Below are 72,089 nucleotides of genomic sequence, written 5' to 3' on the forward strand. Positions count from 1 at the left end.
TCCACGGCATGTGGGATCCTCCCGGACCCGGGCACGAACCCGTGCCCCCTGCATCGGCAGGCGGACTCTCAACCACTGTGCCACCAGGGAAGCTCCTATGCATTTCTTATTTGCGCATGCTGAAGGCTATGACCTTGAATTATTATTAACCATGAATTATCGTAGAAGGCTATGACCTTGAATTATTATTAACCATGAATTATTATTAACCATGAATTATTCATATTTGTTCATTCCACTGAGTTTAGATGAAAATATGCTCAAGCCATGTCAGTACACAGCACATGTGTGTTGTGTTAATATGGTCCTTAATACATTTTCGGCAACCAATTCCTTAAAATAAAATAACTTGATCTTCTTCCTGATCTGTTTAAGACAGACATAGAGAAAAAGATACCTTGGGACTGGCACTCTATTTCCTTGTATTTCCTCAGTTTTATCTTTCTACCCACAGCTTCTACAAAATTTTAAAATTTTGCAGAAAGGGCTAATTCTTCTCCTGTATAAACCACATGAATAGAGTCATACATTCTAAGGAGTGTGTTCTATAAGAAAGGGCAAGGCCAAGAAATGACTCCATTCTCCAATGGCATTTTGCAGTTTTTCAGTAATTCTTGAAATAAGCCTGTGGCCATGCTTGAGTCTGATGCAAAGATGGAACACTGGTAAATAAAAGAGGAAAAAGCATCCCCGGGGCTTCCCTGGAGGCACAGTGATTAAGAATCCGCCTGCCAATGCAGGGGACATGGGTTCGAGACCTGGTCCAGGAAGATCCCGCATGCCGCGGAGCAGCTAAGCCCGTGCTGTACAACTACTGAGCCTGCACCCTAGAGCCTGCGAGCCACAACTACTGAGCCCACGTGCCTAGAGCCCGTGTTCCGCAACAAGCAAAGCCACCACAGTGAGAAGCCTGTGCACCACAGCGAAGAGTAGCCCCTGCTAGCCACAACTAGAGAAAGCCCGCTTGCAGCAGTGAAGACCCAACGCAGCCAAAAATAAATGATAAAAAAGCACCCCCTTTTAAGTTGGGGACTATGAATCCCTTAGATATCCACATTCTTTCTTATTTTTCTTCTTTAACTCATCACCACTTGATATACATTTGTTTCCTTGTTAGAATATAAGAAGCATGAGAGAATTTGTTTTGTCCACTGCTATATCCCCAACCCCTAAAGCTCACTGGAGGTGCTCCACAAATATGTTGTGAATGATTGAATGGAGAGAAACCAAAACTGATAACCTGTCAGGCCTGAATTATGCATGTACTCCCCCTTACTCTTCACTTTCTGAAACCTGCACCTTTAGAATCCTACAGGTACCTAACCGTACATTAGAATGGCTGGCTGCCAGTCCTTACTTTGTCCATCTTTCTGTTGTACCTTAGAAAACTACCAACTTTTCTTTTTAAGACTTTTTTAGATTCAGTAATACTCTATCTCATTTAGTCCTTTTAATTTTTTGAAAACTCATTCCCTTGTCCTATACTGGATTCTTTATGGGATTAATTGTGGGCATGCCCTAATCATAGCCTTTGCTATATGACTCTTCTCATCTTGTATGGAGTCCATAAGAAGCCTGCCCACCCTCTTGGCTTCAACTTTCATAGCTGTACTGATGACTACAAATCTTTTCCTTCAGCAATGATGTAGCTCTAAAATTTCTTTCCTTATAAGAAACAATATGGTAGGATTTTCCATTTGTATTGCCCTTTCCAGTTCTCTCTCCAGACCTGTGTATTTTTATTCATGGAGTCATTACTTTTCTTTGTATTGTTCCTAAGACCAACAATATCTAATCACTCTCCATATTTTATTCATTTTATACAAATAGATCTAATTAAAAATCCCTTGCCCCCAGTCCCCTTATCTTGAGATGTGTGCCTAGACACTTAACAGCATCTTTATGGCCTTCTTGTTTCACTGCTCTCCTCTGCAATCTTTCTAGAACTATCAGAGCACTGCTTCAATCATACATCTCCCTCGCTTATTGTGAAGGACTTGTGATATCGATGGTTATTAGAGTCTACAGTCCTGGCACAGGTTTCAATGCCCATTACAAACAGGGTCCCAACCTCCCCTAACACTTTTTCTCATAACTGTCTTTCATGAATTGTCATCTGTAGCCTACCAAGTCAGCTCAATTGTGTTTTCCTATTTACATGTTTACTAATACTCCTCTGTGGAAAAGTTTCCCACTCATTTACATCTATTCAAATCTTACTCATTCTTCAAGAGGCAGTTCAAATATAATTGCCTTCATGACCTCCATTAAAGGTCTCCTGACTAACAGAGCTGGAAATACTCTGCTTTCTGAGTGCCTTAGCACGATTTTATTACTCACTGAAAGTCTGTAATTTACTATTTGGAATGTGCTCCATCCTTTCCTGAGTGTCTGCTTTCTTTCTTCTACTAGGTTAAAATTCCTTGAAAGCAGATCCTGTGCATTCCTTACATGTTTATTTCACTCAGTGCCTTGCACATAGTGGGTACATGTTCAATTAATATAAAATATTTTTATTAAGTTGAAATAAAAAGTCTATTTTCATGTTTAATTCGATGATAGATTATAATTGAGTTATTCACTTAGTATTTAGGCATCAAAAATGAGTTGTATACCTTTACATAGGAAACCAAGACTCCAACCTCTAAGACAGTCAATCAATCCAGAGGAAAAAAATTACATAACTTCTTATTCTTTTGTCATATGCATCATCATATGATTCCCATTCCAGTTCTTTGCTCTTTGGCAATTTTTAAAAGTCAGATTTCTGAGCAGTTGCTCAAGAAGTTATATCTAGGGCTTTCAATTTTGTAACATTCCAGATGGAACTGAACTATTATTAACTTCTAGGATTTTAAAAATTATTCATACACTTAATTTTTTTCTAAATTAATTGCTTTTTTAATTGCCTGGTATAACTTAGTGACATTTACCGTATAAAAAGAATATCATCCCCTATAAATCATCTCTTCTGGGGCAAAGTTACCCAGTATAAATGGAAGCATCTAGGAGCAAGGCAGATGATCTATAGAAGGTGATGCCTTCAAGGCCTATCCTAATCCCAAGCAGGAACTTAAATAATGACTCAGGCAGAAAAACTGGATTTCATTTATCTTTTCCAGCTGTCAAGGCTGAATTTTCAACATGTTTAGCTCAGTCAAATTTTCCTCCACTAGCATAAGAAATCTAAAAGCTGTAGTTTCCTTCATATAAATAGGAGGTCTCTTGCTATGCACCTTCTCTCATCAAAATATCACCTACAAGGAAAGAAAGGCCATAGAATTTTATCTACATGTAACTTTGAGCAAACAAGTGCCTTCTATAAGATGATAGATTATTGATTTTTGGAAGAGGAGTTAATATATTTTACAAAGTTTTAGTGCATATAATATACAGAAAAATTAGAAAAAATTTTAATATTATACAAACATGTTACTCTCTAAATGTAATATGCAAAATTGTACTAATATTCTAGATTGCATATGAAAATTAAACATTTGACAAAAATCTCCAATAATTTCAAGATCCAGTAAACAAGCATTTAATTAGCTCTTACTATTCACCCCTCCATTTACTCCCTGCCTTACGCCCACCTCTCCCTTTGTGTTAGTGGCTGCATTACAAGTTGGCACTGTCACAGGTATTCCTTTGTGTCTGGCAATGGTCTGACTTCACATTCTCTTTTATTTCACTTCAACACATTTGTTTGTGTTTCTTTCATCCATCAGATGACAAATATCTCAAGAACTGCAATTGCGTCTTATTTGTCTTTGAACTTCAACACCTAGAAATATTAAAATATGGTTAGTGTCAAGTATAAGATTGCTAAATTGAACCGAGTAAGTTTTAGAGGGAAAGAGAGCAATCCTGTCCCAGAACTTCCCAAGAATCTGTATTCTACAGTTTGCTCCTGACTTCTTAAGCAAATCCTTGATTCAGCAATTCCACTTCTTCTGCCAGCTCCAGATCATTACTCTGCTTCCACCATTATCCATTAAGTTAACAGCATAACTGAATTCCATTGTTAATGGCACAGAGAAAGGTTGGGGCTTATCACCTGTTTTCCCTTAAAGGCTCTAATTATCTATATCCACTTTTACCTTAGAATAACAATAAACCTTCCATTATTACCAAACCTAGGGTATCAAGGTCTTTCCCAGATTTTTCAACAATAAATATTGGCCCATATCAAACATGATATATAGGCACAAAGAAATCCCATGATTTGAAGAAAAAAATGAGAATATTTTATTTAAAATCCATTGTGTACTCTGCTCTGTGCTACACATATCATCTATAATGTGGTGAAACCAGAGCCAGTACACCACATAAGAATCTATAATTATGTAAGGATCTGTAATTATGTTTCAGCAATGTGACTTCAGAATGTAAACAGACTTTCTACATAAAACTTATACTTTAGGGCCTCCCTGGTGGCGCAGTGGTTGAGAGTCCTCCTGCCGATGCAGGGGATACGGGTTCATGCCCTGGTCTGGGAGGATCCCATATGCCGCGGAGTGGCTGGGCCCGTGAGCCATGGCCACTGAGCCTGCGCGTCCGGAGCCTGTGCTCCGCAACGGGAGAGGCCACGGCAGTGAGAGGCCCGCGTACCACAAAAAAAAAAAAAAAAAAATATATATATATATATATATATATATATATATATATATATATACTTTAAAAAGAATATTTCATAATGTTAAAACAGTTAATTCAGCAGGCAGATGTCACAACTCTAAATTTGTATAAATTTAATCACATGGGCTAAAAATAAATGAAGCAAAAGATGGACAGAGACTGTATTAATAGATACATCTACATATGTACTTAGAAACTTTAACATATGTCTCTTAGGCTGATAGAACACATCACATGCACACACACACAAAAACAAACAGAAAAATATGAATTTGAACAGCACAAGTAAAAAAACTCAATAATATAATCAATAATAAAATAACTTTAAAAAGCTCAAATATTTGGTAATTAAGTAACATATTTCTAAATAACCCAAAATGAAAATTAGAAAATATTTTTAACTTTAATGGTAATGAAAATAAAACACATTAAAAGATTTGGAATATAGATAAAATACTGCTTAGAACAAAATTTAAAATAATAGAAAAATATAACAGAGAAATTCAGCAAAGCCAAAAGTTGGTGTTTTAAAATGACTAATACAACTGATAAACTCCTACTAATACCAATTATGAAAAATGAGAGAGCACTCACTGTCAACAACAGAAATAAAAAGAGGACACACTACAAATCCTATAGAAATTTAAAAGATAACAGAAGTTTATTGCAAACAAATTCAGGACAATACGTGTGAAAAATATAAGATGTACAAATTTCTCAAAAACACAAATTTAAAAACTAACACAAGAAAAAAATATTTTTTCAATATATTTAATTAGAAATCTTCTCATGAAAATCTCCTTCCAAAAAGATAACATCTTTTATCAAATCAAACCCTCCACCCATACCAAAACATGACATGGATTTTATAATAGAAAATTACATGCCAAACTCTTGCATGATTGTAGAAGCAAAAATCCTGTCCAAGATTATAGTAAACTGAATCTGTCAGAATGGAAAGCACTGATGCTGCGAGACACAGTAGCGTTTATTTTAAGAATGGAAATTTGGTTTAATATTTGAAAATCAATCAATGCAATTAACTATATTAATAGGAAAAAAGAAAAATAATATCACAACAGATGCAGGAAAAAGTATTTGGTAAAATTCAAAATTGATTCATAAAAATGTTGTTGCCTTACAGTACAGTAATATAATAGAACTTCCTAATTCTGATAATGGGTATCCTCTTCCCCTCAAAAAAGCAAAAATAATTGCCATAGCCATATCAGTGAATGCAGTCCTTGGATGGATTGTTATTATTAATATTATTTTTTAACATCTATATTGGAGTATAATTGTTTACATTGTTGTGTTAGTTGCTGCTGTATAACAGAGTGAATCAGTTATACATATACATATATCCCCATATCTCCTCCCTCTTGATCTCCCTCCCAGCCTCCCTATCCCACCAGTCTAGGTGGTCACAAAGTACCGAGATGATCTCCCTGTGCAATGTGGCTGCTTCCCACTAGCTATCTGTTTTACATTTGGTAGTGTATATATGTCCATGCCACTCTCTCACTTCATCCCAGCTTACCCTTCCCCGTCCGCCTGCCCTCAAGTCCATTCTCTAGTAGGTCTGCGTCTTTATTCCTGTCCTGTCCCCAGGTTCATCAGAACCATTTTGTTTTTTAGATTCCATATATATGTGTTAGTATACGGTACTTGTTTTTCTCTTTCTGACTTACTTCACTCTATATGACAGACTCTAGGTCCATCCACCTTGCTACAAATAACTCAGTTTTGTTTCCTTTTATGGCTGAGTAATATTCCACTGTATGTATGTGCCACATCTTCTTTATCCATTCATCTGTCAATAGACATTTAGGTTGCTTCCATGTCTTGGCTATTATAAATAGTGTGGCAATGAACATTGTGGTACCTGACACTTTTTGAATTATGGTTTTCTCAGGATATATACCCAGTAGTGGGATTGCTGACTCATATGGTAGCTCTATGTTTAGTTTTTTAAGGACCCTCCATACTGTTCTCCATAGTGGCTGTATCAATTTACATTCCCACCAACAGTGCAAGAGGGTTCCCTTTTCTCCAGACCCTCTCCAGCATTTATTGTTTGTAGATTTTTTGATGATAGCCATTCTGACTGGTGTGAGGTGATACCTCATTGCAGTTTTGATGTGCATTTCTCTAATGATTAGTGATGTTGAGCATCCTTTCATGTGTTGGTTGGAAATCTGTATATTTTCTTTGGAGAAATGTCTGTTTAGGTCTTCTGCCCATTTTTGGATTGGGTTGTTTGTTTTTTTGATATTGAGCTGCATGAGTTGCTTGTATATTTTGGAGATTAATCATTTGTCAGTTGCTTCATTTGCAAATATTTTCTCCCATTTGGAGGGTTGTCTTTTCATCTTGTTTATGGCTTCCTTTGTTGTGCAAAAGCTTTTAAGTTTCATTAGGTCCCATTTGTTTATTTTTGTTTTTATTTCCATTTCTCTAGGAGGTTGGTCAAAACAGATCTTGCTGTGATTTATGTCATAGAGTGTTCTGCCTATGTTTTCCTCTAAGAGTTTGATAGTTTCTGGCCTTACATTTAGGTCTCTAATCCATTTTGAGTTTAATTTTGTGTATGGTGTTAGGGAGTGTTCTAATTTCATTCTTTTACATGTGGGGGGTCTGTTTATATTTTCTGTTTCTTCTGGTTCAGTCTTGGAAGGTTGTGCTTTTCTAAGAATTTGTCCATTTCTTGCAGCTGTCCATTTTATTGGCCTGTAGTTGCTTGTAGTAGTCTCTCATGATCCTTTGTATTTCTGCAGTGTCAGTTGTTACTTCTCCTTTTTCATTTCTAATTCTTTTGATTTGAGTCTTCCTTTTTTTCTTGATGAGTCTGGCTAATGGTTTATCAATATTTTTTATCTTCTCAAAGAACCAGCTTTTAGTTTTATTGATCTTTACTATCATTTTCTTCATTTCTTTTTCATTTATTTCTGATCTGATCTTTATGAGTTCTTCTGCTAAATTTGGGGGGGTTTTGTTCTTCTTTCTCTAATTGCTTTATGTGTAATGTTAGGTTGTTTATATGAGATTTTTCTTGTTTCTTGAGGTACGATTGTATTACTATAAATTTCCCTCTTAGAACTGCTTTTGCTGCATCCCATAGGATTTGGGTTGTCATGTTTTCATTGTCATTTTGTTTCTAGGTATTTTTTTTATTTCCTCTTTGATTTCTTCAGTGATCTCTTGGTTATTTAGTAGTGTATCCTTTAGCCTCCATATGTTTGTATTTTTTACAGTTTTTTTTTCATGTAATTGATATCTAGTCTCATAGCGTTGTGGTTGGAAAAGATACTTGATACAATTTCAATTTTCTTAAATTTACCAAGGCTTGATTTGTGACCCAAGATACAATCTATCCTGGAGACTGTTCCATGATCACTTGAGAAGAAAGTGTATTCTGTTGTTTTTGGATGGAATGTCCTATAAATATCAGTTAGGTCCATCGTGTTTAATGTGTCATTAAAAGCTTGTGTTTCCTTATTTATTTAATTTTGGTTGATCTGTCCATTGGTGCAAGTGGGGTGTTAAAGTCCCCTACTATTATTGTGTTACTGTCGACTTCCCCTTTTATGGTTGTTAGCATTTGCCTTATGTATTGAGGTCCTCCTATGTTGGGTGCATAAATATTTATAATTGTTATATCTTCCTCTTGGATTGATACCTTTATCATTATGTCGTGTCCTACTTTGTCTCTTGTAATAGTCTTTATGTTAAAGTGCATTTTGTCTGATATGAGAATTGGAACTCCAGCTTTCTTTTGATTTCCATTTGCATGGAATATCTTTTTCCATCCCCTCACTTTCAGTCTGTATGTGTCCCTCGATCTGAAGAGGGTCCCTTGTAGACAGCATATATATGGTCTTGTTTTTTTATCCATTCAGCCAGCCTATGTCTTTTTGTTGGAGCATTTAATCCATTTACATCTAAGGTACTCATTGATATGTACTTTCTTAATTGTTTTGGGTTTTCTTAATTGTTTTGGGTTTGTTATTGTAGGTCTTTTCCTTCTCTTGTCTTTCCTTCCTAGAGAAGTTCCTTTAGCATTTGTTGTAAAGCTGGTTTGGTGGTTCTGAATTCTCTTAAAGGTTTTAATTTTTCCATCAAATCTGAATGAGATCCTTGCTGGGTAGAGTAATCTTGGTTGTAGGTTTTTCCCTTTCATCACTTGAAATATGTCCTGCCACTTTCTTCTGGCTTGCAGAGTTTCTGCTGAAGGATCACCTGTTAACCTTATGGGGATTCCCTTGTATGTCATTTGTTGCTTTTCCCTTGCTGCTTTTATATTTTTTCTTTGTATTTAATTTTTGATAGTTTGATTAATATGTGTCTTGGCATGTTTCTCCTTGGATTTATCCTATATAGGACTCGCTGTGTTTCCCGGACTTGATTGACTATTTCCTTTCCCGTATTAGGGAAGTTTTCAACTATAATCCCTTCAAATATTTTCTCAGTCCCTTTCTTTTTCTCTTCTTCTTCTGGGACCTCTATAATTCGAATGTTGCTGTTTTTAATGTTGTCCCAGATGTCTCTGAGATTGTCCTCAATTCTTTTCATTCTTTTATCTTTATTCTGCTCTGCAGTAGTTATATCCATTATTTTATCTTCCAGGTCACCTATCTGTTCTTCTGCCTCAGTTATTCTGCTATTGAGTCCTTCTACAGAATTTTTAATTTCATTTATTGCATTGTTCATCATGGTTTGTTTGATCTTTACTTCTTCTAGGTCCTTGTTAAACATTTCTTGTATTTTCTCCATTCTATTTCCAAGATTTTGCATCATCTTTACTATCATTACTCTGAATTCTTTTTCAGATAGACTGCCTATTTCCTCTTCATTTGTTTGGTCTGGTGAGTTATTATCTTGCTCTTTTTCTGCTACATATTTCTCTGTCTTCTCATTTTGCTTAACTACTGTGTTTGGGGTCTGCTTTTCACTGGCTGCAAGTTGGTAGTTCCTGTTGTTTTTGATGTCTGCCCCCAATGGATAAGGTTGATTCAGTGGGTTGTGTAGGCTCCCTGGTAGAGGGGACTGGTGCCTGTGTTCTGGTGGGCAGGACCATGCCCGGTGGTGTGTTTTGGTGTGTCTGTGAACTTAGTATGAGTTTAGGCAGCCTCTCTGTTAATGGGTGGGGTTCCTGTCTTGCTATTTGTTTGGCATGGGGTGTCTAGCACTGGAGCATGCTAGTGGTTTAGTGGAGCTGGGTCTTAGCGTTGAGATGGAGATCTCTTGCTGATTGATATTACGTGAGGCCAGGAGGCCTCTGGTGGTCCAATGCCCTGAACTCAGCTCTCCCACTTCAGAGGCTCAGGTCTGACACCTGGTCAGAGCATGAAGACCCTGTCAGCCACACGGCTCTGTTTTGAAGAGCCAGACGTTCAGGGGCATAATTTATTGACACTGATAGGTATGAACTGATTTGGGCACAATTCATCTTCCCTAACTCCACCGAGTTCCCTTCAGACTCTCCTCATGTGCACAAGAGCAAATGCTTTACTCAGAGACATCAGAACAAATGAGTGGATGTTGATGAGTTTGCTGCCTCCAAACTCTGGAACTGCACACTCCAGAAGCCCTCCTTTGGACGTGCTGCCTCTCCCTGTCTGAGCAGGTCCTAACGTTTTAGGAATAACCCTTTGAAGAGCTAATTTATTGGGATACCAGCCTCAGGGCAGCCAGGCCAGGGCTCTCAAACTTGTCCGCTGTCTCTCCCTTCACCCTGTGTTTTCTACACCCCAGGCCTCCAATCACAGCAGCAAATGCTCCAGACAAACCCCACTTTTGCAATCTGGATTGTTATTATTACGATGTTCAGTACAAGACATATTTAGACTTAGATATTTTGCTAAATAATTTATATAAAAATGTATAAAGTACTACAAATAGAGCAAGGATGATATTCTGTTTCCATGAAAACAAGTTATATACATGTTATAAAATTCTATATCATTGCATTTTTAAAGATATTTTCATAATAGTCTGTTTTCTGAAAAAGTTGTATAAAAGTCTAAAAAGCTTTAAGGTATTTACTTTAGAAAAGAATGAGTTATTAACACTCCTTTATTTTACTCTACAAATAATGTGTTTATTTTTCCACATTTCCTATTATTTTAATGGTTTAAAAATAAACATTACACTGTTTGGTATATTTCCTCTTTTCTGCAACTTGTATTGAATTTCAATTACTTTCATATAAATACTTCTAGTTCTTTGAAAGACTAGCTAAATTAAACTAACATTTACACCACTTTAAAAACTTATTCATCAGTATAATATTGTGTGATATTATATTATAAAGTCCTTAGAAACTTAAATTTCCCATCCATTACTGATTCAAGTTTTGCTTAAATAAGGCTACAGACTCACTAAAATAAAGAAATTGAAAACATATTCCATTAAGAACCAATTTTACCCTAAATTGGGTTACCCAAACCCAAATGACTTTTCAGAGCCTCCTACAGAAAGTATATGCCTCCTTGCCACAGTGGTATTGGGTTTGATTTATTCAAATTGTCTCAACATCATTTATTCATTTATCATTTTTTTTCATTGATTGAAAGTATTGACTTTATATTATAGTCTTCCAGTAAACTATTTAATAAATTAATAATTACTAAATAATTAATAATTTAATATTTGTTGGGAAAATAAGTGAATGAATGAATCATATACAAAATTCTGATGTACTCTTATGTTTGCAACTGATCTTTTTAGTCTCTTCTATGATTCACTAGCTATGTACTAAATACTTATTTTGACATAAATCCAAAAAAAGATAAATAAATCTTTCTGTTTTCAGAGAGATTATAATTTACTTGCTCATTACAACTAATACTCCAAGGAAATGTTTCAAATTTATATACATTGCTGAGTTTAATCCATGGCAATTTATTTATGAATAAATAAACAAATAACCAATATAGCTACTGCCTTTTTGGGAATAGGTGTTTGCCTTCTTGGAAAACCTGTACACACTTTGGATACCTTATTATTGGCTGGGTTTAAAGTAAAATAATGATCCTCCTTTGAATGTACTATAACAACACAAATACCAAGAAAAAGACATAGACAGCCAGAGGTGAGAGTATGAAGATGCAATGTGCTTCTTCACTAAAGAATAAAGTGCAGGGTCAAGTACTGATCTTCTCTGAGTGGAATCCTTACCAGGCATCCAACTAAAGGCTGGGCAGAAGTTAGAGAGGAAATCAATATTTCACCACTATTTTTAGAGTGTAAAATTATAAGACACAGAAGGCTCTGACAGAGAGCAAGTGAATGGTGCACAGTGTGTGTGTCTGAAATGTCTAAAAATACTCCACTTGACAAAGTAGTAGAAGAGGTTATTCAGAGTACCCAGCTTTGATAACTGTTTTTAACTTGTCTTTCCTCAGATTTGAACACAGAGACAAAATGTTATGTCCTGTGTGGACACTGTCTACTGAAAATTATGGGCTTGCCTGGATCCATTTTTTAAAAATAATTTTTAATTACCTGTAATGTTTGTTACCTATAAACTAATTAGAAAAATGCTAACTGGTTCAAAGAAAAAGTTGTCCATTATTCAAATAACCAGAAATAATCACAGGTAGTATAATGGGTACATGGATTCATTCAAGTGTGTCACTTCACAAAACATACTGAGAGTCTCAACTCACTTTACTTATTTCATAAATGGAATTTTAGACTGTGATTTTAATGGCATTATAATATTTTAATACATGGGGGTGCTATAACTTATTTCAGTAATTCCCAACAATTCCGTGGGATATTGAGAAGATAACCAGCATGGTGCTTTTATAAGCCACGCTGTGATGAATGTCCTTGTGGTAACTTTTTAAAGTTTATTATATTCTTAAGTTCTAATCAAGATGAAATGCTGGGAGTAAAAGTCCTGATATCTAAAGTCAAATTATCATCAGAGAAGTTAAAACAATGTTTTCCCATCTGCACCAGGAATTACCATTGTATTATTAATTTGCATATTTTACTACCTAGGCTGAAAATGTGTATGTTGCTGTTCATGCTTTTGTAAATTGTCTATCTCTGGAGATAGATTATGTCTTGTTCCCACATATTTGCTCTTCTTCTCTGCATGTGGGTTATACCCTCTCACACCTAATGCTGTATAATTTTTCAGGGCCTCCTGCAGAATGTATATGCATCCCTGCCTCCTTGGCATTGAGATTGGTTTATCCACTGTACACTGTATATATGTTTAATTTTCTATATATTATGAGGTTTTGACATCTTAAAAAACCTTTCTGGCTGGGAAAAGACTGCCCCTCCTGGGGCTAGTTAATTTTTTTTTGGAGGTGGGGGAGGCTTAAACAATAAACATTGCTCTGGGAAAATTTATTCTGAAATACTGCCCTCTCTACATTGGTGTATATCAGGCAGGATATGTTAGGGCATGCTAATGATTCCAAAATCTGGGCACCTCATAATAAGTATGTATGTATGTATTTAATCTCACAGTGCACGTCCTGTACATGTTGTCTAGAGGTTTTGCTCCATGTCTTCTCTCTCTGGAATCCAGGCTGATGGAGTAACCATTGTCTGAGAAAAAGGAGAAGGAAAGAGATAAAGGATAAATCACACAGTGGCTCTTACATATTTCACCCAGAAACAGCACATTATCTCCACTAGTATTTCATGGACCAAAAACAATGCATGTGACCACAACTAACTCTAAGGGGAAATGAAGTACAATCCTGTACGGGACTGGAAGAAACATCTTAAATATTTGTGGAACAACTCTAATGAGCACTACTTGTGACAGTATCTGAATATTAGACTTCCTAGTCAGGGGCTAGATGGAGAACGCAGGGATCCTGGTATAGAAAGAGTAATAAAATGCGTGAGAGAAAAGGGAAGAAAGATTCTTAGGAACCTGTAACTCTTTAACCACTGAGTCCTCTCTGACAGCACCTCACCTCTAGCTTAACCACAATTCCTGTGAGTGATTTCTAGAAATGCTCTCAGGACTTATGTGTATTAATTTGTTAGGTTTTGTTTGTTTGCTTTTGTTAAGCTAGTTAGATCCACAGTTTTTCTTCCTTTTCTGAGGAGAAAAAGATCCTTGCATGCAAAACTTTACCTATAAGCAAAAAAGTTTTATTCACTGTCTTGAAAAAGCTAGTTCCTAAGTAAAATTTGTTTTCTTTACTAGGTCAGCTAAAGGTTTAAGACATAGTAGTATCAATGTATTATTACCTTGGCAGCCTGTAAGCATGGTGAGAGTGAAGTAATTGACCAGCCATAAATTGGGGATAGAACTATTATTTAATTTCTTCCCATGAACAAAGGATCTTACAATTTCAAATATAAAACTTGAAAATGAGTCCTACTCTCTTTCTCTTTTAACACAATACACAGTAAACTAATGAAAAAAAAGTCTTTCATCTTGAAAAGATAATCAATCACTTAAGAAATGAAAATGTCATAAGAAAGGAAAATGAAAATTCTAACCTAAATTCCAACAAATGTCTTCTCTGGTTGATTCAGTGTCATTCACTAAATAATGTGAGTATATCAGAGTCATAACAATTGCCAAGAGTCTGCAGTCATCCTTGCCTTGTGTCATAGGATGAAAATGAAAGAACTTAGAAATATGTATTATGTACAAGACTGTAGGCACTACTTCAGAGTCTGACCTAAATAAACATTACAAGAATATATATGATTAAGACAGTTTAAATGTGTGCTTTTCTAAAATAATATTTTACTTAACACATAGCCAACAAATATTAAAAGGCACAATAAATAATTTCAAGTACAGTGGATAATTTGGTGGGAAACAATGAATAGTAGTTTCTTCTATCTGGCAAATATTTGATCCTATTGCATTTGAGGAAATAGAAACATCCCCAAATCCTACCTGTAGTCTTCTCCGTGAATTGTAATATATTTCTTAACTACCATGAGACACATGGCTACTCAGAAAGTACCTTAGTTCTGTAAGTAAAGGCCTACTTGATTAGTTTTTTTTTTTTTTGCTGTACGCGGGCCTCTCACTGCTGTGGCCTCTCCCGTTGCGGAGCACAGGCTCCGGACACACAGGCTCCGCGGCCATGGCTCGCGGGCCCAGCCGCTCCGCGGCATGTGGGATCTTCCGGGATCGGGGCACGAACCCGTGTCCCCTGCATCGGCAGGCGGACTCTCAACCACTGCGCCACCAGGGAAGCCCTTGATTAGTTTTATGCTGGCATTTCCCCACCTCCTATAGAGATAAGCATTGTGCTTTGTAGGTCTCATGCTGGATCTCCACAGTTCTGAGCAATCAACTGATACCCCAGGAAAATTCGGTTCTATACTTTGCTTCAAGGAGGTAGTGCTCCTGTATGGAGGCATAGAAAACAGTAGTTTTTTGTTTTATGACTCAAGAGTCCACCTGATGTAAAAGCCCACCTGAAATGGGCTTGCTATGAGTTATTGAATGATAAAGCAAATTACACTGTAACAGTGTGTATAAAGCTTGTATCTCCGAAAGCCAGGGGAAATGTAACCACTGCCCAGCAAACACGGAACCCACAAGGCTAAGGGAATAGGTAGGTCCATATCTCAAGTCACAACTGTTCTGGGTTGTGAGAAAGGTCGTTAAGAAAAACTTGTCATCATTTCTCTACTTGATGTCTTACACCTAGATATTTATCCTACATCCTAAATTGATTGAAAATATGATCACTTTCTTGCATAATTATGGATATTACATAGGGATTGGCTCCATGTGACTTGGAAATTTCCAGCAGCCCCACTTTTTGTGCCTAAAATACCAAATAAAATCCATAGACCTGTGTGGTTTTTTCCCTCAGCTTAGTGAGAGCCAATTTTCCTTGAAATAACTCGTGAAATGATAGTCTAGGAACAAAGAGGAAATGATAACAGGGGAAGATGTACAACAAATTGCCACTCCCTTCCTAGTATGCCACTGCTATGCTCACAGAGGTTAGCAAACTAGTACAAAGACAGGAAAACTGTGACACAGGCAAGTATAGCCTCTTCCTTTCTCTAGAGAGAAAAATGACAGAGTCTCATTGACCTTGGCTCACCTGTTAGCACATCTCGGACTTACATCAGTGTACCAAAGGTGCAAAGATCCAGAAGTTACACTAGTTCTCTACTTCTCAGAATAGGAAAAAAAAACAACACACAGGTTTTAGAAGATGCAAGCAGGAAACAATGTGCTATGTCTGTTACTCCCCAAAGGCCTGAATCTGTCTCAGAAATAAAGCTGCTGAGGTTGAGAGTTCTGTCGCTTCATTTTTAAAAGATAGATACAAAGGAGGTTTTTTTTTTTCACTCTTATCCTTTTATCTTTAGCATCATAGCCCAAACTGGGACTTGCTTTTTTGACTCATAGCAAGTTAGGGATCTCTTTTCTTCTTAGTCCATCTCATTGCCACATGAATGTTCTTCATATTCATAAAAGGAAATGAGTGAAAGTATTTTTCTTGTCTGTTAGAAATGAGTCATGACCTTATACATTGAATTATGAAATATACAAAGTAAATTGCACTATGGTAGTGATTTGGCAGAATTGACTTTGTTATTCTTCTTTTCCTGCATAAGTGACCATAAAGAGCTTTTCTGCAATAGTGGCTCTTTCTCATAAATCTTAGATATGGGAGGTGTTCCATAATGTTTTTAAATGAACTCAAAGATGTGTATGACCATCATATCCCAACATGATATTTCCATAGAACTATATTTCAGACAATGTTATGATATCAAGACAATAAGAAGATATTAGTCACAGTTCAGGGAATCCTTAATGGATATTGAGGAAAGATGTGAACATATTAATTTTCCTCAGAAGATGCAATTTGTAGTAATTCTGTGAAAAGCATTAATGATTAAAATGGTATGTGTCAGAGGCTGCTGATTAGAAAATGATTTCCTCTTCTTCCTGGGCCTACATTCTTTTTTTTTTTTTTTTTTTTTTTTTTGCGGTATGCGGGCCTCTCACTGTTGTGGCCTCCCCCGTTGCGGAGCACAGGTTCCGGACGCGCAGGCTCAGCGGCCATGGCTCACGGGCCCAGCCGCTCCGCGGCATATGGGATCCTCCTAGACTGGGGCACGAACCCGTATCCCCTGCATCGGCAGGCGGACTCTCAACCACTTGCGCCACCAGGGAAGGGCCTACATTCTTTAGGCACTCATTGAACCTTGTGACTGACTTCTATTCAGTAGGATGTGAGTGGAAATGAAGTGTGCTACCTCTCAAACTGCCCATCGAAGAAACATCATGTGTGCGGTGCTCCATACTCTTTCTCCATTTATTGCTCCTGAGAAGAGCAGACTCTCAAGACAGAAGGAACTGAGACATGAAGTAACGACATGGATGGAATCACTATTTAAGATTTCATGTGAGCAATAAATAAACTTCTATTGTTTGGGAATAAGAAAAAAAGACCTATAGAATATTATGTTTAGTGAAATAAGTCAGATGGAGAAAGACAAATACTGTATGATATCACTTACATGTGGAATCTGAAAAATAACACAAACAAATGTACATAGCAAAACAGAAACAGATTCACAGATATAGAAAACAGACTGGAGTTTGGAAGAGGAGAGAGGGAACGGGGGCAAGTTAGAGGTACAGGATTAAGAGATACAAACCACTATATATAAAACAGATAAGCAACGAGGATATATTGTATAGCACAGGGAATTATTTATATTACAGTTAATAGAGTATAATCTGTAAAAATACTAAATTACAATGCTATACACCTGAAACTAATATAATATTGTAAATCAACTATACTTCAATTAAAAATAAATAGGGGAGAGGAGGAAGATGGCAGAAGAGTAAGGCGTGGAGATCACCTTCCTCCCACAAATACATCAGAAATTCATCTACATGTGGAACAACCCCTACAGAACACCTACTGAATGCTGGCAGAAGACCTCAGACCTCCCAAAAGGCAAGAAACTCCCCACATACCTGGGTAGGGCGAAAGAAAAAAGAATAAACAGAGACAAAAGAATAGGGACTGTACCTGCACACCGGGGAGGGAGCCGTGAAGAAGGAAAGGTTTCCACACACTAGGAGCCCCTTCACGGGCGGAGACTGTGGGTGGTGGAGGGGGGAAGCTTCGGGGCCACGGAGGAGAGCACAGCAACAGGGGTGCGGAGGGCAAAGCGGAGAGATTCCCGCACAGAGGATCGGTGCCGACCGGCACTCACCAGCCCGAGAGGCTTGTCTGCACACCCGACGGGGTGCGTGGGGGCTGGGAGCTGAGCCTCAGGCTTCGGTGGGAGCGCAGGGAGAGGACTGGGGTTGGCGGCGTGAACACAGCCTGAAGGGGTTAGTGCACCACGGCTGGCTGGGAGGGAGTCCGGGGAAAAGTCTGGAGCTGCCGAAGAGGCAAGAGACTTTTTCTTCCCTCTTTGTTTCCTGGTGCGCTAGCAGAGGGGATTCAGAGCGCAGCTTAAAGGAGCTCCAGAGACGGGCGCGAGCCGCGGCTAACAGCGCAGACCCCAGAGATGGGCATGAGACGCTAAGGCTGTTGCTGCCGCCGCCAAGAAGCCTGTGTGAGAGCGCAGGTCACTCTCCACACCTCCCTTCCGGGGAGCCTGTGCAGCCCGCCACTGCCAGGGTCCCGGGATCCAGGGACAACTTCCCCGGGAGAACGCACAGCGCGCCTCAGGCTGGTGCGACGTCCTGCCGGCCTCTGCCACTGCAGGCTCGCCCCGCATCCGCACCCCTCCCTCCCCAAGGCCTGAGTGAGCCACAGCCCCCGAATGAGCCGCTCCTTTAACCCCGTCCTGTCTGAGCGAACAACAGACGCCCTCCAGCGACCTACATGCAGAGGCGGGGCCAAATCCAAAGCTGAGCACTGGCAGCTGTGCAAACAAAGAAGAGAAAGGGAAATCTCTCCCAGCAGCCTCAGGAGCAGCGGATTAAATCTCCACAAGCAACTTGGAGTACCCTGCATCTGTGGAATACATGAATAGACAATGAATCATCCCAAAATGAGGAGGTGGAATTTGAGAGCAAGATTTATTATTTTTTCCCCTTTTCCTCTTTTTGTGAGTGAGTATGTGTATGCTTCTGTGTGAGATTTTGTCTGTATAGCTTTGCTTTCACCATTTGTCCTAGGGTTCTATCTGTCCATTGTTTTTTTTTTCTTAAAAAAATTTTTTTCTTAATAATTATTTTTTATTTTAATAACTTTATCTTTTTCTGTGTTTTCTTTCTTTACTTGCTTTCCTTCCTCCATCCTCTTCCTTCCCTCCCTCCCTCCTACCTTTCTTCCTACTTTTCCTCCCTTTTATTCTGAGCCATGTGGATGAAAGGCTCTTGGTGCTCCAGCCAGGAGTCAGTGCTGTGCCTCTGAGGTGGGAAAGCCAACTTCAGGACACTGGTCCACAGGAGACCTCCCAGCTCCACATAATATCAAACGGCGAAAATCTCCCAGAGATCTCCATCTCAACACCAGCACCCAGCTTCACTCAACGACCAGCAAGCTACAGTGCTGGACACCCTATGCCAAACAGCTAGCAAGAGAGGAACACAACCCCACCCATTAACAGAGAGGCTGCCTAAAATCATAAGTCCACAGACACCGCAAAACACACCACCAGACGTGGACCTGCCCACCAGAAAGACAAGATCCAGCCTCATCCACCAGAACACAGGCACTAGTCCCCTCCACCAGGAAGCCTACAAAACCCACTGAACCAACCTTAGCCACTGGGGACAGACAACAAAAACAATGGGAACTACGAACCTGCAGCCTGCGAAAAGGAGACCCCAAACACAGTAAGATAAGCAAAATGAGAAGACAGAAAAACACACAGCAGATGAAGGAGCAAGATAAAAACCCAAAAGACCTAACAAATGAAGAGGAAATAGGCAGTCTACCTGAAAAAGAATTCAGAATAATGATAGTAAAGATGATCCAAAATCTTGGAAATAGAATAGAGAACATGCAAGAAACATTTAACAAGGACCTAGAAGAACTAAAGATGAAACAAGCAATGATGAACAACACAATAAATGAAATTAAAAATACTCTAGATGGGATCAATAGCAGAATAAATAGCAGAATAACTGAGGCAGAAGAATGGATAAGGGACCTAGAAGATAAAATAGTGGAAATAACTACTGCAGAGCAGAATAAAGAAAAAACAATGAAAAGAACTGAGGACAGTCTCAGAGACCTCTGAAACAACATTAAACACACCAACATTCGAATTCTAGGGGTTCCAGAAGAAGAAGAGAAAAAGAAAGGGACTGAGAAAATATTTGAAGAGATTATAGTTGAAAACTTCCCTAATATGGGAAAGGAAATAGTTAATCAAGTCCAGGAAGCAGAGAGTCCCATACAGGATAAATCCAAGGAGAAACATGCCAAGACACATATTAATCAAACAGTCAAAAAGTAAATACAAAGAAAACATATTAAAAGTAGCAAGGGAAAAACAACAAATAACACACAAGGGAATCCCTATAAGGTTAACAGCTGATCTCAGCAGAAACTCTGCAAGCAAGAAGGGACTGGCAGGACATATTTAAAGTGATGAAGGAGAGAAACCTACAACCAAGATTACTCTACCCAGCAAGGATCTCATTCAGATTTGATGGAGAAATTAAAACTTTACAGACAGGGCCTCCCTGGTGGCGCAGTGGTTGAGAGTCCGCCTGCCGATGCAGGGGATACGGGTTCGTGCCCCGATCTGGGAGGATCCCATATGCTGCGGAGCGGCTGGGCCCGTGAGCCATGGCCGCTGGGCCTGCGCGTCCGGAGCCTGTGCTCCGCAACGGGAGAGGCCACGACAGTGAGAGGCCCGCATACCGCAAAAAGATAAAAAAAAAAAAAAAAAACTTTACAGACAAGCAAAAGCTGAGAGAGTTCAGCACCACCAAACCAGCTTTACAACAAATGCTAAAGGAACTTCTCTAGGCAAGAAACACAACAGAAGGAAAAGACCTACAATAACAAGCCCAAAACAATTAAGGAAATGGGAATAGGAACATACATGTTGATAATTACCTTAAATGTAAATGGATTAAATGCTCCCACCAAAAGACACAGACTGGCTGAATGGATACAAAAATAAGACCCATATATATGCTGTCTACAACAGACCCACTTCAGACCTAGAGACACATACAGACTGAAAGTGAGGGGATGGAAAAAGATATTCAATGCAAACGGAAATCAGAAGAAAGCTGGAGTAGCAATTCTCGTATCAGACAAAATAGACTTTAAAATAAAGACTATTAGAAGAAACAAAGAAGGACACTACATAATGATCAAGGGATCAATCCAAGAAGAAGATACAATTGTAAATATATATGCACCCAACATAGGAGCACCTCAATACATCAGGCAAATGCTAACAGCCATAAAAGGGGAAGTCGACAGTATCACTTTCATAGTAGGGGACTTTAACACCCCACTTTCACCAATGGACAGATCATCCAAAATGAAAATAAATAAGGAAACACAAGCTTTAAATGATACATTAAACAAGATGGACTTAATTGATATTTATAGGACATTCCATCCAAAAACAACAGAATACACATTTTTCTCAAGTGCTCATGGAACATTATCCAGGGTAGATCGTATCTTGGGTCACAAATCAAGCCTTGGTAAATTTAAGAAAATTGAAATTGTATCAAGTATCTTTTCTGACCACAATGCTCTGAGACTAGATATCAATTACAGGAAAAGATCTGTAAAAAATACAAATACATGGAGGCTAAACAATACACTACTGAATAACGAAGTGATCACTGAAGAAATCAAAGAGGAAATCAAAAAATATCTAGAAACAAATGACAATGGAGACACGATGACCCAAAACCTATGGGATGCAGCAAATGCAGTTCTAAGAGGGAAGTTTATAGCAATATAATCTTACCTTAAGAAACAGGAAACATTGCGAATACAACCTAACCTTGCACCTAAAGCAATTAGAGAAAGAAGAAGAAAAAAAACCATGAACTGAGCAGAAGGAAAGAAATCATAAAGATCAGATCAGAAATAAATGAAAAAGAAATGAAGGAAATAATAGCAAAGATCAATAAAACTAAAAGCTGGTTCTTTGAGAAGATAAACAAAATTGATAAACCATTAGCCAGACTCATCAAGAAAAAAAGGGACAAGACTCAAATCAATAGAATTAAAAATGAAAAAAGAGAAGTAACAACTGACACAGCAGAAATACAAAAGATCATGAGAGATCACTACAAGCAACTCTATGCCAATAAAATGGACAACCTGGAAGTAATGGACAAATTCTTAGAAATGCACAACCTGCCAAGACTGAATCAGGAAGAAATAGAAAATATGAGCAGACCAATCACAAGCACTGAAATTGAGACTGTGATTAAAAATCTTCCATCAAACAAAAGCCCAGGACCAGATGGCTTCACAGGCAAATTCTATCAAACATTTAGAGAAGAGCTAACACCCATCCTTCTCAGACTCTGCCAAACAATTTCAGAGGAAGGAACACTCCCAAACTCATTCTACGAGGCCACCATCACCTTGATACCAAAACCAGGCAAGGATGTCACAAAGAAAGAAAACTACAGGCCAATATCACTGAGGAACATAGATGCAAAAATCCTCAACAAAATACTAGCAAAGAGAATCCAATAGCACGTTAAAAGGCTCATACACCATGATCAAGTGGGGTTTATTCCAGGAATGCAAGGATTCTTCAATATATGCAAATCAATCAACGTGATACACCATATTAACAAATTGAAGGAGAAAAAACAGATGATCATCTCAATAGATGCAGAGAAAGCTTTCGACAAAATTCAACAGCCATTTATGATAAAAACCCTGCAGAAAGTAGGCATAGAGGGAACTTTCTTCAACATAATAAAGGCCATATGTGACAAACCCACAGCAAAAATCGTCCTCAATTGTGAAAACCTGAAAACGTTTCCACTAAGATCAGGAACAAGATAAGGTTATCCACTCTCACCACTCTTATTCAACATACTTCTGGAAGTTTTAGCCACAGCAATCAGAGATGAAAAGGAAATAAAAGGAATCTAAATCAGAAAAGAAGTAAAGCTGTCACTGTTTGCAGATGACATGATACTATACATAGAGAATCCTAAAGATGCTACCAGAAAACTACTAGAGTTAATCAGTGAATTTGGTAAAGTAGCAGGATACAAAATTAATGCACAGAACTCTTGCATTTCTGTACACTAATGATGAAAAATCTGAAAGTGAAATCAAGAAAATACTCCCATTTACCATTGCAACAAAAAGAATAAAATATCTAGGAATAAACCTACCTAAGGAGACAAAAGACCTGTATGTAGAAAATTATAAGACACTGATGAAAGAAATTAAAGATGATACCAACAGGGCTTCCCTGGTGGCGCAGTGGTTGAGAGTCCGCCTGCCGATGCAGGGGACGTGGGTTCGTGCCCTGGTCCGGGAAGATCCCACATGCCGCGGAGTGGCTAGGCCCGTGAGCCATAGCCACTGAGCCTGTGCATCCGGAGCCTGTGCTCCGCAATGGGAGAGGCCACAACAGTGAGAGGCCCGCGTACCATAAAAAAATAAAAAAAATAAAGATGATACCAACAGATGGAGAGATATACCATGTTCTTGGATTGCAAGAATCAACATTGTGAAAATGACTCTACTACCAAAGCAATCTACAGATTCAGTGCAATCCCTATCAAACTACCATTGGCATTTTTCACAGAACTAGAACAAAAACTTTCACAATTTGTATGGAAACATAAAAGACCCCGAATAGCCAAAGCAATCTTGAGAACGAAAAACGGAGCTGGAGGAATCAGGCTCCCTGACTTCAGACTATACTACAAAGCTACAGTAATCAAGACTATGGTACTGGCACAAAAACAGAAATATAGATCAATGAAACAGGATAGAAAGCCCAGAGATAAACCCACACACATATGGTCCCCTTATCTTTGATAAAGGAGGCAGGAATGTACAGTGGAGAAAGGACAGCCTCTTCAATAAGTGGTGCTGGAAAAACTGGACAGGGACATGTAAAAGTATGAGATTAGAACACTCCCTAACACCATACACAAAAATAAGCTCAAAATGGATTAAAGACCTAAATGTAAGGCCAGAAACTATCAAACTCTTAAAGGAAAACATAGGCAGAACACTCTATGACATAAATCACAGCAAGATCCTTTTTGACCCACCTCCTAGAGGAATGGAAATTAAAAAAAACAAAAATAAACAAATGGGACCTTATGAAACTTCAAAGCTTTTGCACAGCAAAGGAAACCATAAACAAGACCAAAAGACAACCCTCAGAATGGGAGAAAATATTTGCAAATGAAGCAATTGACAAAGGATTAATCTCCAAAATTTACAAGCAGCTCAATAACAAAAAAGCAAACAACCCAATCCAAAAATGGGCAGAATACCTAAACAGACATTTCCAAAGAAGATATACAGATTGCCAACAAATACATGAAAGAATGCTCAACATCATTAATCATTAGAGAAATGCAAATCAAAACTACAATGAAATATCATCTCACACCGGTCAGAATGGCCATCATCAAAAAGTCTAGAAACAATAAATGCTGGAGAGGGTGTGGAGAAAAGGGAACACTCGTGCACTGCTGGTGGAAATGTGAATTGGTACAGCCACTATGGAGAACAGTATGGAGGTTCCTTAAAAAACTACAAATAGAACTACCATATGACCCAGCAATCCCACTACTGGGCATAAACCCTGAGAAAACCATAATTCAAAAAGAGTCATGTACCAAAATGTTCATTGCAGCTCTATTTACAATAGCCAGGAGATGGAAACAACCTAAGTGTCCATCATCGGATGAATGGATAAAGAAGATGTGGCATATATATGCAATGGAATATTACTCAGCCATAAAAAGAAACGAAATTGAGTTATTTGTAGTGAGGTAGATGGACCTATAGTCTGTCGTACAGACTGAAGTAAGTCAGAAAGAGAAAGACAAATACTGTATGCTAACACATATATATGGAATTTAAGAAAAAAAATGTCATGAAGAACCTAGGGGTAAGATGGGAATAAAGACACAGACCTACTAGAGAATGGACTTGAGGATACGGGGAGGGGGAAGGATAAGTTGTGACAAAGTGAGAGAGTGGCATGGACATATATACACTACCTAACGTAAAATAGATAGCTAGTGGGAAGCAGCCGCATAGCACAGGGAGATCAGCTCAGTGCTTTGTGACCACCTGGATGGGTGGGATAGGGAGGGTGGGAGGGAGGGAGACACAAGAGGGAGGGGATATGGGAACATATGTATATGTATAACTGATTCACTTTGTTATAAAGCAGAAACTAATACACCATTGTAAAGCAATTATACTCCAATAAAGATTAAATAAATAAATAATTAAATTTAAAAAGAAGTTTCAGATCTGATATGATGGAGTAAGTTTCTACCAGAACATCCTTCCCATAGATAAAAAACTATAAACTTCTGACAAAATGCAACAAACTACTGTCTAAAGACTCTGGAGAGTGAACAAAACAGGTAAATTCTGTAAGGGAGTCAACTACTGAATTAGCAAACAACATGAGACAACATGCTCTAAGTTGACACTGTATTATAGCTGATGCTGTTCATGGTAGCTAAAATTCTCATAGAAAATCCCCATGTTTCTAGCCTGAGAATAACAGATTACAGAATTCTGGAAAGTGAGAGGGGAATCTTGGAAGAAAGGGAGCCTGAGATGGGGAGCTATGAATTCTGTCTAAATGTCTGTGGCTGACCCTTGAATTATGCATGCACGTGGCAGATTCAAAACAGTCCGGGTAAAAATAAAATAACTGAGCTGAGAATTGAACTACAGCCTAAGAGATTGTTTTTGTCTATGAAGTTAATTGTCTGCAAAACAAGAAATTAACACTCTTTGGAAGACTAACAGAATACAGAGCCTCCAAAACATAACATTCATGATGTTCAGGGTACAATCTAAACTTCTTCAGCATAGAAAAGAGAGAAGAAAACGTGACCCACCCAGAGAGGAAAGAGCAATGGAAGAACAGCAAGATTATGTTAAAAATAATAATGAATGTAAAACAGGTGCCATCTACTAACCTGAGTAATTAGTATTAGCATAATGAATACCCATTATACTTATTCATAAAGACTAAAAATTTCTTTTGTAGACAGACAAATGAGATGGAGTCATCAAAAAGATTTCTTATGAACTAAGCTCAAAAATTAGAAACAAAGAAAGCAATCAACAAAATGAAAAGGTAACCTTTGGATTAGGAGAAAATATTTGAAAACCATATATCTGATAAGGGATTCATTTCCAAAATATATAAGGAACTCCTACAATTCAATAGTTAAAAAATTAATTAACCATATCAGAAAATGGGCAAAGGACTTGAATACAGTCTCCTAAAAGAAGACATACAAATGACTAACAGGTATATGAAAAGATGCTCAACATCACTAATCAGCAGGAAAATGCAAATCAGTGAGATATCATCTCACTCCTATTAGAACGGCTATCATCAGTAATACAAGAGCTAACAAGTGTTGGCTAAATGTGCAGAAAAAGGAACTTTTGTGCACTATTGATGGGAGTGTAAGTTGCTGCAGCCATTATGGAAAACAGTATGAAGTGTCCTCAAAAGGTTAAAAAGAGAACTACCATATGATACAGCAATCCCATTCCTGGGTATACATCCAAAAGAATTGAAATTAGGATCCCATAGAGATATCTACAATCCCTTGTTCATTGCAGCATTATTCACAATAGCAAAGATATGGGAACAACCCAAATGTCCATTGACACATGAATGGATAAAGGAAATGTAGTATATACATATAATGGAATATTATTCAGCCTTAAAAAAGAAAATCCTACCACATGTGACAACATGAATGGACCTGGAAGACATTACACTAAGTAAAATAAATCTATCACAGAAGGATAAAAACTACATGATTCTACTTATATGAGGTATATAAATAGTCCAATTCATAGAAACCTAGAATATAATGGTGATAGCCAGGGGATAGAGGGTGAGGGAAATAGAGAACTGTTTTAAAAAACTCTTGTACTAAGCTCAAAAAATGACAAAAGCTCACTTCTAACATGCCTGAAATAAAGAAGACCAAAAATGAGACTGACAATATAATTTTTTATGCAAGAAGAGATGGATTATATCATATTAAAACTATCACTTGTTGAAGGTCTAATATATTCCAATCACTGTTAAGTGGTTTGGGCAGGCAATAGAATATTATAACTTAAAAAATTCAGTCAGTAAATGTCTATAAGATTTACTAATTTTATCACTATCTCATGTATAATAGCATGAAAAAAACACAATGTCTTTTAGAGTTCAATGGAGGAAAACAGAAATTCCTCTAAGAATTTCCATATTGAAAGAGATTGGTTATGAGGAATTTGATGCTTACAAACTTATTAGAAGTGTTAGATGAACAAAATTCATAGGGTTGCTGTTAGATTTCAACTCATGCCACTGCAGTTGTGAAAGATTACAAAACTGCTGCTGTTACCCAGAGGTGAGAAAGCCTCCTAACATGACTGCCAACTTCCCAACTGCCCATAGCCCTAAATCTGGGAACCAGGTAGTGCAACAGTGAGTTCAGCTCCTGTCAAATTTGTCTGTGGAAGTCTAAGTATCAGCTACCACCACTGAAGGAGGAAAAACCACTCCTGCATCCCTTCACCTTTCCAGTCTTGCATAAGTAAATCTCAATGGCCAAACCTAAACCATACCCAAGACCTGGCAGCAAGAGAGTCAGAGTCTGGGGAATATAGTTTCAAGACTTCTAGCCCCCATAAAAAAGATGAAAACGCAGAATGATTGAGAATTCAGTCCACAGACAAAAGCTAGCACTAAAACTAATTCACAGGACTACTGTAAACACAAAATGGGATGAAACATATGACAAGGCTGTCAAAAATACTTGCTCTCTTTCCCTTCTCATAACTACAAATATCTGGCTTCCCAGATGAATCTTACAGTCTAGCCTTAAAATCTGGTTTTATCTACAGAATTCATGGGACGATGTTCCTAGCTAATAGGAGAAAAAGTTCTTGTGAGAAAGCTGGAAGGAGGACCAAGTTCTGAAACACCTGGAAGGTGAGGAAGGAATAAGACTATATGAACTTTATCCCCCAGACAGGAAGTAGATTGGATTCACTGGGCTAAGAACTGAAATGAAAAGGACAGTTTTGGGAAATGGGCAACATTCAAGGAGCAAGTATTTGGCAAAGCTTTGGGATCATGGACAACTTTATTCTCATTATTTGGGGAAAGAGTTATTTTCTGTATTGCTACTGAGATTGACCCTAACACAATAAAAATAAAGGAATGTACAGCATTTGGCAACTCAAAGGTTCTACATCTTGGGTAGCATCAGGAGGCAGGGAACCTGGAGCCTTATGGAACATCCTTATAAAAAGCAGAGCCGACAGAACACCTACTGAACGCTGGCAGAAGACCCCAGACCTCCCAAAAGGCTCGCCCCGCACTCCGTGCCCCTCCCTCCCGCCCGGCCTGAGTGAGCCAGAGTCCCCGAAGAGGCTGCTCCTTTAACCCTGTCCTGTCTGAGCGAAGAACAGACGCCCTCCGGCGACCTACACGCAGAGGCGGGGCCAAATCCAAAGCTGAGACCCAGGAGCTGTGAGAACAAAGAAGAGAAAGGGAAACCTCTCCCAGCAGCCTCAGAAGCAGCGGATTAAAGCTCCACAATCAACTTGATGTACCCTGCATCTGTGGAATACATGAATAGACAACAAATCATCCCAAATTGAGGAGCCAGGAGTCAGTGCTGTGCCTCTGAGGTGGGAGAGCCAACTTCAGGACACTGGTCCACAAGAGACCTCCCAGCTCCACATAATATCAAACGGCGAAAATCTTCCAGATATCTCCATCTCAACACCAGCACCCAGCTTCACTCAACGACCAGCAAGCTACAGTGCTGGACACCCTATGCCAAACAACTAACAAGACAGGAACACAACGCCACCCATTAGCAGAGAGGCTGCCTCAAATCATAAAAAGTCCGCAGACACCCCAAAACACACCACCAGACGTGGACCTGCCCACCAGAAAGACAAGATCCAGCCTCATCCACCAGAACACAGGCACTAGTCCCCTCCACCAAGAAGCCTACACAACCCACTAAACCAACCTTAGCCACTGGGGACAGACACCAAAAATAACGGGAACTACGAACCTGCAGCCTGCAAAAAGGAGACCCCAAACACAGTAACATAAGCAAAATGAGAAGACAGAAAAACACACAGCAGGAGAAGGAGCAAGATAAAAACCCACCAGACCTAACAAATGAAGAGGTAATAGGCAGTCTACCTGAAAAAGAATTCAGAATAATGATGGTAAAGATGATCCAAAATCTTGGAAATAGAATAGACAAAATGCAAGAAACAGTTAACAAGGACCTAGAAGAACTAAAGATGAATCAAGCATCGATTAAAAACACAATAAATGAAATAAAAAATACTCTAGATGGGATCAATAGCAGAATAACTGAGGCAGAAGAACGGATAAGTGAGGTGGAAGATAAAATAGTGGAAATAACTGCTGCACAGCAAAATAAAGAAAAAAGAATGAAAAGAACAGAGGACAGTCTCAGAGACCTCTGGGACAACATTAAACGCACCAACATTCGAATTATAGGGGTTCCAGAAGTAGAAGAGAAAAAGAAAGGGACTGAGAAAATATTTGAAGAGATTATAGTTGAAAACTTCCCTAATATGGGAAAGGAAATAGTTAATTAAGTCCAGGAGGCACAGAGAGTCCCATACAGAATAAATCCAAGGAGAAATACACCAAGACACATATTAATCAAACTGTCAAAAATTAAACACAAAGAAATCATATTAAAAGCAGCAAGGCAAAAACAACAAATAACACACAAGGGAATCCCCATCAGGATAACAGCTGATCTCTCAGCAGAAACTCTACAAGCCAGAAGGGAGTGGCAGGACATAATTAAAGTGATGAAGGAGAAAAACCTGCAACCAAGATTACTCTACCCAGCAAGGATCTCATTCAGATTTGATGGAGAAATTAAAACATTTACAGACAAGCAAAAGCTGAGAGAGTTCAGCACCACCAAACCAGCTTTACAACAAATGCTAAAGGAACTTCTCTAGGCAAGAAACACAACAGAAGGAAAAGAACTACAATAACGAACCCAAAACAATTAAGAAAATGGAAATAGGAACATACATATCAATAATTACCTTAAATGTAAATGGACTAAATGCTCCCACCAAAAAACACAGATTGGCTGAATGGATACAAAAACAAGACCCATATATATGCTGTCTACAAGAGACCCACTTCAGACCTAGAGACACATACAGACTGAAAGTAAGGGGATGGAAAAAGATATTCCATGCAAATGGAAACCAAAAGAAAGCTGGAGTAGCAATTCTCATATCAGACAAAATAGACTTTAAAATAAAGACTACTAGAAGAGACAAAGAAGGACACTACATAATGATCAAGGGATCAATCCAAGAAGAAGATATAACAATTGTAAATATTTATGCACCAAACATAGGAGCACCTCAATACGTAAGGGAAATATTAACAGCCATAAAAGGAGCAATCGACAGTAACACAATCATAGTAGGGGACTTTAACACCCCACTTTCACCAATGGACAGGTCATCCAAAATGAAAATAAATAAGGAAACACAAGCTTTAAATGATACATTAAACAAGATGGACTTAATTGATATTTATAGGACATTCCATCCAAAAACAACAGAATACACATTTTTCTCAAGTGCTCATGGAACATTCTCCAGGATAGATCATATCTTGGGTCACAAATCAAGCCTTGGTAAATTTAAGAAAATTGAAATTGTATCAAGTATCTTTTCCGACCACAATGCTATGAGACTAGATATCAATTACAGGAAAAGAGCTGTAAAACATACAAACACATGGAGGCTAAACAATACACTACTTAATAACGAAGTGATCACTGAAGAAATCAAAGAGGAAATTTAAAAATACCTAGAGGGCCTCCCTGGTGGCGCAAGTGGTTGAGAGTCCGCCTGCCGATGCAGGGGATACGGGTTTGTGCCCCGGTCTGGGAGGATCCCATATGCCGCGGAGCGGCTGGGCCCGTGAGCCATGGCCGCTGAGCCTGCGCGTCCGGATCCTGCGCGTCCGGAGCCTGTGCTCCGCAACGGGGGAGGCCACAACAGTGAGAGGCCCGCATACCGCAAAAAAAATAAATAAATAAAAATAAAAATACCTAGAAACAAATGACAATGGAGACACGACGACCCAAAATCTATGGGATGCAGCAAAAGCAGTTCTAAGAGGGAAGTTTATGGCAATACAATCCCACCTTAAGAAACAGGAAACATCGAATAAACAACCTAACCTTGCACCTAAAGCAATTAGAGAAAGAAGAACAAAAACATCCCAAAGTTAGCAGAAGGAAAGAAATCATAAAAATCAGATCAGAAATAAATGAAAAAGAAATGAAGGAAACGATAGCAAAGATCAATAAAACTAAAAGCTGGTTCTTTGAGAAGATAAACAAAATTGATAAACCATTAACCAGACTCATCAAGAAAAAAAGGGAGAAGACTCAAATCAATAGAATTAGAAATGAAAAAGGAGAAGTAACAACTGACACTGCAGAAATACAAAAGATCATGAGAGATTACTATAAGCAACTCTATGCCAATAAAATGGACAACCTGGAAGAAATGGACAAATTCTTAGAAATGCACAACCCGCCAAGACTGAATCAGGAAGAAATAGAAAATATGAACAGACCAATCACAAGCACTGAAATTGAAACTGTGATAAAAAATCTTCGAACAAACAAAAGCCCAGGACCAGATGGCTTCACAGGCGAATTCTATCAAGCATTTAGAGAAGAGCTAACACCTATCCTTCTCAAACTCTTCCAAAATATAGCAGAGGGAGGAACACTCCCAAACTCATTCTACGAGGCCACCATCACCTTGATACCAAAACCAGACAAGGATGTCACAAAGAAAGAAAACTACAGGCCAATATCACTGATGAACATAGATGCAAAAATCCTCAACAAAATACTAGCAAACAGAATCCAACAGCACATTAAAAGGATCATACACCATGATCAAGTGGGGTTTATTCCAGGAATGCAAGGATTCTTCAATATACGCAAATCAATCAATGTGATACACCATATTAACAAACTGAAGGAGAAAAACCATATGATCATCTCAATAGATGCAGAGAAAGCTTTTGACAAAATTCAACACCCATTTATGATAAAAACCCTGCAGAAAGTAGGCATAGAGGGAACTTTCCTCAACATAATAAAGGCCATATATGACAAACCCACAGCCAGCATCGTCCTCAATGGTGAAAAACTGAAACCATTTCCACTAAGATCAGGAACAAGACAAGGTTGCCCACTCTCACCACTCTTATTCAACATAGTTTTGGAAGTTTTAGCCACAGCAATCAGAGAAGAAAAGGAAATAAAAGGAATCCAAATGGGAAAAGAAGAAGTAAAGCTGTCACTGTTTGCAGATGACATGATACTATACATAGAGAATCCTAAAGATGCTACCAGAAAACTACTAGAGCTAATCAATGAATTTGGTAAAGTTGCAGGATACAAAATTAATGCACAGAAATCTCTGGCATTCCTATATACTAATGATGAAAAATCTGAAAGTGAAATCAAGGAAACACTCCCATTTACCATTGCAACAAAAAGAATAAAATATCTAGGAATAAACCTACCTAAGGAGACAAAAGACCTGTATGCAGAAAATTATAAGACACTGATGAAAGAAATTAAAGATGATACAAATAGATGGAGAGATGTACCATGTTCTTGGATTGGAAGAATCAACATTGTGAAAATGACTCTACTACCCAAAGCAATCTACAGATTCAATGCAATACCTATCAAACTACCAATGGCATTTTTCACAGAACTAGAACAAAAAATTTCACAATTTGTATGGAAACACAAAAGACTCCAGATAGCCAAAGCAATCTTGAGAACGAAAAATGGAGCTGGAGGAATCAGGCTCCCTGACTTCAGACTATACTACAAAGCTACAGTAATCAAGATAGTATGGTACTGGCACAAAAACAGAAAGATAGGTCAATGGAACAGGATAGAAAGCCCAGAGATAAACCCACGGACATATGGTCACCTTATCTTTGATAAAGGAGGCAGGAATGTACAGTGGAGAAAGGACAGTCTCTTCAATAAGTGGTGCTGGGAAAACTGGACAGGGACATGTAAAAGTATGAGATTAGATCACTCCCTAACACCATACACAAAAATAAGCTCAAAATGGATTAAAGGCCTAAATGTAAGGCCAGACACTATCAAACTCCTAGAGGAAAACATAGGCAGAACACTCTATGACATAAATCACAGCAAGATCCTTTTTGACCCACCTCCTAGAGAAATGGAAATAAAGACAAAAATAAACACATGGGACCTAATGAAACTTCAAAGCTTTTGCACAGCAAAGGAAACCATAAACAAGACCAAAAGACAACCCTCAGAATGGGAGAAAATATTTGCAAATGAAGCAACTGACAAAGGATTAATCTCCAAAATTTATAAGCAGCTCATGCAGCTCAATAGCAAAAAAACAAACAACCCAATCCAAAAATGGGCAGAAGACCTAAATAGACATTTCTCCACAGAAGATATACAGTCAGCCAACAAACACATGAAAGGATGCTCAACATCTTTACTCATTAGAGAAATGCAAATCAAAACTACAATGAGATATCATCTCACACCAGTCAGAATGGCCATCATCAAAAAATCTAGAAACAGGGCTTCCCTGGTGGCGCAGTGGTTGAGAGTCCGCCTGCCGATGCAGGGGATACGGGTTCGTGCCCCGGTCTGGGAAGATCCCACATGCCGCGGAGAGGCTGGGCCCGTGAGCCATGGCCGCTGGGCCTGTGCGTCCGGAGCCTGTGCTCCGCAATGGGGGAGGCCGCAACAGTGAGAGGCCCGCGTACAGCAAAAAAAAAAAAAAAAAAAAAAATCTAGAAACAATAAATGCTGGAGAGGGTGTGGAAAAAAGGGAACACTCTTGCACTGCTGGTGGGAATGTGAATTGGTACAGCCACTATGGAGAACCGTATGGAGGTTCCTTAAAAAACTACAAATAGAACTACCATATGACCCAGCAATCCCACTACTGGGCATATACCCTGAGAAAACCATAATTCAAAAAGAGACATGTACCAAAATGTTCATAGCAGCCCTATTTACAATAGCCCGGAGATGGAAACAACCTAAGTGTCCATCATCGGATGAATGGATAAAGAAGATGTGGCACATATATACAGTGGAATATTACTCAGCCATAAAAAGAAACGAAATTGAGCTATTTGTAATGAGGTGGATGGACCTAGAGTCTGTCATACAGAGTGAAGTAAGTCAGAAAGAGAAAGACAAATACTGTATGCTGACACATATATATGGAATTTAAGAAAAAAAATGTCATCAAGAACATAGGGGTAAGACAGGAATAAAGACACAGACCTACTAGAGCATGGACTTGAGGATATGGGGAAGGGGAAGGGGAAGCTGTGACAAAGTGAAAGAGCGGCATGGACATATATACACTACCAAACGTAAGGTAGATAGCTAGTGGGAAGCAGCCGCATAGCACAGGGAGATCAGCTCGGTTCTTTGTGACTGCCTGGAGGGGTGGGATAGGGAGGGTGGGAGGGAGACGCAAAAGGGAGGGGATATGGGAACATATGTATATGTATAACTGATTAAATTTGTAAAATAAAAAAAAAAAAGGAAAAAAAAAAAACCCATCTTCTCTCAGTCCAATTTTGGGCTCCTTTTATACAGAGGAAGGGGAGGGGGAGGGGCCCACTGCGGTGCCGACCAATGGCTGAGCAGGTCCACTAGTGGTTGCTGGTTGACAGTTGCTCGATCGCTAAACGATGCTTGCTTGCGGGAGGAGTCCACTGTGACACTGACCAGTGGCTGAGTGGGACTGCTATTGGTCATGCCTGCCCCACCCCTATTACAGTAGATGCTAGGACATATCTTTGCTGAATGTTGCAATGAGTGTGTGTAAGCATAAAACAATAAATGTAATGTTCACATTAAAACAAAAACAAAAACAAAACAAAAAAAAAAAAGCAGAGCCACTGCAAGATGCTTTGTAGCAAAAGCACTGCAAGATGAGGCTGGAAATATCAACAAGTTATTTGACATGATAGAGGAACATAAAGTGCTGGTCATAGGTACATGAAAACCCCCAGAGACATTCATAAGGAAATTTTAGGGGAGGAGAGCAGCCAAGACACTACTTTTGTTCAGATGGCAGGTAATGAGACAGCAATATAAAGACATTCGTTTTAACATGATTATTCTCCATGAGTCATATAAACTCAAGATCTTTGGAGATCTGGACTACACCCGTAAGGACTTGGCTCAATTTCTGTCTTTTCTCTTACCTGATATTGAGCACATATCCTCCTGTATACAATTGGGACCAAGTTCTTGTGGTATGACCTAGAGTTACAGCATTAAACCTTTCTGAAACTCTTGCTGGAGAATTAGACAAATTTCTTTAGCTTCTGAGGAGAAAATATCCTTTCCCAGTGAGCTTAGGAAGAAAGCCCAAAAGAGGGTGCAGTAAAATAATCATTTCTATTTAAATATGTGAAAGACGAAATAGACATAAAGTTCTGGAGGGGAGGCAAAGGCTACGGCCACTAATAAGCAGTATTTCCTCTGTGTCCCCTATTCTTCTGGAAGGGCTTTGTTGTTCTGATTTAAAGTCAAGCCAATAGTTTCCTTTGCCATGGCATTTAGTGTGAGTAGTAATTCTCCTATTCAGTTTTACTGTCTCTGAGGTAGTTACTCTTATAATCCACATTTTACAAGTGAGGAAACGGTCTCAGAAAGGTTAAGTAGCTTGTCCAAGTACTCTATGCATGTTACAAATTACATTCTTCCCAGAAGCATTGAACTGAACATATAAGCTCTTCTGACTCCTAAATTATAGGAAAATGTACTTAATATCAGATATGATTCCTTTTATCTAGATATTAAATGCAGAGGATTTTAATCTGCATTGATTATTACCATTATATTCTAATTATTAGATAATAATCATAATCGATCAAGTTGATATATGTAGAAGGTGAAATTACTTCATAACTCTAATCCTGAAGCAAAAACCATTCAACAAATTGATATATATCCTTCTGGGTAAATGTATATGTTTTAATTTACAAATACTATGTCTATTAGCTTTGCCATTTCCCCCCTTAACCAACCTCCTTATGAGTTGAATTGTTTCTAGTTTTTTTCTCTTTCAAATGATGCTGCAATTGATTTTGAAATTTCCTCTAAGGAATCAATTTATGTATGAAATACTTATTGCATCTTCAATTACTGTGTATTCATAAAAGGGCATATCTCTTCCCTAAACTCCAGGAATAAGAGTAAAATATTGATTTTTTAGTAACCAGAAGTTTTCCTGCAAATAACCAGTAAGTAGACCCACAAATTACTATTTACCTTAATGACTGAAATAAGGCAAAAACCACTGGATGACCTACAGAAATAGGAAAAACTGGAGAATTAAACTACTGAAAAAAGCACTTGTGTGATTGATTTCTATGTCTCTAATGGACAAAAATCCTTTAATTAAATTTGTTATAAATGGATTTAAATTATTGTTTCTACTGAAATTCAACTTCTCTAGTTATATGAATAATTTTATAAAGGTTACAATGATGCAGCAACATCATGGTCAGTTCCCCCCTATCTGGCAATTAAGTTTAACACATTTCCTAGAATTAAATTCTTATAACAATTGCAGAGATAGAAGAAAAGATGAGATCCAGTAAAACAGATCTACTAGGTGAAAACATTTTCTAGAATAGACTAATAATAATAAAATAATATTATATATTTCCAAAGAGTTTTTCTATATCAATCTTTCTATCACACCTAACAGATTATGAAAGTTTCTGTCTTCTTTGGGAGAATCACTTTCAGAGTCTATGTATACCTACAAGATATACAAATCTCAAAAGCCATATGACCAAAGGCACACTGGAGCTAATCTAACTACTCTGTGAATTGTCAGAGTAAGAGGATCAGATATGAGAGAGAGAATACAAGGACAAGTAAATGCACAGTTGGATGAATAAATGAGACAAATGGATAGCTAGATAGATATTTTACATGGAGTATTTATATATTCTGTGCAATATAATAAGGGCTTTACATAAATTATCCTTCTTGACCTTTATAAGAATCCTAAGAATTAGGCATCTTGATTGAGATGTGGAAGTTGAGACTTAAAGCTGAATTGCCCATGATCTTGCTCTTAAGAAAAGTTACTCCCAGTGTTCAACCTTGAAATTTGAAAACACAGACACTCACTCATTCATTCAATATAGTTGGGTGACTATGACATGCCAGCTCCATTCTAGGCATCACAGATCAAGCAGGGAACAAAACAGACCGAATCTCTGCTCTCACACCGTTTATATTCTACTCAGGAGAAGAGACAGAAATGCACGTGTGTAATGTGTCAGGAGCTAATAAACAGGATGAAAAAAGTAAAACCAAGGTGAGGGAAGATATCATGAAGGCAGGGAGTCTAAGATAATTTTTGAGAGGAAAGGGAAACATTTGAGCAGAGGCTGGAATGAAGTGCAGCACTGCCATCCATCAAGCGGGTGGGTGTTTGCTGATGTGTGAAGAAAACCGCAAGATCCGTTCTGACTAAAGAGGAGTGAGCTGGGGGTGTTACTGGAGCGGGGGTGTTAGGAGGGGAAGCAGAGAGGTGATCAGGGCAAGAGCACACAGCCCTTCATCTGGCGTTTTATCCTACGTGACACGGAAGCCATTGGAGAACTCTTCCAAAAGAGGTGGCAGGGTCCACTCCAGGGTTGTAGGATAACTGACGACCGTGGGAAGAACTGATGGTAGGGAGGCAAAGAAGAAGAAACAAGTAGGAGAGTGATTCTCAACCCTATCAAGCCCAGTGCATTTTCTTAAATAAAAAATATTAATAGTGCCCTCTTTACAATTCTAAATAAATCTAACCTACCAATACAACTGATTACCAAAAGAAATCAACACTTAGAATAATACAGAATTTCAAAAGCCCTATTGTTAATACCAAACATCAATAAATGAAAAATAATTATTTTAAAAATTATGTATTTCAATGTGTCTTTTCCTGCAAGAAGACATTAGAAAACAGCGACTAAGGATCATATTTTGACACCCATTTGTAGGCCTGCTGTAAATGTGAAAGCTAAAAAAGCTGACTAGTGTTTTATACTGGCAACTCAAAGACCAAGAACAGCACAGCCAATGACGATGTCATTTTCTGAGATGATGAAAAAATCCTAATAGTTTTAAACAACACTAAATATAACATTCCTTCCATTTACACAACAGGCACATTCCTGGAAAATTCCTACACATTAAAACAAAAACGAAAACCCACTTTGTATTTATAATTAAAATGGAATTAGATTCTAGGCTCAGGAATGACCATGAATGTGAGACATTTAAAAGGAAAGCAGGATGGAGGATAATTCATTTTTTCTGGAGGACTGTTCTGTGTGTTGAAGGGCACTTAGCATCACTGGCCCCTGCCCATTAAAGGCCTAATGTCTCCTTCAACCCCTCTGACTAAGGAACATGGCTCTACATGTTTTGAAAATGCTTCAAAATATTTTGATAATACTCACATTGGGAATCACTGACTCTGGAGACTAAAGCAAAAGGCAGGTGAAAAAAGACAGTGCAAGTGGTTAAAAGTAGCAGATTCAGGATGTGAAGTTAGACATTTCAGGATTTGCCAATGATTGGATGTGGGGTGTGAGGGAAACAGAAGAGTCGAGGATGATTCCAGGTATTCCAGCTTGAGAAACTTGGAGAATGCAGTTGCCACATCCGGAGACAAAAGCTGTCAATCTCTATGATTACATCATCTCTTCACGTGTGATCACTGTGAGACTCCTGGGAAGGCCTCTTGTGACCAAAATACTTCTCCACCAATACTTAGTGACTGGAAATATAGGGGCCTTGTTAATTATGACAAATGGCTTCTAAAACTAGAGTAAGTTAGATTAAAAATTTCCACAATAACATTCCTGTAATATTTAGGAGAAGTTAGAACATCAAGGGGATGCATATTTTAATGGGAAAGAATTAAAAGGGCTGGATGTGTACTTCCAAAGGAAAACCAACCAGTCTGGTTAAGGTGCGCATGGGGACTGCGAATAGAAACTGAAAGTGGGGTTGAGAATGTGCAAAGGAATGTAGAAAGGAGAAGAGGCTGGAGGGTGATGACAAATTTTGTTGGCTTCATTATTTTGCCTAAGACTGATCATAGTAATGGCCATAGTCACGGACATCTGCCATACGACAGCTAAGTTTCACTGAGCACCAACCCATCTCCAATGCAAGAAAAATAACTAGGTTGACTTCAAGTCAAGAAAAAATAAGGAAACGTATCTCAGTTTCCCCCATGAGCCTGAGAACAGACAGGACTACCATCCACCTCATAAGGGCAGCAGGATATAGTCACAGGCTGCTGTAAATCATGACATATTTGCCCAGGAATCCACAGTGGGTATCTTTCCCCTTTAGATCAAAGGAGTTTACTAAATTATTTCCTTGACCTGCCCACCTTCCCTGACCAAACTAACATACCAAAGGAAAGAAGATAAGCCCAGGAAAGTCTTTCTGTGTCATTATCATACCCCATCCCCCAAAGTCATATTTCTCAATGTAAATTTGAATAAGAGAGAAAAACAGAAGTCAGTGTTTTAATTTCAATATGTTATCTCCGTCCTTCCACATACAGAATACTCTCCAATAATCCATGGTATTATTTCTCAGAACACTTGAAAACAAAATCTGCTTTCCTTTCATTTTCACTGGGTCAGTGTGATTTACACAACAATATTGGTTGCAAAAAGGGGACAGGTTGGTGAGACAACTGTGGGCTTGAATCAGCTAAAATGAAAAACAGAAAAAAATGTATGATATTACCCTCTATCAAACACAGAAAATGTGTGATTTTGCAAGGGTCTACATCCTGCACTACTGTTTGACAAGCTTGATGTTGAAGTGCATTAAATATTAATTTGTATAATGCAGTAGTCATAAACTAGGCTTAAAACACAGCAGGGGAAATTGCAATTTCTTACTGTTAAGACTGTTGTTAAAGTCTTCCGGTACCTCACGCTGTCACCCTACTTAGTAGATTGATGTTTATTTTCCCGGCACACACTGACTGCCATCAATAGCATTACTAACTTGTCTGCTGTTACGTTGCCCTCAGAAGTAGTAAATCTTGCCAACCAAGAAAGGGTCTTTAGATTCAAGAGATACTCGTCATCTCCTGACATGAATTTAATCAAACTTCAGAAATGACGTGTGAACGCCTGTTTCTGGCAAACAGTTTATGTTAAACCTCAGCACAGCTTTGGTCTTGATCTATAACTCATTTTATGATGTAGGTCCTGGGATCACTTAACTTCAAATGTTATTTTCCTTTGTTCTCACCTGTGCAGTCTGTACCAGTGAATGTGTCAGCTCTCTCCTAAGTCTCACTAAAGAAGGGTATTTGCCAAATAGGCCCATTCATCCTTTCCCTGAGTCATTCCCGGTTTACTCTTTAATCTTCTTGTTCTTGTCATAAGTCGTGAAACTATTAGTTGGATTCCATTTTTCCAGAACACCCACAACATCGTTCTATAAAAACTACAGCCATTGCAAACATACTATTTAAAGGCAATTTCTTTCCTCCTTTTTTGGTTTGTTCCACTCCTGTCTCCTTTATTCTTGGCACTCAATATATATGCACATCATACAGATACCTCTCACGACACACCCTCTCCAGAGACTTGCCTCAGGCATGCTTCCGTGAAAGCTCATCTGTAGACCTTCAACTGATGAATAGCAAGAAAATGTCACCCAGAAGGAGATGGTTACAGAGTTGACAGGACATCGTGTGCTGTCCTATTTCTCCACCTTCTCCCATATATCTGCCCTGGCCAAATGTAGCCTTTTTTGATCTTCACTTCTATTTTAGAAGGAATCTCAAAGTCTGGGGCTCAGTCCTGACTCGAACTTAAGCAAAGAGGAAGAACAGAGAACAAGTAGAGAATTCCAGAATTTTTTTCAGAGAAAAGAGGTTACCTGATGTCCTTGTTTAAAACCATATTCATTTTGCATAGATAGGAAAGTGGAGGAGCAGGAAGGGAATTCTGGAATTAAGGACATTGAAAATGTGTAACGAGTGAGAAACTCCTCATGAATTGCCTAATTCCACCTGGATTTAGAAGGATCAGAGGTGTGCTTTCTCTTTTTGGCAAAGTTCAACCTTAAAGTTACCAGAGAACTACAGTAACTCCTACTTTCAATTTCCCTAGAGGAAAAAAAAATCTGCTTTATTCCACCTGTCATTTCACATTCTCGCCTAGAGATTTGCATTGATTAAAGATAACATATTTTGCTAACTCATCCCATTTCTGCAAATGTCTGACTGTCCCACAGAAATATTATATGATGCTGAGCAGTGGGTCTGAGCCACTGTGCACTCCTGAGCAAGAGACACTCTAAAGACTGAAGGTTGAGGTAGCTGCTCCTTTCTAAAAGCTCCCTGGAGATGTTGATAGTCATTTATACCTTCTGTTGAAAATTACTAATACAAATGTTTCTGTGTGGTACAGATTCAAAAATTTAAAATTAGATTAAATATTTCTGCATTTCTTGCCATCTTATTGCACTTTTTATAGAAACAAAATTCCCCAAATACTAAGACTCTTATTTATTTGAAAAAATTTGCTATCATTATTCCTTCAAAAAAAGATTGCCTATTTTGATGTCATCTCAAACAAATTCCTCCCAGATGTAAAACGGGAATTAGAAATTCAAAAGCCACATTGGAAGTTTTAATCATCTTAACCGAGGAATCTAGAGTTGACTGGTAAATCTTCCCATGATAGCCTGTGACATTTACTAATCACAGGCCACTGGCTCAGTGGACATTCGATAAATAACAATTGATGAAGTCGAAAATGTGTTGCTCTAAGTTGACTCTCTAGCTTTAAATAATCACTTTCAAAACTGCATCTTAAAAATGTCATGAGCATAAAGAATATTTATGAGTGACGGGTCTCTTCATCCCTTCTAAACAAGTGATTTAGTTCCAGGAGACAACTGTGGGTCTCTGTATCTGAGTTTTCATTTTCAAAGTCCAATATAAGAATAAGAAAATGCCTTATATATGCATTACTACTGTCAATCAGAAGATTGAGTTAAAATTTAAATAATAAAAATAATTACACCTATATTGAAAAAGACTAAAAGAAAATAAATTAAGAAACGTGAGCTGGCGAAATAATTTAAATAAAGGAATAAAATTAGAAATACTGACATTACAGACAGACAAAATGCTTTGTAAGAGTGGAAACAAAGGAGTGGATAGTCACAGCATATTCACACTGGTATCTGAATTAAGGACTGCAATTCATAAATATTAATCGAAAAGGAAGTTTGGGTTACAGTACAGGAAAAATTACTTAATTTTAGCCTTAATAAAACACTCGGACAATTTATAAAATTAAGTTATGAAATCTTATTAAAAATACCTTAAGGAAACATTTAAGAATGATTACAATAGTTCAGCCAGTTTGCTATAAATATAAGCAGAGCCTCTGACTTCAAAATCTGAATTTCTAGGCCTTCTCCTGCTCTGGAACTGCTTGTCAGCTGGCCTTCTTTAAAATCAAGTAAGGCCTCCATTTCTTTATTCTACTAGCAAATTAGTATATTTTTTTAACATCAAAATAAGATTTAGAAATAGTTTTTTCCCTGAAATCGCTGAGAATGTTAATAAATGATTAGATGTGTTGTGTGTCTATTCCACAATTCACTTCAATGATTATCACAATGATTGCATTAGAAAATAACCAGCCTAGTATCATATAAGGGGAGAAAAGGAAATACATATTAAATGCCTACTGATCAACAGTAAAATCTTTTAGTTTCTCTTCTATGCCACAGTGATTTCTAAATTAAATGGTATTCTTGATGATCTCTGATGTTCTAGACGATGATACATTTTTAGACGAAGAGTTTTTCTCTTCCTATGAAATTCAGCATCTAGATTAAGTCAATTATTCCCTTTTTTGGCATTCCAATATGGACTGTGGAAGAAATTGTTTCCTCCACATTGACACTGACTGTACAAAACAGGTAGTGGCCTCTACTTCAGGTATAAAAAAGAAGTACATATACAGAACATCTAACAGAGCAGTAGCAACAATGCTTATGTCAAAAGATTTAAGCACCTGGAGATTCAGTATCCAACTATTATTCAGAAGAGACTGAAAATGTGTATGAAAATGAAAGAGGTATTATTTAGGAAAAATTGAAATCATTAGGAAATAAACCTATAGCAATCAACAGAACAGAAAATGGAAGGAGTGCATGGAAACTCATTTGAAAACTATAACTTTTGTTAGCTGAGCAACAGCATTCCCTTAGGTTAGGAAATAGATTATTAACAAAAATCCAAAGCAGAACCCTAAAAAAAATCCCATGATCAGTGTTGTCTTTTGGGTTCAAGATACCAATTTTAAAAACTATTCTAATAATTTAAACAATTTCTGTGTTGTATCAGAAGGTTTTTAATAATATAGTGTTATTATTATGAGATCTTATTATGGTGCTAACAATATTTCTTTTGAAAACAAAAGATTATCTAATTAAATGTCTTTCTAGGAAACTGCTTTCTGAAACCTCAGAAAATTTTTATATTGATAAATCACATACTATGTTTCATATTAAGGCATTCTACTACACACACACACACACACACACACACACACATACACATCACAGAAAACAGGGCTTGTACCACATTATTTGTGCTTTACAATGTCCCTTCCCTGTTCCTCCAATGCCATGCTCTTATTTGTTAACTGTGCAAATAACTGAAATACTCTTTTTTGCACTCCTTGTCCACTTGGTAAAGTCACAGGCATCCTTCAAAATTCAGCTGAAGTGATTCTCTCTCTATGAAGCAAAACCTAAATGCTTGACAACCATGGGCAGGATCATGGACACCCCAACCCCCCTTCCATGGTTTCCTGTACTCCTGTGACATTTCCTGTAGGTTACTGAAATGTGTCATAGGAGAAGGCATGTAGAGAAAAGGACAAAGATGGTTATCAGTTAGACTTCCAGATGTATGGCTTATGAATTACTAGCAGTATAATTTTAATCAAAATATTTAATCTTCAGAGCTTCAGTTTCCTCTTAAAGTGGAGCCTACTTACAGGTTACACTAATAGTTAAGTGAGTTCATACATATAAAGCCCATTACACAGCATCTGTCCTGAGTAAACAAGAAAGGACAGTTATCATGACAATGATGCGGATGAAGATGAGGATGCTGACATACCCTCACTAGACTGTGGGGTCTTTGAATTTTTGATGATTTGAGGTAAACGTAAGGATCTTATTATCTCCAGGGCCTAGAAACTACTACACTATGGATTATCAACAAATCTTTGTTAAATTTTAAAACAATAAGTAGCTGCTCAGGATATGATATGTAGCAAATATGAAAAAAAGTATAAGAGGACAAATAATTAAATACTACATATGGAAAGTAAACTTGATTTTACCTAGTGGTCGATAGGTAACCACTGACATATTTAAAACATGGAAATGACATAAGTATTACCATTTTAGAAATATAGGCAGCAGGCTAAAAAACAGATTGAACATATTTTTATTCTATGTATATAAATGGAAATATATATTTGTTTCAGCCATGAGTTCTCATGTCTATTACTGTAGACTATAGAAAAATTATGAAATTTTAATTATTATTTTAAAGAACATTTTGTTTGTATTCTTCTATTTCTTAACTACTGTTATATCTAGGATTTGCATCTTTTTACCTTGTATATTTTAAATCTCTGCGATATGTATATTTTTGTGAAGGTAAAAGATGAGGGAAATACATGTGAGGTTGAAAGTCCACTAAAATGCTTGTAAACAAATGTTAAAAGCTAAGTAATTTTTTTAAAAAGCTGGGTAATTATAGAAAAATAATATAGAATTATAATAATTTTTTAGTTGCTCTTCACAGGGGAAGAAAACATGACAAGACTACAAAGGTCCCTTCGTAGATTAGTCGGGCATTAAGCATTTCATTCACTTCTGCATTAGAAGATAAGAGTTATTAACTTTCATGCTTTTTGATGCTTTTAATACTCTGTAGAACTATCCTTGAGCCTCAGAGGCTATTTACCTTTCTTCACAATGTACACACGTGTAAATCTTTAAAGACTCAGAAAATCTGAACAACAAATCCTCTAAAGCAAATGACATAGTATTCTTAAGTGTATCAGTTGGCTAACATGTATTTAATCTTTCTTATTACCATCATTTCCACAATAAAAGCAAAATGTCAACTGTGAGTTGGGTTTTAAGTAATCTTTAAAAATAGAAAAGTTAGTCACTCTTATAGAAAACTACCATTTTTATTAAAATATTAAGCATGAAATGTTTGATTGCAATCCACTGAGGTTGAATGATATCACTTTATCTAATTAAAAATATTTCAATTAAACATGAAATCAAATAAAATTTATCTTACAAACAAGTCTTTTGTTGATGTACATTTTAATGATTCTCAATTATATAGCTTTCTTTGAAAAATAGGTGGTTAAAAAGCAATCTTGAGAAAGGAAAATGGAGCTGGAGGAAACAGGTTCCCTGACTTCAGACTATACTACAAAGCTACAGTCATCAAGATACTATGGTACTGGCACAAAAACAGAAAGATAGATCAATGGAACAGGATAGAAAGCCCAGAGATAAACCCATGCACATATGGTCACCTTATCTTTGATGAAGGAGGCAAGAATATACAGTGGAGAAAAGAGAGCCTCTTCAATAAGTGGTGCTGGGAAAACTGGACAGCTACATGTAAAAAAATGAAATTAGAACACTCCCTAAAACCGTACACAAAAATAAACTCAAAATGGATTAAAGACCTAAATGTAAGGCCAGACACCATCAAACTCTTAAAGAAAACATAGGCAGAACACTCTATAACATAAATCACAGCAAGATCTTTTTAGACCCACCTCTTAGAGAAATGGAAACAAAAATAAACAAATGGGACCTAATGAAACTTCAAAGCTTTTGCACAGCAAAGGAAACCATACACAAGACAAAAAGACAACCCTCAGAATGGGAGAAAATATTTGCAAATGAAGCAACTGACAAAGGATTAATTTCCAAAACATAAAAGCAACTCATGCAGCTCAATAAGAAAAAAACAAACAACCCAATCCAAAAATGTGCAGAAGACCTAAATAGACATTTCTCCAAAGAAGATATACAGATTGCCAACAAACACATGAAAGAATGCTCAACATTATTAATCATTAGAGAAATGCAAATCAAAACTACAATGAGATATCATCTCACACCAGTCAGAATGGCCATCATCAAAAAATCTACAAACAATAAATGCTGGAGAGGGTCTGGAGAAAAGGGAACCCTCTTGCACTGTTGGTGGGAATGTAAATTGATACAGCCACTGTGGAGAACAGTATGGAGTTTCCTTAAAAAACTAAAAATAGAACTACCATATGACCCAGCAATCCCACTACTGGGCATATACCCTGAGAAAACCATAATTCAAAAAGAGTCATGTACCAAAATGTTCATTGCAGCTCTATTTACAATAGCCAGGACATGGAAGCAACCTAAGTGTTCATCAACAGATGAATGGATAAAGAAGATGTGGCACATATATACAAAGGAATATTACTCAACCATAAAAAGGAATGAACCTGAGTTATTTGTAGTGAGGTGGATGGACCTAGAGACTGTCATACAGAGTGAAGTAAGTCAGAAAGAGAAAAAGGAAATGGTCAGAAGAACCTAGAGCAAGACGGGAATAAAGATGCAGACCTACTAGAGAATGGACTTGAGGATACGGGGAGGGGGAAAGGTAAGCTGGGACAAAGTGAGAGAGTGGCATGGACATATATACACTATCAAACGTAAAACAGATAGCTAGTGGGAAGGAGCCACATAGCACAGGGAGATCAGCTCGGTGTTTTGTGACCACCTAGAGGGGTGGGATAGGGAGGGTGGGAGGGAGGGAGATGCAAGAGGGAAGAGATATGGGGACATATGTATATGTATAACTGATGCACTTTGTTATAAAGCAGAAACTAATGCACCGATGTAAAGCAATTATACTCTAATTAAGATGTTAAAAAAATAGGTGGTTAAGATCAAGAAAATGTGTCCTTACATAGCTATAATGTGACCATAATAATAAAATAATTATTTTATTATAGTTTCTTAGGAGATATGAGGTGGCTCCACCAAGAATATAGAAATCAAAGAAATAGATTACTCTCTAGGAGTCAATGAAAAGAGGAAGATGGATCAAGTGTGCAGGACTAGAATCCTACATATTTAACTATAAAAACATTGTGTCAATTAGGAGTACTTGTTAACCACAGGACTCGAAGGAAATAGTCAACAAGGCAAATGTGGTGAATGCCCATGTCACCACTGTATAGGAGAAGGAAGCTTGAAGTGGCCTAGAACCACCAATAGAGATAAATGTAGGTGGTTATGGCCAATGGATTTTGAATATTCTGGTCCCCAAAGTAAAAAATATAATAAAAATTGATAACTTTTGCTCTTCAAAAGTTAATGTTTAAAAAAATGAGAAGACAAGTCATAGACTTGGAGGAAATACGTGCAAAATACATATGTAACAAAGGTTGTCATCAAGAATATATGAAGAATTCTTATAGCTCAATAATAAGAAGATAAACAATCTAATTTTGAAAAGGTCAAATAGACATTTCACCAAAGAAGACATATAAATGAAAATATGCACATGAAAAGAAGTTTAACATCATTAGTAATTAGGAAAATGCAAAATAAAAATACAAAGAGATACCACTACACACCCACTAGAATGGATAAAATCAAAAAGACTGACAATACACATTGTGGACAAAGATGTGGAAAAAGTGTAACCCTCATGTATTGCTGATGAGAACATGAAATAGTAAAACCTCTTTGATAAACAGTTTAGCAGCCTCTTAAATATTAAACATACACTTACCATATGGCCTATAAGAAATGAAGATAAGTGTTTGCACAAAGACATACATGAAGGTTTACAGCACCTTTATTCATAGCCCCAAACTAGAAGCAACAAAAATAGATAAGCAACTGCTCAATAGATAAATATATAATAGTCATCCATATATTGGAATAGTACTCAGAAATATAAAGGAAAAAACTCATGATGTATGCAACAGTATAAATGAATCACAAAGGTATTATATGCTAAATTAAATACATCAGACACACACACACGCATAAACTGATTTGACTTATAAGAAATTTCTAGAAAATGTAAAAACAGAAACAGAGCAAATCAGAAGTTATTAGGGACGAGGGATGGAAGTGAGGTTGGGCAAATTGGCAGGAAGAAGCTTTTTAAGGATGATGAAAATGTTCTAAAATTAGATTTTAGTGATGGTTGCACAACTGTATAAATTCAGTAAAACTCATCAAAATGTACATTTAAAATGGGAGAAGTCGGAAGCTATGAGACACCACTGAATTAGTTGAGATAATGTATGCTAAAAAATTAATTAATCCTAAATTTAAAACAAGGAAGTTAAATTCTGGTGATATCTGGAAGGAACTTTTAGATGATTTGGCAAAGATTTAACAGCAACAGTCACCTAAAGGAAATATATGTTAAGAATCACCTGTTACAGCGCTGAATCATGTTTCTAACAATGGTATCAATCACAGCTTAAAATATATAAATCAGAGTCCAATTTAACCCAAAGGGGCTGACATCTGCCATGGTAAGTCATGATAATTCATAGTAAAATGTAGACAGGTAAGTACATTGCCACCTCCCAATATATATTATCTAGCAGTGAGAATCTGAACTAATTGGGAATTGATATATCCATTTCTCAAACTGATCTACACTCTCACAGGATTCTACTACTTCACAAAACTATCTACACCACTTATAGGAATCCAGGAATGTGTAAACCACTTTGCTGGGAGACAGTTCTCCAGAGGTCTCTCAGGTTTTTCTTGCAAGAAGGCACTGCTGTCCTTTGGTTACAGATTATCTTCTCAAGTATGTTTGGATCGTGAGTAGCCTTAGAAGATGAAGATACTGTCTTTTGGGAGCAAAAGCTGGGTTTGTTTACTGCCCATAAGAAAGATGAAAGATCCAGGCTCAGGGCTCTCTCTTGTAACACAACCTGTTAGGTGTGCAGATAATACCTGTGCCTCTTTCTGTCACCAGGTGGGATCAGGGACTTGGAGAATTGCAGTAAATGCTGATACTATGTCTACTCCTTTGTCTCTGTCACAGAAGTCTTGTGGCTTCTGCCAGCATCCATGACACTGTAGTGCGTCAGCTTATTAGCTTGCAAGTAAGGTACAGTCTCAAGATCCTAAGAGTTCTGAGCACAAATACACTTTAAACCTTCCTTTTTTGTTTGTCAATGCTATTCCAGAGCAGAAAAGGTTAAACTTATTTTGTAGATAGTTAAAACTGTGCAATACTATATAATTCAACCATTTGAAAAAAACAGAACCTAGTAAATTTGTACTCAATAATTTTTACTTGCTTTACTATTTTGGTATTATTTCCTAAAATAAAAGTTCGGCATGGAAAATATCAGTGAATTAAAAAAAAACTAGACAATATAAAACATTAAAGATAAAAATACACAAAAAATCAGTGAGATTGTGTATTTACTCCAAATTTTTCAATCTTTTTACACTACTAGATCAATTTCTTAATTGCATAATTTGAAAATGAGATTTTCAAAACATTCAGAATACACACTCCAGCCTAAAATCTAAGAAAAAAGCTAATGTTCATTAAACTAATATTCATCATCATAATGGTACAAATTTAAAGATACACCAACAAGGAATGTTAGAAATAATGTAACAAAATTACCACAATTTATCTTTTGCCAATTTAAATAAATATTTTGATAAGCTAAAAGTCTTTAGGGGTAAGTCTTAAGAAAAGGAGTCAATGCAGGTACAGGCTACTCATTTGAAGACTGCTGATTCAGGGACTTTACTGTGACACGTACTTAGTAAAGCAGTCATTATTAAATCCAGTTCCTGGGTTAAATCAATAGTCATTGATAAAATGCCTTCAAAAGAACATGTATCATTTTGTGCAATTTTGAAAGTGGTATTTGTGATAATGTAACATTGTCCTTAACCTTTCTGGAGGAAAAACTAAGTACATTATTGTCCCCATAATGACAGGACTGACAATCATTAAACTGTATTTCTGAGAGACCAAATCTATTTTTCTCCATTGACAGCTCAATATCAACACAATTACTTTGCTTTGGAGAAAATAAAAGTTGACTTCACAATGTCAAAGCCTGGAAATAATTAATCTCTAAAGGCAAGGGCTCTTTCCTTCAAGACTTAATTTCAAAACCAGTTTGGAGCATTTTAAAGAATCCTCTCACGCATTTTACACACACACACACACACACACACACACACACACACACACACACACATGGAAAGGATCTCATTTATAGATACAGATTTACTAGTTAAACATACTAATAATCAAAGACATAAATGATATGGACAAACACAGCTGAAGGTATTAAAGCTTCATATTAACAACTATATGTGTAACCAATACCTTTTTTAAGCTTTTTAATAAGTACATAGGTGCTATAGGATGAAACAAAAGAGTAAAGACAAATCTGAAATTCTTAATCATAGAAGTTTAAAATTTCGTATGTTTTTTTGTACTGGAAACTTTTCTGATAACAGAAAACGTATCCAAAGAAATTTAAAATTAGTCAATACATCACTCCTTTTATGTGTAAATATATAAATATGTGTGTATGCATATACATAATTGTGAGGTTTAATATATAAAATCATTTGGGGAAGGGAGACTTAGAAAAATATTAGCCTGAGTTTTGTTTTTTTTTTTTGCGGTACGCGGGCCTCTCACTGTTGTGGCCTCTCCCGTTGCGGAGCACAGGCTCCGGACGCGCAGGCTCAGTGGCCATGGCTCACGGGCCCAGCCACTCCGCGGCATGTGGGATCTTCCCGGACCGGGGCACGAACCCACGTCCCCTGCATTGGCAGGTGGACTCTCAACCACTGCGCCACCAGGGAAGCCCTAGCCTGAGTTTTATCACAAGAAGTTCAAGACAAATTATGTTAAAGACCCGCACTTAATGTCAATCCTTTCCTTTCCATGTTATTTTTGACACTGAGCATTCGTGACCTAAATGCACAGGCCCTTGATCTGATTCCTTTGTAGTTTAGGAATCTTACTGGATTTTTTCTTTATCCCACTTGATCAAATTTATTTATAAACAAAATGCAGCTGAATTCAATACAGAGCTGATGTGAAAGCAACTGACAAACCAACTAGGAAAAGCAAAGTTTTCCTCAGTCTCAAAGTAATAAGTTTGATAATTAGCTACAAGAATTATTCAAGAATTAGAATTTTCTGTCTTCAGCTAAGAGCTTTCCAATCAGTCCTAGCTAGGAGAGAAAGAGCTAACATATACATTAAATATAAGCACGACCTTATTTTTAAGAAGGCGATATGGTGGAAAAGTTACAATTTGGTATGAGGCTTTGATGTCAAAAAAACAGAAGTGGATCTGAATCTGAGCTTTGGCACTCGTTATCTACATAAGCTGGAAGTTACTTAATTTCTCTGAGTTTTGGGGAAAAAAGAAACTATTTAGAATCAAAACTGCCTCTTGACCTTTCTGTCATTAGGAAGTTGTCAGGCTAAGAGTATGAGGCATCATTCATATTAAAGGGAGAATAAAGTTTTAAACGGCTCCATTCAACCTACCTGTGGCTAAGAGGGAATGGGATAAGAAAAGACTAACCTTCTCAAAATCTTGGCCAGTTTTCTAATGTGCCTGGGTGACTCCAAGTGTAGATGACTGTGTCTTTGACAAGGACATAAGTACATTTGGGGATACGCAGGTGTTAGTCCAGAGTCTAGTTAGAGGAAGTAAGTTAGATTGTTCTGGCTGATAATATCAGGATATTTAATTTCATAAGAAAGCCCCAATGGCGGGTACCCAAAAGAGAGAGAAGCATGAGGTGTGAAGTGAGTTAAGGGATGACGCAGCAGGTTTTTGAAGAGTTTGGAGCCTACAAATTAAGATGTCCCGTCAGAAATTTGGGAGAGTAAAAAGCCCTTTAGAAATAGTGCTGGGGCCTCCCTGGTGGCGCAAGTGGTTGAGAGTCCGCCTGCCGATGCAGGGGATACGGGTTCATGCCCCGGTCTGGGAGGATCCCATATGCCGCGGAGCGGCTGGGCCCGTGAGCCATGGCCGCTGAGCCTGCGCGTCCGGAGCCTGCGCGTCCGGAGCCTGTGCTCCGCAACGGGGGAGGCCACAACAGTGAGAGGCCCGCATACCGCAAAAAAAAAAAAAAAAAAAAAAAAAGAAATAGTGCTGTCTAATATTGAATTTTAAGCTGATGTCCTAAGTTTTCTGCAATAGAAACCTTCTCCAAAATGGAGCTAGATCCACTCTGTAAAAGTACCCTGTGGATGCCTGCTGGTTGATTTTCTCATGCTCCATCGCCCACTTCCAATTTCAAGCACATCTGTGGAGGACATTTCTGAGCGAGCCTAGACATACACAGATCGATGCCCCCTGCATGCTTGTACCCCCTTCTTGGGGCATCCTGCCCCAGAGCCTTCTCACATGCCACAGGAGCTGTTCATCCAAATACAGCCCAGCCCAGGTGGCAGGTAAGTATGCATGACCATGTCCACCTTCAGCCACAGGGGGCAGGGGATGGCAAATAACTGCTCAGCTCCTGCCCATGGAGGGAGGCATCCCACATGGTTCTCAGGGGGTTCCTGTGGCATGGAGCCTTCACTGCTCATAACAGCAACACCCATGGCACACCTCACGCAGCTTTTCCTCCCTCCCTGCCTTACCCCTCCCCCGGCTTCGCTCGCTCTGGCTGCCCGGGAACATCTTCCCAATAGACTCCCATGGCCTTACCCATCCATGACTCTTCTTTCAATAGACTCCAGACCTAGATGCTTTGTGGAAACTGTTTTAGTGGGCAAACAGAGGGAAAGAGGCTGAGTTCCCTGCCTGAGCCAGTGCAGAGCTGAGAGGGCCAGCAGGTTCGGGGAGAGAGAAGACCAGGGAGGAACAAGAACTCTAGGCAGGGGTCTTGAAGGGCCCTGACATTTCTGTGGGAAGGGTGACAAGAGGATTGAGTTGATCTCATTTATATCTCAAATGACAGGGCAACCTTCACTAACTTCTAGTTACAAAGTAGGCTCATGATAAGTAGAAGAAAATTAATTTAATAAAGCTGATGGTAAGAATTTTGCATTCTGAGCCAGTTTATTGCTGTCAAGATCTTCACTTTCAGATTCTGCTGATATGTTATCAGGTCTAACTTTTAGTGAAATATTCATCAATTAGCAGGTGGCACATTTTGAATCTCAGGGCCATTCTCTGAGTTGGGGACAATCTATCTTTCAAAACGTATTATTTCCTGAAACTCCCATTCATGTATAGTATTTGAGCCAAATCATTACCTATGTACACCTGACATCTTGACATTCCCTATACTTGGAATATTCTTTATTATCATCTGCTTTTTTTCCCCCCTAAACCTAGCCATCTTTCCAGGCCTGCCTGAAATAGTATGTCATCCATAAAAACTTCCCAAGCCATACCAGAATGTATGACTATGTTTCATGGTAGTCACCTGCCTCTTGGTATTTATATTTTTTGCTTTCTCCCATTCTCACAGGACAACATTTAAGTTCCAATCACCTTTTACTTACATATATGGGATCCCTGCATAGAGCTGAAGTTTAGATTTGATCAGCTTCTTAGTCTTCATTAATATGCTGGGTAAGTTTTTACTACAGAGGATGTTGCTACCAGCCTTTCTTATTGGCTTCCAAATTTCCATGTGTCCCATTCTATAGTCCACCATTTCACACATCCTATTCTGAAGCCTCATTCTGACCCTTGTTCCTTAAATAAATACCTACCTGTCACAACATCTTGCTTTCACTCGGATTCTCTTATCTCCTCTAACTCACAGGGTAAACATACAAACCGGTTTGCCTAGAACATCTCCAGTTTAAACCTGTCGTACAAGTGTAATTGTAGCATCCCTTTTTACTCCCAGACATTTCCAGGTTTTGGAGGATAAATTATATAGTCACCTTATTTTATGCAGCTTTCGGGCTTTGTTGCTTTTCCTTCTTTTCTGTGCTTCACCTATTCCCACACTGCACTGCACGTTATACATCCACTGTTGCAGAATATACAGTATCTTTAAAGAGGGAAATTGTCATATAAAATGATGTAACATAATCAGTTTGCTCTGGGTATACGGAAGACTTTCCTGTGACCAACATTATAAACGTCTGAGCATTATTAAGTCTGAAAAGCGGACACAAACCAGAATGGGTGGGAAGAGAGACTGCGTTTGGCATAGCTTCAAGAACATCATTTCAGGAAGAAAAATCCAATTCAGTTTTCAGAATGACTGGTTAACCAATCCATGACACGTCTACGTAATCAATATCTACTGCCACTTACCTTGGCAGCATTCCTGGAGAGATCATTTTCCAAAGTTGCCCTCTTCTCAGCCACTTTCCATTGTGTTTTATGTAAATTATTTTGGCTTGTCTACTGTATCCCTTTTTTTTTTTTTGCCTCTACTACAATAAAGAACTTAACCCATGTATTGCATTAAGTATGAAAGAATAGATATTTTCCAACCCCTGTATGCAGTTTATTTCTTTGAGTAGTCAGTTTTAAAATTCTTTTCAAAGTTATAAAGGACAGCTCAAAATATTTTCCCATTTTCAGAGTTCTTGTAGATAATCCTAACCCAACACTAACACCAAGCATTTCTATCTCTGTTATCTATCCCACTTTATAAATTGCCACGCAAGCTTCTGCCCTACCACAGCAGGAGCAGCTTTTGACCTTTCCCTTGAAGGAGTTAGTGTTTTTCTGGTCAGCAAAACCTTTGTCAGCAGACATAGTCGCTGGTTAAGGAACTCTTGGTATTCTCCCTGATAGGTACCCTCTGTCAAAGGATAAGCATCCTTAATTTGTGCCTACTAAAGAGAAATGGATAAGCAACAAGGATCTACTGTACAGCACAGGGAACTCTGCTCAATATTCTGTAACAACCTAATTGGGAAAAGAAATTGAAAAAGAATAGATGCATGTATATGTGTAACTGAATCACTTTGTTTTACACCTGAAACTAACACAACATTGTTAATCAGCTATGCTCCAATATAAAATAAAAATTAAAGAATAAATAAAGAGAAATGGATCAGGAACTGCTTTACTTCCCCATTTAAATACCCCTCAAAACCCTCAGCAGCTTCCCATTGCATTGAGAACAGACCTAGAACTCTGGCCAAGTCAGCGCATGGTCTGGCTGCCACTCTCCCCACCGAGCCCCATCTCAGCCACTCTCTCCTGTGCTGGCCGCCATGTTCCAGCCACACTGGCCTCCTTTCTTTGGCTGAAAGAGCACACCAGTCCCTTTCCCCTCTCTGCCCAGAGGCACTTCTATCAGCCCTTCAGGTAACAGTCCAGTTCTCAGCTCATGCAATGCCTCCCCCAGAGAGGCCTCCCGTGACTGCACCATATATGAATTCCCCCAGTTAGTTTCCTTTGTTGCCCTCTTAACCTCTCCACAGTTCTAGAGTTAATTTTCTTATGTGTTTGCTCACTTAGTTGTTGTCTGTCTACCCATCAGGGACTGTGCCTATGTTTCTTTTACTCTTAACATCCCCAGCGTCTAGCACATAAGGGGTGATCAATGAACATTTGTTACATGAATGACAGCACTAAATAAGACTGATACAGGCAGTGTTTCTCCTGCTATCATTTTGTCTGGCTCCATTTCTGCTAGCAGCTAGCAGCTCTCCAGCAAGCTATGAATTCTCTCTAAATCTCGACCTTGGTTGCTGGGAGCAAAGAAGGAACGCAGCCAACCTGTGATCCACGGGGGAAGCGGGAGGGATGAGGGAGGAAGGGGCAGCCTGGGGGGATGAAAAGAAAGATGACTCTGTTCGATCCTTATGTCAACTGGACCGCCAGATAAATGGACCAATAGTACTTAATAGGAGGAACAGACTTTTTCTCTGAAATGCCCTTAGTAGCCATCCCTGGTTGACAATTACTTACAGTAAAAGGAAAGTAGCATCTATAAGCCATGAATAATGTTACACATGCTTTATCACATATAAAATAGATCTGCTTAATAGTTCGAATGCTTCACCACGGGAGGTGATTCCTACACATCTTACACACAAGTCTCAATCTATTATTCTGGGTAAAAAGTGCATGTCTGTCGATAGAAGATAGGACCTGCGGATTCATTCTGAAGTCCCCATACCTCTCTTTGCTCCATCTGAGCTGAGTAGCATCTCTGATTTACGAAATCTGACCTGACTATCCAATCGTGTGTGTTAGCTTAGCTGTGAACTAGAATTCCATGGGGAGTTAAAAGATACTAGTATCCAAAAATTCAATGGTGAGGGAGAAAGGAAAAGAGCCTGTCGAAGTTTTTTTTCTATGATTTAATCCTGGCCCGGGCGAGTAAAAATGTCACCAAAGAGTGTCGGGTGATACCAGCTGCAGTGGATTGAAGGGTGGCCCCCACAGATGTGTCTACATCCTGGCTCTTGAAACCTGTTGTCTTTGCCAGCTCGGGCTGCCATAACAAATCAACATCAGCTGGGTGGCTTAAACGACAGACATTTATTTTCTCCTAGTCCTGGGGGCTAGAAGTCTTTAAAGAAGGTGCCAGCAGATTCAGTTCCTGATGAGAACCCTCCTTCCGGCTTGAAGATCGCTGCCTTCTTGTTGTTGATCGTTGCCTTCACATGGCAGAGAAAGAAAGAGGGAGCAAGCTCTCTGGATGGTGGTGGTGGGGGTCTCGGCTTATAAGGACACTAAATGCATCAGGAGGACCCGACTCTCCGTTCCTCAACTATGCTTCATCACCTCCCAAAGGCCCGGTCTCCAAACACCATCACGTTAGAGGTTAAGTCTTCAACATATGAATTTTATGGGGGATGCAATTCGGTTCACAGTACCTGTGAATGTAACCTTATATGGAAAAAAAGGTCTTTGTGGATACTGAGGATCTTGAGGAGAGATCTTCTAGGATTACCCAGGTGGGCCATAAATCCAATGGCAGGTGTCTTTAGAAGAGAAAGGCAGAGGAAGATTTAAGCACATGGACGAAAAGGCAAGCAAACACCAAGGCAGAGAGTGGAATTATAGAGTCTCAAGCCAAGGAACACCTGTAGCCAACAGAGCTGGAAGAGGCAAGGACTCGTTCTCCCTTTCGTGCCATCAGAGGCAGCACAGCCCTGCTGACACGTTGATTTTGCACTTCTGGCATCCGAGCTGTGAGATAATAAATTTCTGTTTTAAGCCAAGAAAAAAAACAAAAAAAAAAACGCCAGTGCTCCAATTCCACGCCTATCCGATTAAATCAATACCTTCTGGAAGTGAAGTCCTGGCACTTTGCTGTTGTTTAAAGCCCCTGGGGTAGTCATAACTCTGCATGTAATTAAGGTGGAGAAGCTCAAACTTAAAAGTGTTTCCCCCTCCAGAGTTATTATAATTTTAGTGAGGGTTTCTTTATTCTGAAAGGCCAAAAATATTCTTGACCTTCTGAAAAATTACTGCCTGGTGGCAAATTATTTGTACCAGGGAATGTATTGGAAACTAACAATAGTGACAATATATATTAGAGACTTCTGGATCCTTTAAAAATCTGCCGTCACTTCTATTATGACTGGAAAGTAATATTTTAAAAGAAATTTGAACATAGGCTGAGGGGCATTATGAAACAATGAAGCATTTTTATTCCTTGATATTGCACTAAAAGTAATCATTCTAAATTAGCCTGTAGAGTAACATCCAAAGGTGGGGTGTTTTACTTCTTTTATGTTATTAATCCCATGGTTTTTCTTTCCCAATCTATCACCCTGATCAAGAGTAAATAAATCTACTATACCAAGCGAACTAAAGAGGCAAAGTAATCACAGTCTTACAGGGAAATAGAGATAGTTCATCTAACCCCAATCTTTCCATTTTAACCTGCCATCAGAAGCTGGGCAGAAGGTCACCTCTTCATCTCTATTTCTCAAGAAAAGAATTAGTCATACATATTGTTAAATTGGCTTCATCCCCAAAGAATAAATGAGAGATGAACTGCACTGAACAAAGAGACATCACTACACTCAGAAAGCCATTTGCCTGCAACAGGAAATCGATATAAAGCAGTCTTACAACATTGCATGACATTAAATGTCTATAATCACTTTATTCTGCTTAACTTGTATAGATGTGTTCTGTCAGCATTCTCTCTCTATCATCTCTCCCTAGGAAAACTCATCTCCTTTCCATAGGGATCACTTATAAACTAATAGCTCTCAAATCCCCATCTCTAACTCAACATCCCTTCTAAGCCCTAGAGGCAGTATGGTGCAGTGGCTAAGGATGTATATACAGGCTTTAGAGCCAGTCTGTGTTCAACTCCCAGCCACTACTCATTGGTCGAATTATTTATCTTCAATAAGCCTCACTTTCATCATCTCTAAATTGAGAAAAATGCATGCAGCCCAGTGCCTATTAAGAAGTAAGGATTTGAGAAATGTTGTATTTACTATTAGTATCATTAGGCCTATCCATGCAGATGTCCCAGGAATACATCAAATACAAAACTGTCCAAGGTTGAATTCATTATTTCCCCCCAGTAAATGATTCATCTCCGTGTTGAATAAAGCCATCATCCTACCAATATGCGGCCCCCAGGGAATCCTTTTGTTATTTTTCCTTCTCCCTCATTTCCCACTTACTTTTCATGACCACATCTTGCTCTATCTCTACAGTGACTCATTACTCCATCTTCACACGTCCCCATTGACATGACCTGAATTCCGGTCATTGCCACTTCAATGACTACACCTTCCTTGTAAGTAGTTTCCTAGGCTCCAATCTCTTGCCCTCACATTGCTGCCTGACACCCTCCAGCAACACGGATCCGAACTGGAAATGACCCTCCAATGTACTCAAATGCTTTACTTAATATGTCATTCAAAGACTTCCAAAATCAGGCCCCAACCAACCTATCCAGACTCATCTACCCTACAGTCTACTAAGGAGGATCTCAGTCTCTGCTCTACTAATGAGTCACCCACTCCCATGGGCATTCTCAGAGGGAAATGTAATTACCCAGCCATGACTGTAAATCTATCCCTCAAGCAAACAGGACAGATTGCAAGTGAGAGCACAGTTAATATAAATAAATAAATAAATATATATATATATAATCTTTTTTTTTTTTTTTTTTTTTTTTTTGCGGTATGCAGGCCTCTCACTGTTGTGGCCTCTCCCGTTGCGGAGCACAGGCTCCAGACGCGCAGGCCCAGTGGCCATGGCTCACGGGCCCAGCCGCTCCGTGGCATGTGGGATCTTCCAGCACTGGGGCACAAACCCGCGTCCCCTGCATCGGCAGGCGGACTCCCAACCACTGCGCCACCAGGGAAGCCCGGATTACTAGATTTTTATCTCTCATTTAATCTTAATAAGCTTTGGGGGGACTATATTATGGGTGAATAACGCTGGCCAGCAACCTAACATTCAGATTACTGCAAGCCTAGAAGTTTATTGTGACACCCCTTAGTACACTCTTTTCCTTTAACCCTCTTCCCCAAACACCTTATACCACAACCCTTGACCTCCCAGCTCCTGAAAACCTATGCATATAGTGCTCCCTATGCCTCCCTGGCTTTATTTGACCTTCCTCGTCCTTACTTATTTACACTTTTTCATCCTCCCTCTCTTGGCTTAATTAGTATGTTCTCTTGAATGTTTTTCTTTTATCAAATTTAATATTATTTATTTAACATTTCAAATCTATTTAAGTTATTCAGTAAAGCTGCCTTTTAATGGGCAGCAGCATACTTTTACTGAATACAGATTGCCATCTTGGCTCTGTAACAATTCAGTCAGCAGCTGTGAGGATCACCGGCTCTCCCCTTCCCTTGCCCCACTCCTTTGGGGTGCCTGCCAACAGGGACAGGTTCTGCTCCCGTCCACGCAGCAGCACAGAAAGTGGCTCCATGTGTTGCAATACTTGTCTTTTCACTCTTTTCTCTTTGGTGCTTCTGATATTAAAAAGTTAATTTTAATATAAACAAATGTGTTAATTTCTTTTTCTCCATGGTTTGTAATTTTTATATTTTGTTTAAGAAACCCTTTGTTACCCTGAAATAATAAAAATATCATCCTATATTATCTTCTGAAAACTTTTTGGTTTTTCCTTTTACACTTATGTCTTCTATCCACCATGAATTAATTTTTGTTTTTGGTGTAACAACTATTAGAGAATGATAATGATTTTTAATACCATTAATAATAGCAACAAAAAATATCAAATATCTAGTAATAAATCTCATGAAATATGTCCAAGATCTCTACAGGAAACCTGCAAAACTTTGTTGAGAGAAATTTAAAAATCAAAATAAATGAAGAGATACATGGATTTTAGGATTAAGAAAATGACTATTGTTAAGATGTCAATTCTTTGAATGTTGTCTGACTCCCTGGAGAGTAGGTGCCCATAACTCCATGTATCTGAACTCCAGACTGTGTTGAAATTCTAAGGTACAAGTCTAGCCTCAGGTTAGACTGACCCCTAAATTATAAATTGCAACATTCAGGTTAATCCAAGAGCAAGAGCCTAGGAAAGAAACTGATACTGAAAACCAGAAAAACATACAACTGAAGTGACTGTGGAGAGAGAGAGAGAGTCTAGGTATAAAACACCTGGACAGAAATCACAATTTCAACTCAGAGACCGTATTGAGCAGAATATACGTAAGAAGAATTATCCTTAGATTATCTAAGGAGCTGAACTGTAGCCACCAGCTCTTCTTACAGGCCATGGAGGCTCTCATCCAAGAATGGAGAAAAAGCTCTGAGAGGCCACTCAGGCACACCAGTGCGATTCATACATTCCCTATTGTATGGGAACTTGTGATATTTTTTCTGAGACAAACTGATGAGGGAGGAAAAACTCTTTCTAAGTGAAGGAATTAAGTGTAAATGTATAAACAGAGAAAAGAAAGAACTTCATGTTAACCCACTGGTAGAAAAAAAAATGGGGAGACACAAATATATGGATATCTTTAATTACTGATATAATCTGGGCTTGTTAATATATGTAAATTTCAAACCAGAATCAGGGACCACCTAGTACTTCTAGGCTGAGTCCAGGAATCATTGCTCCTAAACTTTTCTAGGTAGAAAATGGATCATCCTATTATAGACATTGTCCAATTTTTCCTTGGTAATTCAAAGTAGAGTTAAAGTAAAAATTTTAAATCCAGCCTACAATGAGGCAATTTCAAATTAAGAAACCAAAAAGGCAATTCTGATTCCCCTGGAAAAAATTTCCTTGCATTGAAAAGTAAAATTTCAAGAAAATTTTCATTGATTTTATTTATTTTAATTTTTTGAACATCTTTATTTATTTAATTTTTATACAGCAGGTTCTTATTAGTTATCTTTCATTTATTTTAAATGCAACAATCTCTGTTGAAGTTATTCTTTGTAATATTTTAAATACATTTTAAAGGTTAATATAAAACATATTGCTGTCAAGTAAATAATATCAACCTCATCAGAAAAGATAAAGAAGAAATTCAAACCTGATGTGCATAGATCGATAGATACATAGATACATAGATATAAATAGACAATAGCTAGACAGATGATCGCTAGCTAGATGACGATGATGATGATGATAGATAGATATTTACTAAACAATTTTAGTTGGTTTTTTAAAAAATATTTCAGGGCCTCCCTGGTGGCGCAAGTGGTTGAGAGTCCACCTGCCGATGCAGGGGATACGGGTTCGTGCCCCGGTCTGGGAGGATCCCATATGCCGCGGAGCGGCTGGGCCCGTGGGCCATGGCCGCTGAGCCTGCGCGTCCGGAGCCTGCGCGTCCGGAGCCTGTGCTCCGCAACGGGGGAGGCCACAACAGTGAGAGGCCCGCATACCGCAAAAAAAAAAAAAAAAAAAAAAAAAAAATTCAATTCATCATATTCATGTCTCAGTTGATCCTCTGTTTAAGAGGAATTTGTGTTTCTAGCAGGTACAAAGGCAGCACACAGCCTGAAATCTATCTGAGCTTCCCTAGCCAAGTCACATGCCCTAGCTCAGGCGATATCCTGGTGGAAGCAGCAGCTTTTTTTCTAATTTACACCAAGGCTGGTAGGAGATTTTATAGTTCTATAAAAACTCAAGTGTCTGTATCATTTTTAATTCAAAATCAAAGTTATCACATAACATCTGACATGTGATACCCCCTTACACTGAGAGGAAATATTCATTCATGTATGCATGCTTACCCAGAGGGAAACAGAACCCAGAGGAAAACTGAAAGAAATCCCTCTTCCCATGAAGCTAATATTCTACTGAGGAGAGACAGACTCTAAATCGGACTCTAAATTATAATAAATTAATAAAACATAAAGCATCAATAAAACATAAAGCAGCAGAAGAAATGCTAAGGAGAAATGTAAGGAGATACATAAATGATATGAAAAAAATAAAGCAAGGAAAGGGAATAAAGACTATGGGGAAGTTGGGGAAGGCATTACAATTTTAGAGAGTGTGGCCAGCAAAGGCCTACATCAAAGACAGCAATTGAGTAAAAACCTAAAGGAAATGAAGAATGAGTCATGTACTTATCTGGGGAAAAGAGTGATCCAGGTAGAACGTGGAGCATGTGCAAAGGCCCTGAGATGGGATTATGCCTGGTGAGTTGGAGAATTAGTACTACCATATATATATAGCACTTAAATATGCAAGGCAGTGTGCTAATCATTTTACATAGAAATACCCATTTAGTCTTCACAGCAACCCTTTGATACAGGGGCTACTATTATTCCCATTTTATAGATGAGTAAACTGAGGCAAAGGTTGTTAGGTAACTTGCTCAGGATCACAAAACTATCAGTGAAAAATTCAGACCCAGGCAGTTTGGCCCCAGGGTTGATGCCCATAACCACTCTACTATAGTATGTCTTAGTAATTTAGTAATTTTAACCATCAGTGGATTCTGATTATATCTACATTTTAACAATAGAAAGAAGAAAACATTTTAAGAATCCAGTGAAGTTGATCAATCCAATGAACCAACCCAGAAAATCCAAATCTAGCAAAGTAGATACCCATTCATTAATTCTTGTGTGATAAACATTGCTCCTTGTATAGCATAAAGTTTCCTCATTGGTTCAAGCCTTATAAATGATGTAAAGTTTAAAAAGAAGAGACCTTAACAAGTCATCAAATTTTGATTATTATGACTGAGACAAAGCTAAATTAATTGCCTACTTTTTAAAAAAATTAGGTAAATAACAGAATAGTTAATAGGTATTCTACAACCAAGTTTTCTAAGTGTGAATCACAGTCCATTATGTATCATCTGTGACGTTAACAAGCTGCTTAGCCTCTCTGGGTCTCAGAGTCTCAGGAAGTGTGGGTAATAATAGCACCTACCTCACAGGGTTTTTGTGACAATTAGTTGTGTCAGCCGTGCCTGTTGTAGGGAAGTTGTGAGATAAGTGTTAGTTTTAGTATTACTTTAGTGGCAGTGTAGTATATTATGTAAGTAAGGGACCATAGTGGGAGGCTGTATGGATTAGAATCCCAGATTAACCAGTACCAGCTTTGTGACTTCGGCAATTTACTTAACCCCTCATTTTCTCAGCTTCTCACCTGTAAAATGGGAATAATAACACTAATGACTTCACAGTGTTGTTGGAAGGATTAAATGAGTTACTATGTGTAAGATGTTTAGACTGGCACCTGGGCCTTTATAAGTATTATATTTTTACTGATAGTAACATTGGCATTATGCATCATTTAGATTCATTAAGGAAGTTACTTTGTCTTCCATTTTGGTTCAAGAAGACATGATCAAACCATGACTTCTCTTTAAATATCTTTCTTTATAATCTTCTTCTCTCTGTCACTCAGAGGTAATCCAACAAATTGAAAAGTATACACTAAGAGTTTAGGCCTTTTACTTAAAACAGTCAACATGTTGAGTCTTGTGCTAAATTATTTATCCACTTTCCCGAAAACTGTGTTTCTGCAAACTCCCTTCCCTCTACTCATTACTAGCATGAAAATTCAGGTAGATTTAATTTTATATTCCCCATCTGTAATTACCATCATCTTACTGAGTGTTTTCAGCATTCACTCATATTTGACAGTAAAATCCTGATAACATATAAAGATCTATGACATGTGTCATTTTTTTCTTTATTATAGGATATTTTAGGGTCTCATTTAATTACATGTAAGGGAAAAGAAATTGAAACATAGCTGCAGTTAGATATACTGATGACAATTACTATTTGCAGTGAACATGTCCTTACCAAGCTTTCATCTCTGTGCCTCAACATCTAAACTGACATGACATTGCCTTAAAGCTCTTCAGATAGATTAGGCAAGGTGTTATCTACAGAGAACATTACCTTTGGTCTTACTCAAGTGGCAGAAAAATCTGCCAGAAACCTGAATTGCTGTGTAATCAGCTTGGTTTGGCACACTCCATAGAGTTGGCAAGACAGAGCAAATGTTATTACAAATAGTCACTCTTGATGCTGCCCTATAAAGGAAAACATGTTGTCTCTATTCCATACTTAGTAGAAGCCTAGCGGGGAGAAGTTCCATGCAGAAAATACCTGATATGTGCAGAGTACCTTGAAATGTCACTATAAGCCTATTATGATAAGGAATTCTGAATACAGAAATTCCATCTCAGACCTCATAACAGTTTAAGTTACCATAATGATCTCATTATGAGTGCTTTTACCAAAAGTAATTCTACTATACAAATCCAAAGCTCATGTGGTTATTTTGCCCATTTTGAAAGTTTCAATAAAGATTGTCATTTCCTATCTCTACAGATACCTTTTAAAATCTGAAATTCAACTATTTTAAGTTAAAGAGTGAAGCAGGAATTACCAGTTGATATTATCATCTAAAATAATATGGACAGTATTTGATAAAAGGATCAAAGTACAAAATCTGTTTCAGGTTTTGAGAGGGAAGATTCTTTTTTTATAACCAGGAGAGTACAAATTTTTGTAAGTTATCACAATTTGTTTCCAATCAATGTTTCTCAAGCATTTTCCAATTTGTATTCTCCTGAGGGACTCTACAAATGTTCTGCAGAATCTATTTAGAGCAATTGGTACTTAACTTCTTTCATCTTTCAAAACTTCAGGAATCTTAAAACTATAAAACTAAGGTATGGATAATATACATACAGAAAGACTATGCATCTGATAAGAGGAGTTGATTCCAGATATCAGAAAAAAATAATTCTTTACTCTAGGAGTCATGGTTTTTCCTTTCTGTAGTCAATATCTTAAACACATTATGCTGAAGACATTTTCTGGTATTTTCCATTTTGTCATATATCGGTTCCCAAAAGTGATGTGTTTGACCACAACTCGTAACAGTGACTGGATCACCTTACCACCTCTGAAGTTCCACTGATTACAATAAGACATCATCTGACATTTAATTTGTTTAGAGTTAGAGATTCACTGTGACAATTCTATCATGGCAAAAGTTTGGAGGTTTCAAAAACCATTCTGGAAAGACAGCTAATCTTTTCTCAGTTCATTACCTTTGTTTTCATCTCTAGTAACTGTTACCAGGAAATTAACCGCTTAGTATTCCAAGAAGGGGCTCCAAATACAGCATTTCTGAAGGCAGGGAAAACTGCCCAAATTCAGAAGATGCACCATATTCCAGGCCCCAATATAGTTAATATAGAAATACACTCATCTATTTAAAAATTGATAAAGGACATAATTAATTTTAATTGTAAGCCTGAAATGTCATATCATGCAGAGTTGAGAAGAAAAAATTTTCAATTTCAAATTTCTACCATAGTTTAGGAAATTCTATAAGAATAATCACTCCCAGTGGTCTATATAGAAGTTGGAGGGCCTCCCTGGTGGCGCAAGTGGTTGAGAGTCCGCCTGCCGATGCAGGGGATACGGGTTCGTGCCCCGGTCTGGGAGGATCCCATATGCCGCGGAGCGGCTGGGCCCGTGAGCCATGGCCGCTGAGCCTGCGCATCCGGAGCCTGCGTGTCCGGAGCCTGTGCTCCGCAACGGGGGAGGCCACAACAGTGAGAGGCCCGCATACCGCAAAAAAAAAATAAATAAATAAATAAATAGAAGTTGGAATACAATTCTTGTCTGCTCATGGATCTCCAAATTTATTGGGAAAACTGGTAGTGTCCAGTTCCCCAGAGATTCAGTTTTAGGGGAGTCCAAGGCCAGGGCCCTCGCAGAAATGCTCACCTATTTTTAATTCTTATTCTCTTTTCCACTTCTTTTCCTTTGAGGTTTCCTTGGTCAAACCATTACCTTGTTCAGTCTGAAAAACTGCAGTTTTTCAAAGAAAAACTTCCCATTGATTCCTGCAAATATCCTAAAACTCTTGATTCCTCTAGACTCTGGATCTTGATATTTATAGAATAGACTTGGGAAATCAAGAGCCTTTTTCTCTCCAATCTGATCCTTGCAAATGAAACTCTGACTTTAAGGACTCATTCTTTCTGCTTTACTCTAAACATGGTGTGGTATAATTTAACAGTATATTTGGTCTTTGTCCTGAGTTCCTGGTACAGAGCTCCAAAAACACTAGAAATTTCCTGAACAAAAAGAGTGTCTTTTGTTATTCGTAACTAGCGCCTTTGGATCACATATGAGTTTATGATAATGAGGTGACTTAGGGTGGGCCCCCTACTTAGCCTCAGTTTGAAGGTCACAAGAAAGACCAAGTGATTAGCAAGTTGGAACTTTCAGCCCCACCCCTGACTTCTAGGGAGTAAAGGGGGCTGGAGATTGAACTCTGTAATACCTCTGAACAATGAGATTCTTCAAAGAACTTCCTTGTTCATAAACACATCAAGGTGCTAAGAGGGAGGACGGTTCACCCAGAGAAAGTATAGAAGCTCCACACATCTCCTCCCCTATACCTTGAACTATGCACCTCTTCAATTTGGTTGTTCCTGTATTGTATCCTTTATAACAAGCCAATAAATATAAGTAAAGTATGTTCCTGAGTTCTGTGAGCTATTCTACCAAATTGTTGAAACTGAGGAGTGGTTGGTAGAGACCCCTGATTTTTAGCTAGTTGTCAGAAGGTGGCCCAGGACTTGTGGCTGGCACCTGAAGTGCAGGAGGTCTTGTGGGACTGTATCCTTAACCTGTGGGCTCCATGCTAACTCCAGGTGGTTAGTACCAGAATTAGATTAAATTGTTGGACGCCAGTAGGTGTCTGGAGAATCAGCGAACTGATTGTTGGTGTCAGAAAACACCTCACAACATGGTGACTTTGAAAGTCTAAACTAAGCAAAACTAAGCAATGCCTTCAATGGTTTTTTGCTGTATTACCACTGCACCCCTTTCCCATTCTTCTCCCAAGCATGCATGCTTCAGTATCGATGAATGCAGCACTGTGAAAACAGTGAGTATTACTTGATGTGGAAAATAAATCTGTGTTATGGACTGAATAGTATTCCCCTAAAATTCATATGTTGAAGCCTGAACTTCCAATGTGACTGTATTTGGAGATAAGGCCTTTAGGGAAGTAATTAAAGTTAGATGAGGTCACAGGATGGGATCCTAATTTCGTAAAGCTAGTGTCCTTATGAGAAGAGGAAGAGACATGAAAGCTCTCTCTCCCTCTCTACACATACACACAGAGGAAAGGCCATGTGAGAACACAGCAAGAAGGCTACTATCTGCAAGGCAAGAAAAGTCTCGCCAAAAACCAAATTTGCTGCCACCTTGATTTTGGACTTGTAGCCTTCAGAACTGTGAAAAAATAAATTTCTTTTGTTTAAGCTACCCAGTCTTGGTATTCTGTTATGGCAGCCTGAGCTAACTAATGTAATCTGATAGAATGTTTAAAATATTAACACGTTCTAGTCAACATCTAAATCTTTTTTAGCTTAAAGACTGACATTTTTCCAACAGACTGTAATACCAGGGATGGGGCAGGTGAATCAATTATTTCAATTCAAGCACTCTGTTAGCTGGTTGCTAAAATAATTCTAGAAACCTAATTTTAGAAAGTCTGATGTTTTTACTTTAAGCCATTACACTGTAAACTAGAGTTTCCAACTCAAAATTCAATCATTTGTTCATATATATATATATATATATATATATATATATATATATATATATATATATATATAACTATTCAAACTGAAAAGTATAGTTCCTGCTTTCAAGTGTTTACAGTTTTGTGAGAGGACAGATATTAACCAAATAACCACACAATTCCCAGAGGTTCAAGTGAGCTTAGCAACACAAGCACATTATTCCACATTTACCCGTATCCGGTTGATGCAGGAAGACAAGTAGAAGAGTCCCATGAGAGGTCCCTTTTTTTTTTTCATAAAATGCACAGAAATATACTTAATCTTGTCATACATATTACATTTCAGAAATGCATTGAGATTATATAGTTTTATAGTTAGCATTTTATATGAGAAATCAAGAATGAGTAATGAAAAGGCCAATAGATCCAGAAGGATTGATTTATGAAGAAATATTGAAAAGAATAAAGGCCTATAGCTTGACCAACTCACAACTGAAAGAGAATATGGCATAAGAAATAAACTCAAATCGTTTAGAAAATATAGATATTTCAATAATGTGATAAAAGGAAATTATTTTTACATTATAGAAAATGAGTCATATTTATTATTAAATTAGACATCCAGTTAAAGATCTTTAAAATGATACATGAGCTCAGAATTGGGGAAAAAAAATCCCAAGTGACTTTGGTCACTAAAAAAAGGTAGCCACGGGAAATTTTATCCACTCATGGTTATCACCACTCAAAGCATTTTTGGTTATAGGAATATTGGAAGAGTTTTCTAATAGTTCAGGAAATAATTTATGGGGAAAAAGATCAAGGAAAGTTAGACTAAGAATTCTCAAAGTCAAGGAGTATGTATTCCTGCACTGACTTGTCATCCTTTTTTAGAAAATTCAGAGCAAAATGAAGTATTTGCTTTCTGTTGTGAGGATCAAACTCAGGACCATATTAATGATGGTACCAGTGAATGTAATGATGATGGAACCCTTATGTTGCATGTAAAGCAGTCTTCTTGGTAGCTGATACAGGGAAAGGTAAAGAGCCATGTTTTTCCATGGAGCTCTAATAAATACGTCACTGAAGAGTCCCCAATCCACTTACCATCCTCAACAAATAAAGTGGATTTACCTAGAATTAAGAACTGTTCAGGTGAATTATAATAGTCCCCCATTTTAAAATTTTTTAATTACATGATTTTAAATTAAGCCTATAGGTCTATTGGATCATTGAAGAAAACCAAAGACCTTTTAAAATTACACATAAGAAATACAAATATTCTAATAAATATTTTAAACCCCACTCAAATATTAATAGTACAGTGTAATGTTTACTTCTCCTTGAAATAAGCTCATTTTTAAAGATGCTTCAAAGGGAAAAGGAAATGGAAGAAGCCAGGCAAGCACATTGTTCTAGCCCAAAGCTAACCCAGGGCTTAATGTCTAAGGCATTCTATGCCTAAACAGCAAAGGTTAAGATAGCGACCTTTTGGCTAGACTTACAAAGGAAGTTCCTGAGAATAAGAATTAGTACATTTAAGCAAAATATGTATTATTAATGTCAAAGTTATTTCCTGATGTCTTCAAATACCAAGATAAACATTGCAACCGTGAACTCTAAGATACAGCTTTTCCATATCCTCCTGAAGTCTCTATGATAGCTACATTTGTCCAAATGGGATGTCCCTTGGATTTTAAAATTCCCCCACCACACCATCTCTGCCTCTTAATCAGGAAGACCACCCAAAAGAAGGCTTTGATCTAAAAGTAATGCAGTACTTTAAAAAATTGAAGAATAAGCAACAGCAATGATCAATGTGGAAGCCCTTTGATCCTTATGAATTGGTCCCTGTGGGATATCCAAAAACTAGGAGCTAGGGTCCAAGTATTCAGTGATAAAGAAATATGCAAGAATTTAGATGCATAGATGCCTCAAACTTTATAATTCTGTGATGTCCTTTTCTCCACTGTGAATTCCTAAATTAATTTGGGAATTCTTTTAGTTTAGTAAACTGTTCTGAGTTGTCATTAAACTAGAGAATTTGTATTATAATTTGGAGAAAAAATTTCCTTCCACCATCATTAATCACTTATCAATTTTGAATCAAAAGCATTTATTTTAATAAAGGATTATTCAAAATAAACAATAGTCCCAGAAAATTCTGTATACTGTAAGCAGCAATAAATATCCAGACTTGGTAGAAATAAAGACAAAGGTTGTTGGTTGATTTTTCTTTAAGGGATTGCTAGAAATGCATAGATTGGTCTTGGTTATTTTTAACTTATGTTAGAAACAGTGGTTAAAATTTTGGACTCTGCAGTGGTTTTTAAACCATGTTCCAAGAAACCATTGGGTGGAGTTCCACAGAGAATCATGGATTCTGCAAAGGTTGGATTTTAATTAAAATTTAAAATCTACATTAAACTATTTTTAAACCAAACACACACACACACACACACACACACACACACACACACACAAAGACACACTCATTCCAAAAGAAATTGAATGGAAGCAGATAGACAGGTTCAAATTCTGACTATACCAGCTGCTCGAAATTGAGTATTAATACTTAAACTTTCACATTCTCAATTTTCCTATCTAGAAATGGAGATAATGATAATATAGTCATATCTCAGAGTTTTTGACAGGAATAAATGAGATGCTGCAGAGAGGCAATACAGCATAGTGCTTCAGAGCACAGGTCCTATAACAATGGGGTCTCAAGTATGGTACCTGGACCAGAAGCATCATCTTCTGCTGGGAACATGTTAGAAATGCAAATTCCTAGGACCTGCTCCACACCTGCTCAGGGTGGGACTAGCAGTTTGTGTTTTAACAAGTCCTACAGGTGGTTCTGATGCACAACACAGGTGAGAACCACAACCCTAGACTTGGTCTCCTTGGGTCTGAATCCTAGGTTGGACATGTAATAGCTACATATCCACAAGCAAGTTACTAAATTTCTATAGTCCATGTGAAGTGTATGAAACAGAATAATAAATGTTAGCTGTTATTAAAACACTTGGGATAGTGCTGGACTATATGAAGCATCTCAGTAAACAGCCACTAGTATGATAATTATTATTATTTTAATTATCACTACTATTATTACATGTCATTGTGAAACAGGATCAAGTAATAATATGCTTCAATATGTTCGAGTTCAATAAAATGCTTAAATTACATTCAAGTTCAAGGTAAAAAAAAAATCAAAAGCTTATGGCTACTTATGGTGACTTCTATGTATTTTTTAAAGTGAGAACCATAGAAAGGTGACCAATATACTTATTTTTAAGTTCCAAAAACTCCGGTTGCCTTTTCTTCATAAAATCAAACTTGTTGGAGGCAGACACACTAAAAATAAAATCGATTCACTGTGATCATTCCTGCAGCTTTAAAATTCAAAGATTAGAAGACACAATGTTCCTTCTAATGTGCTGATTTTATTCCTTCTGTAATCCAAATGTCCACACAGTGCCAGGCTTGAACGCCAAGTATGACACATCAGTATATTTTTCATTCTTTGTGTCTTATAAAGGTTCAAAGAAAGGCAAACGTGCCAATATGCATATGGCCTGACATTTAGCTCTTTAATGCTGTGACAAAGAATGATTGAGGATTAGGATGCTGAGAATGGAGATGTTCATGCTTGAGTGAGATGGTTATGAAAACGATAGCAAGCATCTGCTTCTTTACAGCCCAGGGCCCTGGAACTTCACAGCAATCTGATGATACCATCTGTAAGCATGGGAAATGCTTTTTAAGAGTCTTAATTTGCAGTTTATCATATTTACTATGTTTTGCTATTATTATCTTTTTCTATAATAATAGCACATTAAAGCCCATAGAGCCTGGATCTTTCTGTGCAGGATTTCTGACGACTAGTTCCGGCTCCCTCTTTCTTTGATCCGCTAAGCTCTACCGTTTGTAAGACCTTGCCCGTTTCACCTAAATTTTCAAATGTGTTGGCCCATAGGTTGTTCATAAATTCTTCACATTACTTTTTAAATCTCTGTAACATCTGGAATTAGGTCTCTTTTTT

General features: G+C 37.9%; 1 long non-coding RNA gene across 1 annotated transcript; it reads right to left on the reverse strand.

The window, feature by feature from the left end:
- Window positions 1–3,581: 3,581 nt before the first annotated feature.
- LOC132477310 (uncharacterized) lies at window positions 3,582–17,735 on the reverse strand. Its single transcript, XR_009530255.1, has 3 exons — window positions 17,658–17,735; window positions 13,127–13,209; window positions 3,582–3,784 (listed from the first exon to the last, which is right to left on the reverse strand). It is a non-coding gene; the product is annotated as an uncharacterized LOC132477310 (long non-coding RNA).
- Between the last annotated feature and the right edge of the window lie 54,354 nt (window positions 17,736–72,089).

This window comes from Mesoplodon densirostris, chromosome 17 (assembly GCF_025265405.1).
Source record: "Mesoplodon densirostris isolate mMesDen1 chromosome 17, mMesDen1 primary haplotype, whole genome shotgun sequence".
NCBI lineage: Eukaryota > Metazoa > Chordata > Mammalia > Artiodactyla > Ziphiidae > Mesoplodon > Mesoplodon densirostris.